We start from the raw sequence: 67,889 nt of genomic DNA, 5'->3' as shown, positions 1-67,889 counted from the left end.
ACACGACCATGTGAGCCATACGGACTGCCACACGACCATGTGGCAGGTCGTGTCGGTTTTGCGATTTGCACTCCAAACAGTGGAAAAACGTAATTTTTAGGGTTTTTCGGGCATTCTAAGACCTATATATGACAAAAATAAGAAGATAGGAGTGAGCCGCCATAGAATACTCAAGAAAACAACTCGAAAAACACCATTGAAGCGGATTCTAAAGCAGATTTCCATCAAGATTGAAGAATGCCTTTTGATTTCTTTGGAGATTATTATGAGTTTCTTTATTTTTTGTGATTATATTGTATTTTGGATGTTTCTAAATACCTAGGGAGATGAACCCTATGGATTCTACCGTTTGATTTTTATTTTATGCAATAAATACTTAGATCTTGTTCTCAATTATGTGTGCTTAATTATTGGTTTAATATTTCCAAACTATTAATCCATGTTTGATATGCTTAAATCAGAGGAGGAATAGACCTTGTTTAAGAGTAAATCTAGCGTAATTGAGTGGAGTTGCATGCAATACTAAAAAAAATGATATAAATCTATCGGATTAGAGTAAAATCTAATAGGGGAATTCATAGATCGAGTTAATGTGATAATAGGAGTTTTAAGTAGAAAGAAATTTCAATTAATCAACCTAGAGTCAGTTGCTCTTATTCTTGAAGAGAGATATTAGCATAATTTAGGTATTTTTACGAATTAAGATACTAAATGAAGAAATTGTGTAATTTAGATTGATAATGAAAGATGAAATCTAGGTAATATAACTTCTTTCCTGGGTATTTGTTTCACTTCTTGGCTGTTAATAGTTTATTTTCCTAAATTGTTCTTTGTCGTGTTCGTAGTTAATTAATTTAGTTAATTTTAGTTTTAATCAATCACCTAAATTTATCGGTCAAATAATATAAATGCAGTAGTTACTAATACTTTTAGTCTTCGTGGGAATGATATCTTTGCTAACCGTAGCTATACTATTAATTGATAGGTACACTTGCCTTAGTCAGATTTTTAGTTGGTTTATGACTACATTAATGATATTTGTTAATATAATTCGGATTCACCAATCCTATTTTGGTGTAGTGAAACCACCCACCATTCATGTTAGTGGACTAACATGAATCTCACTATTAAAATCTACAAAGTCATTCAATATAAAATCTTACCCACTGATTTATAATGAAATAAATTAACTAAAATTTATTTATGCTATAAGTATGAAAGAAAGAAAGAGAAAGAGAAAGAGAAAGAAATGCATGGAATCTTCCTCCTTTAGCCATGAGCTTTGGATCTTGGTAAGAGACTTTTTTCCTTTCAATTTTTGTCGAAATATTAACTTAAGTTAGTAGTTAAAATTAGCCCATTTGTTAGAATTAGCAATTGGTAAGTTTTACCCAACTTGCAATGGATATGCTCATAAAAGTATTGAAGCATGAAACCATGAAATTGATGAGAACTAGGGTTATTTTATGTTAAAACCATGCTAGAAATGAAGTAGACAAAGTTAAGGTTTATATTAAGTGGTTATTAAGGAATTTATTGTTGAGTTATTTGGGGATTAAAGTGAATAAAATGAACGTTGTTGAAACTTAATGCTATGACTTGATAGCTTAAGGCTCCTAGACAATGTATATAGAATTGAATGAAGCGGAAAGTGGTAAGTTGTAATTGAGAATTAGTATCTTGTTGAATTTATGTGTATATCTAAATTTGTGCTCTTATAATTTGCTTGTGGTATGGATTTTGAACATGAATTAAATCGAAAATGAAGAGTAGTTTGTGTATTTGTGTTAAATATGATATTTGAGCTATATAAATATATTGCATTACTTGATATGATTGAGATATGTTTAAAAAATGAGTATATGTGATTACATAGTTGTTGACACCATTTTTTGGATGGAAAACGGGGTCGACTTGGGTTTTGAAAAATGAAAACGAAAATGGGAGTCGCCACCGATCCTTTTTGATGAGGTGTGATCGGATCACCTCGAAAAGTGATTGTTTTTAATAAATGATTTGGATTTTATTAAAACAACAAGTTTGGTCCACGAAATTCAGAAAAACGGGTTCGGGAGTCTGTTACCCACGAGGAAGGATTAGCACCCTCGATACGCCCAAAATTGGTACCTAGTTGATTACTTAATGTCTTAGTGTCGGAGAACTGAAAACTTTAAAGAAATTTAAAATACGATCCTTAAAAAAAACTCGAATGACATGGATTAAAATTCAAGAGGATATTTGGCAATTTGGTTAAACGAGAAAAATCGACACCCAGCACCTTAGGGTATGTTTTCTCAAATTTCCAAATACAAAACATTGTCTTATTTTAAAATTTTTAAAAGGATATTAAGCCATTTGGTTAAACGAGAAAAATCGACACCCAGCACCTTATGGCATGTTTTCTCGAATTTCCAAACGCAAAACATTGCCTTATTTTAAAATTTTTAAAAGGATATTAAGCCATTTGGTTGAACGAGAAAAATCGACACACAGCACCTTAGGGCATGTTTTCTCGAATTTCCAAACGCAAAACATTGCCTTATTTTGAAATTTTTAGAAGGATATTTAGCTATTTGGTTGAACGAGAAAAATCGACACCCAGCACCTTAGGGCACGTTTTCTCGAATTTCCAAATGCTAAATATTGCCTTATTTAGAAAAGTTTTCTTTTTTGAAGTACGATGTTAATATGCATAATGAAATAATAAATATGATAATGTAAATAAACATAATACAAGCAATAGCAACAAAGATAAGTAAAAATGACAAAACAGTAGCATACATGAAATGATAAGTAATAAACAAACAGGATTACAATGCTTTTCAAATGATAATGAACACGTAATAAATAAACCTCAAATAAGACAATAACAACAAATAATGAAAATAAATAAAATTATCAAAATAAAAATAAAATAAAATTTATGTATATATAACAAAATTTGAAAATAGTAAATATATATATAAATAAATAAGTAAATAATGATAATGCATATATATGTGTGTGAATATATTTTAAAAAAATATATATATGGATACGTATATATGAATTATAAAATTTCAAAAAGTAAATATATATATCTATTCATAAAAAATAGAAAAAATATATATGGACATGTATGTAAATTACAAACTATAAGAAATATATATATATGCGTATGTATATTTAAGTTATAAAAATATATATATGTACATATATATTATGAGAATGTACTTACATATATATTAATAATAAAGATAATGAAAGCTAATTAGTTTAATAGCAAAAATATAACGAAAAAGGACTAATTTTGAAACTAGGATAAAGATTCGGGGCCAAAGTTCAAATAAAATGAAAGAGAAAGACCATTCCGAAAACGCACGAGACATGGAGGGACTAAAAAGGAAATTTGTCCTTCTCCTTTAAAACGACGTAGTTTTATAAGGAACTAAATTGAAAACGTAAAAAAATCACAAGGAAAAATTAAAAAACTAAAAGTACTTGATTGGAAAATACTAAAAAAGTGGAAGGGCTAAAATTGCAATTGGCCCTTCCATTGAAAACACGCGGATCCCCCTGGAGGGGGTCGGGTCGCACGCGGGTCGACCTTAAAACAGCGCCGTTTTGGTGCCTGAGAAGGCTGCCCAAAACGACGTCGTTTTGAAAGCCTATTTAAGTCAAGTTTTTTTTTTCAAAACATTTCATTTTCTTCTTTCTCTACAAAAAAACTCAAAAAAGCTCTCAAAAATCCTCTCCTCTCCCCAGAAACCGGCCGAGAGTCCGATCATCGGCCGTCGCACCGGCCACCGGTCGCCGGCGCCGCCGTGCACGGCGGCGGGGAGACCAAAAGTCTCCCCTTTTTCTCCAAATCGTCTCCTCGACCCTCCGAGCACTCCAGCGGTGACCAAAAGGTGAAAAGCTTCTTCCTTTTTTATTATTTTGTTTCGAAAATAAGAAAAGAAATAAAAAATGGAAAAAATATGCAACCTGTTTTTTATTTCTTTTCCTTCAGATCTTATAAAAAGGTTACAAAGAGAAAAGAGCCCCCCAAAATCTCGTAGAAAAATACAGAAAAATCGAGACCCCCTTTTACAATACAACACATTCGGCTTTATAGCCGAAAGAAAAGAAAAAAAGATCTAAGAAAATCTCTCATTGCTACTGTTTTCTTCTGCTTTGCGTGTTTCTTTTCTCTTTGCAGGGAGTTGTTGGCGCGGCAGGGAGGAGGCCGTACGGTGGCAGAGGGTAGGTGGTGCGGCGCCAGAGATTAGGAGGCTAGGGTTTCTCTTTGTTTGTTTAGGTTGTGGGCTGTTAGGGTTAGATTTAGGTGGGTTGGGATTTGGGTCTTTATTGGGCCATCTGATTTGGGTTTGTAATTGGGTTTGTTTGGGTTTGTTTAAGTGTACTGGGCTGATTTTGGGTTAGGTCTAGGTGGGTATAGGGTTGGTTTTATTTGGACCATATTGGGCCCCGGGTAAATTTGGGCTTGTACAATAGTGATATTGCGATGTTATCTATATTGGAAATGAATTAAAACATGTTCTATGTATACATACGTGCAGATATTGATATCACAACGTCATTTATGTTTTAATGTGATTGAATAGTGATTAAAAAGAACAATTCTCTATTAATAGCGTCGAATAGAGTTACAGGTATAGTTGACATGTCACAGGGTCCATTTCAATAGGTGGGAGATCTAGCACTAGTTGCATATCATATTATGATAGTTCTTTAATACCATGGGGATTGAGAACATATCGCCTGCTCAAATATCTTGGGGGTACGAGCGTATTGTGGTGTGATTGGTAGGATCGGTGCATTTATGTCCAATCAGCACTTCAGTGTGTATTTTAGTGTGTTGGTAGATTGATCTGGGTATCAGTTCTCAAATCCAAGTTGGTTAATAGGGGTTGTACTAATAAACGAATGTGAATTATAATTGTTAATTGATTATGTTAAAAAGTATTGAAATAAAGATCGATTCATGTTATATGAAACGAGATGCTAATACCCTGAGGGTGTGTCGATATTCTTGATATATGATTGTGTAAAACGAATACCCTGAGAATGATTTAATAGATGAATAATATGAGATGTTATGTGAATTGCGATATTAATATAGAACTTATTAATATGTGATATTATTATTAATAACATTTCACCTTGACTTATTAAGAGTTTTTTAACTCCACCGACAATGACCGATATTATTGATATTATTATTATTATTATTATTATTATTATTATTATTATTAGAAATTTGCTCCCCAAAGTTAAGATGACCAACAACCAGAAACATTATCATTAAATAAACTATTAAAGCTAATTAGTCGATAAACCCCAAAGTTAAGATGATCAATTTAACAGCTTTTAAGACTTTGTTACAGCAGGCAAGGCTAAAACTTGACATGATCAATTTAACTGAAGCATTTTAGAATAATTACATAGAGGTCCTTAAGCTTTAGTAAAAAGTTAAAAAAGTACCATATTAATGATCTGTTAGTAGATTAACATAATTTTTAACGACAATGATCAATTTGAATAATTATTTTAATTAGAATACTTAAATTGATAAAAAAAAATTAAAGTAATCAAAATAGAAACACTGTTAATTTAGAATGATCTTGGGTATCATTTACCCTAAAAATAATAAAAGATAAACAATGGAATTTTTAAAATTATATTTAGAGGACCTAATTTTTTAAGGTTAAATTTCAATATTTGTGTTTGGAAAAGGTGTAGACTAAGACAAAAGAAAGCATAATTAAAGTAGTTAATGAACCAACTGACAAGCTAAGCTAACCGCTTAATAAAGACAACCATGTTTATGTCAATTATAAAATAAAAATGGATATATTACTGAGTAGCCCTTAAACTTTCCACTTTTTTCTTGACAAACTCTTCTATTTTTATTACACTCAAATAAGCAATTAGATTTTAATTTTTTACTTAAATAAATCCTTAATATACCTAAATAAACTTTTGACAAATCAAATTTCGTTCAAAAGAAAGGTTAAATTAAGAGTAATAGCCAAAAAAGTTCCCGATGACATTGGAGTTTGGGTTAATTTCACTAGACGTCTCCTTATAGAAAAGAGATAGGAGCTTATTTGAATACAATAAAATTATAAAAAGCTTATTTAACAAAAGTAAACTAATTTAAGGATTATTTTGAAATTTAGCCAATATAAATTAACATCTTTTTAAGGAATTTCCCACGTTATTAATTGTTATTGCCGCTAACTTCTCTTCCTTTCTTAATCTTACTATTTTCTAATTCTTTAACACGTCATTTTCCAAATCTAAGAAATTTTATCAAATTAGGTAATTATTTTATTTTTATTGGGATTTTTTTCATTAAATTTGAAGTTAAAAAAATGATAAACTTCATCTTTAAATTTAAAATTTTACAAAATGGTCACTCAACTATTCGAGAATTTTCATTTAAGTCACTAGTCTTTAAAATCGTTGTTGTATGACATTCTTTATTTGCACCGCCTATACCAATTGAAACCTCTCCTTACCCTTCTCTTCCACAGTTTAGTTCCTTTTTCCTGAATCAAATTTGAACGTTGTGAATTTGCGAACTAAAATTCAAATAATTTTCTTCTCCAATCTCTGACACTAACAGCCAAATCAACTTAGATCTAATGTATGTTCTTCTACACATAAATGGGTATTAATTTACCATATCGATTGTTGAATAGTCACTTTGTACTCGATAATTAGACTTTTAAATAGAAAAAATTTAACAACTTAGTGACTTAAACAAACATTTTTGCATTCTTAGGTTCGTCCTCCAAAGACAACAAATAGCAAAATATTGAATATTTGATGTTTGTCGGTTCGTCATTTTTTTTCAAATATCCATTCGGATAATTTTAATTTGATATGGATTTTTGAATATTTATTATTGTATTTTATTTTTATGAAATTAAAAATATATTAATAATATTAATAAAATCAACTATTACAAACATTAAATTCAATTTAATTTAACTAATTAGAGTTAATTTGAAAAATAATTCACATATAAATTGTATATGATGAGATTCGGACCTAAATACTCAAGATACAATAGAGTTGATTCTATTTATATTTAAGATAATGTCCTAAATTCAATAAAATTTATTTATAGGGTTAATTAATCAAAATATTTCATGTATACTATGTACATATTTAATTCTTATTTCATTTTACATTTTTATATTTAAAAAATAATTTAATAAATTGGAAGGATTATATAATTGAAATTTAAATATTAAAAATCTTGATAATAGAGTTTTAGTTCAGTTGACATTATTACTATTGTAGCAATTAGAAATATGTGAATTTGATTGCACTTAAATGCGTATTATTCTTCATTTTATGGGTTTGAAGTACGGGTAATATTAGGAGTTGTATAAAAAATATTTAAAATTTTATAGATTTTTTAAACATGTTTAGATGACCAAAACATATCCAAACTTAGAACCATTTGGTGAAACTTAAATGAGAATAATTTTTTTAAAAAAAATCCATATATATTTTATATAAAGTGAGACTCGAATTTAAAATCTTAAAAAATTTAGATTTCAATTTTACGGTTAAATTCACTCTGCATTGACAAAATTTTATGATTGTTCAATAGGTCATTCTTAAGGGAGAGCATAAGTTGGTTAAGATTGACTTAACTGATAGATTTGATTAAGTTAATTTAGGGCTTAGGGGTTTAAATCAATTGTAGTATCGATATATTTAGTTATGTTGATCAATTATTAATTATTGAATTTTATAATTGAATTGAACTATTTAATCGCCTTAATATTTAATATATTTTTAATTATTTTAATGTATTAATATTTTATAATATATTTATTATCATTTTTTAAAATATAAAATCATTGCATTTAAGTTTATATATTAATTGATTGCATTAATATTGTTCATGACGATGAGTTAAATAAATTAAAATAAAAAATGATTAAAATATTATGTTAGTCCTTATATTTAAAAGTTAAAAAATTAATTTTATTTTTATTTTTTTCAATTTAAAATTCTAGTCGAATCATTATCATTATTGGTAAGTTTTCTAAAAAAGTTTCAATTTATAGCATCATATGCCATGTCACATGAGGATAGTTAAATCAAAATATCAAGTTGACAAATCTTGATTAAAAAAATACTTATAATTTTAATAACTTGATTGATATTTTTAAATAAAATAAAAAAGTAAAAAGACATAATTTTTAACTTTTTAATTAGAAGGGCTAAATCTCAAATTTTGTCAGATTAGAGGGACTAACAACATATTTTAACCTAAAAAATTTGATCAACCCTATCGAATTAAACCGTTAATACGGGGGCAAGAGTAAAGAAGACAATGGCAATTAAGTAAGTTTGGGAATTCCGACAGCAAAAGACAAAAAATGGTATTTTAGTATGAATAATAAACAGAGGATCAATCATAGTCTACGAAATTCTGAATGTAATAGTTTATTTATACTTTATAGTCTTTCGTCCTCATATTCCAAAAAGGAAAAAGAAAAAGAAAAGCAAGCATTTTTTTATTTCTATTTTATATTCAATTTCTCACCAGAATTTTGATTTCCAGATTTTCTTGGTATTGCATTCTAAGAAAAGTAATTTCTTTTTCCAGGTTTTCGATTTTTTTATTATTAAAGTTTACTCTTTAGGAACAATTTCTAGTGAGGTGAAGTTAATTATAATCGCGGTTCCAGATTCGTTTCCGATCTCGTTTCTGGATTTTGTTTCGTTGAAAAATGGCGAAGCGTGGATATAAGCTGCGTATCCTTTACCTTAAATTCTTGTGTGTGTGTTTTTAATTTTTCGTCATTATTATTGAAATGCTGTAAAGAAATTAGAGGAAAATGAAAAAAAAAAAATCACCAGCGTTACTTGAGCTCAAGTAATCTCAAGTTGAAGAAAAAAAATTCGTTCTTTTTTTTTTTTTAATTTAATGTAAATATGAAAACTTAAAGGCATTTGCATTTGGTTTATTACTTTAGTTGCTTCCTTGATGAAATGAATATAGAGGAAATTGTGGCTCATACGGCAAATGTGAATTGTTTAAGTATAGGAAAGAAGACATGTAAACTTCTTATTACAGGTGGAGATGATCATAAAGTATATGTTTGGGCAATTGGGAAAACCACTTCTTTAATGGTAAAGTTTTAATTTAATTTTTGGATAAATAGATGCTTATAAGAATAAGAGTTATATATATATATATATTGGAGCTTGACTAAGTGTGTTGATGCACAGAGTCTTTGTGGTCATTCTAGTCCGGTTGAATCGCTAGTTTTCGATTCCGAGGAAGTTTCGGTGCTTGCTGGAGCATCTACGGGTGCGATAAAGCTTTGGGATCTCGAAGAAACTAAGAGTAAGTCATTGATTTCTGCCTGGAAATCATGTCATGAGCTGCATTGAACCTGTATGCTATAGTGTTTCTTAGGTGTAGACAAAAAGAATAATGCTGGATAAGATATCCTCCTGTTTATATCTAATTGAAGTAACTTATAAAATGCTTGATGTTCTTGAAGTGTAGTGGTTCGTGGATTTACCGGACACAGATCTAATTGCACTGCCATGGATTTCCATCCATTTGGTGAGTTCTTTGCTTCTGGTTCCATGGACAGAAGTCTAAAGATATGGGATATTAGAAAAAAGGGGTGCATACATACATACAAGAGCCATACTCGAGGCATTAGTTCGATTAGATTCTCTCCTGATGGCCGCTGGGTAGTTTCGGGTGGATTCGATAATGTTGTAAAGGTAACTTGAGATCATAATCTGCATTGAATCAATCGTCAGTTTGTTTAGTATAATCATATCCATCTTTTCACTGCTGAATAGGTGTGGGATCTAACTGCTGGGAAACTCTTGAATGAGTTCAAGTTTCACGAAGGACATATTCGTTCCATCAACTTCCATCCTCTTGAGTTTCTCCTTGCCACAGGTGAGCCTGATTCAGTAGGACTCCTTAAGTGCCTCATGCATTGTACTTTGTTCCTTTTGGCATTTTGTATGTGGAGCACATGAATCCAATATTTGTGCTTTGTTTTAGTCCTCTTTATGCCTCTAGAGACCAGCATTTTCTTGGGAACAACCTAACTGATATGTGACCAAAATTTTCAGGTTCAGCAGATAGAACAGTGAAATTCTGGGATTTAGAGACCTTTGAACTGATTGGATCTTCCAAACCTGAGGTATACATAAGACCCCCCTAGTTGATATAATTAGCCTTTTCATCATTCTTCAATGAAATGTTTATGTTTCAGGCTAAAGGGGCTCGGTCAGTTACCTTTCACCCTGATGGGAAAACCCTTTTCTGTGGATCAGATGATGGTTTTAAGGTTATATCTTCCATTGTAAAACTGGTTAGATTCTATCTGAAATCAAAGAGCAAACATCTCAATTTTCTTTTTCATAATTGTAGGTTTACTCATGGGAGCCAATAGTTTGTCATAATTCTGCTGATATGGGATGGTCGACACTCGGTGACCTCTGCATAAATAAAGGCAAACTTTTGGGTTGTTCGTATTATCGAAATTCGGTCGGAGTTTGGATAGCAGATATAGCGGTATTTGTATTGGCTTCTTAACTCATATTCCTTTTATGTTGGTTCAATGTTGAACTGTTGATCAAGTATAACCCTTGTTTGTGCAAGTCTCAGCATATTGTGCCATATGGACAAAAAGATCATATGGAGAAAGCAGGGAATTTCATGAGGTCAACTTTGGGATCACGGCCCTTATCGCCTGATTACGAGACAAAGGAAATTAAGAACATCTATGTTGACAGTAAGTTCTCTTTTCTGTTGCTTTGGGTTTGTCCTTTTGAACTGGTTGGTCTAAATATTGCTCCACTGATGACAAATAAATGTGAAGAAGAGAATTTAGTTTCCAAATGTATAGTTTATGTGAAAGCCTTTAGCTATAGTTTTTCTGACATGATGTTGTCATTTCTGCTATAAGCTGCTGGTGGTTACCCCGTTGTTATGCAAAAAGATGTCTCTTTGAAATCTCCGAAACCGGTACTGCCATTGGATGCCAATGAAAAAAATCAGGCAGCAGAGAACCAGAGTCCTGGAGCAGGACTTAATATTAAATCCAATGGACAATCGGGTGACAAGTCTGTTACCAAGCCGAGTGTTGTTCTGCAGGATGTCGATAAAGACTATACGAATACCGGAGAAGAATCTATTACCTTTTCAGGGACAAAATCAGGCATGTTGCTCAAACCAGGTCATGTTAGAAGACTATCTTTCAACAATTTTGAGGTTGAAAAGCTGTCAGCTGCAGTTGAACCCGGAACTCATAGTGATATGAAAACTGGGTTAGATAGTGCAATTGATCTGGATTCTGAAACTAGGACATCCCCTAATCAAGATATTTGTAAGTTTTGGTTTATACCATGTTGTCATTTGCTTCTATGGTTACACATTTCCTTCTATAATTATATAGTGATATTGTTCTTTCATTCAAGACAAGTCTTATGAGATATAAAATAGATGATGTAGTGATACTAGAAATTTCTTCTTTGGCAGTGGCGGTTGTTCCAGGGACAACGCGCAGTTTGGTTGAGAGGTTTGAACGACAAGAGAAATTGAATAGCGGTCGCGATCTTGCAAGTGATAATGGGAATTGTGCCGGAAATCGAAGTTCTAGAATGGAATCAACTTGTAGCTCTAAGGGTAGCATTACTGGAGATCAAATTTCTAGCCATGCATCTAGTGGCATCGTTACTGCCATTTCTATAAAGGAATCAACATCTGCTTCGGATGGTATCATTTTGAGAAATCAATTTTCTCAAAGGGAAGCAACCTCTGCTACAATGACTGGAAATCACATTCCTTTGAGAGGATTGAATTCTTCTAATGATGAGAATGTCAGTATTATTGAAAGCCAAATTCCAAAGGGTGAACCAAGCTCTGCTACCGATGGAAGCATAACTGATAACCTGATGCAAACACACGACATATTCGTAAGCACTCTCCGGTCACGCTTGACAAAGTTACAGGTAAACTTTAGCTGTATATAGTGTTGCTTTTGTAAAAAGAAACTGGGAAATGAATTCTCCATCATTCATATTTTTGTCTTTCTTTCGTTGGATTTCTTGATTGATTTATGGTTAACATGTAGGTCGTGCGGCTTTTTTGGGTAAAGAATGATATCAAAGGTGCAATCGATGCCTTACGGAAGCTGCCAGACCATTCTGTGGGTATTTATTGGAAGATTTCATGTGTGTTGCTTTATTCTGTTATTGATGATGGTTTGCAAGTAGTACCCAGAGGCTTTTCTTGCATGTTGTCGCTAGATAAGTCTCAAATTACTTGTGGTGCAGGTGCAAGTAGATTCGATCAGTGTTTTCATGCAAAAAATGGAGATTCTCACCTTAGATCTGTTCTCTGGCCTACTTCCGGTGCTTACCGGCTTATTAGATAGCAAAATCGAAAGGTAATCTCAGAGCAAACCTGTAGCTCTTGTTGTAGGATATAGTTCTTGTAATGCTTGAGATATGAAAATGCAGGCACGTAATTGTCTCGTTGGAGATGCTCCTGAAGCTTGTAGCAGTTTTTGGTCCTGTGATACGCTTAACTGCTTTGGCTCCACGCAGTGTCAGTGTTGATCTTCACGGCGAGCAAAGGTGCTATTGATTAATACTGATTTACAAATACCTGCATTTATGGTTTCTCATCTATTGTGTTTGAAAAAGCCGCAATGAACCGATTATTTTTCTTCTGAGCACAGGCGAGAATGCTGCAACCAATGTTCCATGCAACTGGAGAAGATTCACAAACTTCTCCCACTGCTCCAAAGGTAAGATGCTAATACATTTTTTAATCGAATCCAACGTTGTAATGATTACTCGATATCCTCAATGGTAGTTTGCATACGATGATGTTTATATAATATCAACATATCCCCCATGAAAAATAGGTATTTCCTTTGTGTTACTACAGGAGAGGTGGTACCATAGCTCGATGTGCACACGAACTGAATCTAGTTCTTCAAGAATGACAATGGAAGTTCCCGACCAGGCACCATCTAAACCGTTTGCTGCCGAAGCATGAAAAATTGACTCGAGTGCAGTGTTTGCCGGTTGTGACTTTACTATATTTTGCTCTGCCTGCTTTTGGTGGTAGTCGACTGCTAGCTCGGTAAGCATCGGCACTCGAGCCGGTTACAACTTGAAGATGGAAATTGCCTTGTCATTCTTTGATGCTATATATTGTTGTTTGTAAGCTCTTCGTTAAAAAAATGTACGAATGCAACTCTGTAAGCATGTGCCAATGCAAATATTCTCCTGTTAATATTCTGTGACATACATACATACATACATACATATTGTTTTAATCTTCATTTGATGGTGCCAAATGTAGGCTTTATTTGGAAGTTGGTTTTTTTATTTCTTTGAAGCTGGTAAAAGTAGCATTCATTTGTCTTTGTTGGTCAACATCGTACTAGAGAATGATCATAAGGCTTCTGAATTTCTTACAAATGCATTGTATTAATGTTTCAATTTCATGAAAGACAAAAGATAGGGTGGTTTTTTTGGTGTCTTTAATAAAAATTGGATGTCCTTCTCACTCCATATTACAACAAGAGAATGATGCCCAAAATAATGGTCCATTCTCTTTGAGTTTGACTTGCTTTGCATATTAGTTTATTCCACTGTAGTTTGGAGTTGACCCACCGGCGGATTTTGGATTGACTCTTGGAGGGTTTAATTAAAATTTTTAGTAGAGTTTGATAAAAAAATTTCTAAAAAATTTGGGGTCTAACTAAAATTTACAAAAAAATTAAAAGAAAAAAATTTTAAATTTTTGACAGCTTAATTAAAATTTCAAAAAAAAAAAGGAAAGATTTAATGACAATTTTATAAATTTTTTGAGGTCAAATCCTCTCACATTCCTATAAGTATCTACCTCTTATTCAATTTTATCTAAATTGAATTAGATCAACCGATCAAATCGATTGGACTAGAAATTGATTGAGGTATCGATTGAATCGAGAATTCAATTGAGTTAAAAAATTCAATTGAATTGATAATTAAACCAAATTTCAATAATATTTTATTTTTATCAATTTTTTAATACAACTACCCATACACTTATTCATAGATAAATCTATATATTATTACTACCATCATCACCACAAACTAAAATAAATTAATGAGATTTAACTTCACATTATTTAAGCATAGTAGGACTTGTGATCACAAACTACTCACGATCTTAACTTTATGATTAAAAATAAAAATCAAGAATATTTACACATAGTAGTTACTTTTATCATTAAAATCAAAGCATGATGATAAATTAATCTTTAACCGTTTACATCTTTTGTCAGTTTAGCCTATTTTTTTGTTTAGCTAAATTTGGTCCTCAACATTTTAAAAAGAGTTGAGCTTGATCATTAACGTTTAAAAAAAATATCGAATTAATTTTTTAATGAAAATACCGGCTAAAATGTTAAACTTTTTAAACATAGCAACTCACATGGTGATCTATGTGAACTTCATGCTTTTTTTTTATGAATTTTTATGAACTTTTATATATATTTTTTAATTTTTAAAATATTTGTTTACCATGAGGATTGACACACCAACATTGTTAAAAAAAAAGTAATGTTTTAATCAGTATTCTATTAAAAAAAGACTTTTTTTTAAGATTAATACTTAAATTTAGCTAAAATAATAATAATCAAATGGATGAAAAAAAGGTAAATGTTAAAGAACTTAATTTGCAATTATTCCTAAAAATCAAAACCCAAATTTTAGTTAATAGACCTTATAGGTAAATCCTATTCGCTCTCCAACATATACAATGAAACAAGCTATAAAGCAACAAATCAATTTCTTCGATCAATCCGTTTGTTTCAACAAAATGCCAAGAAATAAATATAATATCATCTGCTATTTTCTTGCCGTCGACCTTCTCGTTTCTAAATTTCGTTTTTCTCTTTAACCTCAAAGCAAATACACCTTTTTTTTTAATGAAGATGAAGACAAGTGTTCCTTCATTTCTCTGTATATATATCTTTATATATATAACAGCATTTGCCATCCCATTTTGAGCAAACCCAAAGTTGCTTCTTATACAATAATATAACTTTTCATTTCCATTAGTCTTTATAGGAAATACTTTCAAACCCTGTTAATGGCTGCTCACCACAATAAGAACCCTTTTCACAACGAAGAAGATGATCAAGTCAATCCTTTTTCAGTGAGTTCCCTCTCTCTCTCTCTCAACCCTTTCCATATACATATAATATATATATGTACAGTAACTTGAAATCTTATTTTTATTTTCTATTTTGAGTTTTTACGAACAAAACAAAATAGGTCGAATTTTTATTTTAGTCCCTCTACAATGCTGAAAATTTGGATTGATCCTTTTACTTTTATAATATGGTGGTTAAAATATGATGTATTGATATGTTCAAATTTTATACAAGTACAGAGATTAACGGCCCTAACATGTAAAAAATTATGTCAAACTAAACTAGAGGTATTAAATCTCAATTTCAATATAATAGAGGGACTAAAATACAATTAGACAAATATTTACAGTAAAATGATTGCATAATTGTTAAAAAAAAAAAAATTCTTGCAGAACCCTTCACAGTATTCACACTCAAGGCTTTCGGCATTACCTCATGAACCAGCCAACTTTGATTATGGTCATCGGCATCCAGCCATTGACGTTGCTCTTGATAAAGAAATGGTAAAATAAGTCATAGGTCTTTATACTCTTCAAAAATTTGAAATTTAGTTCTTATCCTTTTATTTTTAAGAATCTAATCTCACTACCTTTTAGATTTTAAAATTTAGGTCCAATTGTCAATATTATTAATCTTTTTTTGCTAAATTGGTTTGTGCACGTCATATCAGGGTAGTCTAATCAACATGTCAAGGTAACAAATTCTGATAAAAAAATACTAATAATATTAGTGGTTGGATTGAGATTTTTAAATTAAAGAAATAAGAAAACTTGATTTTTTTAACTTTGTAAGTACATGGATTAAATTTCAAATTCTGGATAAATACAGGGACTAACAACATATTTTAACCTTACTTTAACTATTTCAAAGTGAAACATTGATTTTTGTGAGATTTGAAATGTAGAATTTACAGCATAAAGAGAGAGAACTTAAAACCAAGGAAGCTGAAATCAGAAAGAGAGAGGAGGTAAATACCTGAACAAATTCGAGTACCAACACTCGTGGATTCTATCTGATTTATGTTCGATCGTTTTACATTCTAATTATGGTTAATCTAGTGTGTTTGTGCTAATCTTTATAACTAACTAGATGCTTACTCATATTTGGGGGGAATGCAGGAAGTTAAAAAGAAAGAAGAAGCTCTTGCAAGAGGTAACATTTTTGTATTTTCTATTTGATTAATCTTTTCTCTTTTGAAAATTTTGGAGTTAAAATTATCTGTATTGGAACATACCTGTATACATCACTCACTCGAGTCCGGCTAACATGGTCTTGGCAATTAGCACTGATGTCACCCACACTAAACAGTTGTTTTGAAATGCAGCTGGAGTTTTTCTGGATATCAAAAATTGGCCACCATTTTTCCCAATCATACACCATGATATTGCAAATGAAATACCCGATTATCTACACCGTGTGCAATATGTAGCTTTCGCCACTTTATTAGGTATGTAATGTAAACCCTTCATGTCAGATGCAAAGCTTAGATTATAGCTTATTGCATATATTTCACTTGGTCCTAAAGAACTATTAATAGTAATGGAATGATGTGGTAAATTTCTGCAGGAATGATCCTTTGCCTTGTCTGGAATGCCATATCTGTTTCTGCTGCAAGCCTCAAAGGGAGAGGTAGGATTTACATATCTTCTTTAATATTTGCAATAATCTGTTGTTTAGATTCTGAGTGTTGAATCTTAAAAAACATCTGCTTTTTAGGAATTGTAATCTGGTTCCTTGCCGTCATCTACTTAATAGTTGGGGTACCAGGAGCCTATTTTTTGTGGTACCGTCCACTATATCGCGCTTGCAGGTACTCAAACTTGTATGATCATATAGCTTTCAAACTTTGAATAATGTTCTTATCAGTCTTTTAACTTATCATTTCATGATCATCTTGCAGGAAAGACAGTGCATTTAGATTTGGATGGTTTTTCATATTTTATATGGTAAAATTGCATTTTATTTATCCGGTGATCCCCCCCAAGCTTTGGCATGGCAGCTATTATAAACTGTTCCTTTGGTTTCAGGTACATATATGCTTCTGCATCTTTGCTGCTGTTGCTCCGCCTATATTCCGTCAAGGGTTTTCGTTACCGTAAGTTCCTTTTTAACTTTCCGGCTACGTTGCTTGGACTCTTAAGTTTTTCTTAGAGTATCCTACATTTAGACTCGAGTTTGAGTAATATAGCTTGCCGGACTGTATGACATGATGCAGGGGAATACTGAGTGCATTGGATGCTATGAGCCAAAGTGCTATTCTTGGGGTAAAGATAGCTATGCCTTCAAAATCTCATTTCTTCATTTTCGAAAGCTTATATAACTTAAGCCATGACCGATGTTTGCTTTGCACAGATCTTGTACTTTATCGGGTTCGGATTATTCAGTGCCGAGGCGCTGTTAAGCATCTGGGTCTTTCAGGTCTCTTTTAACTATTGGTCAACTACATTATTTGACATTTGCTATTCTAACAATCATTGTTTAACCATGTTTTCGGCTTCTGCAGAGAGTGTACAGGTTTTTCCGGGGAACCGGTAAGGCTGCAGAGGCAAAGAGCCAAGCTGCAAGAGGGAGAGCAATGGCTGCAGCAAGTTAATGAAGGAAAATGAAATAAAATAGCTGAGCAAGCTCTCATGTTGATCATCATCTCATGCAGCAAGTTAATGAAGGAAAAAGAACAATGACGCTGTATTTTTTTTGGGGAGGGGGGGGGGTCGTGTGACGATGTAAAATCATTCAATTTCAATGTTTTCTAAGTTTAGAAATTTACATTCAATACATTGTTTATGTTGGAACCAGTTAATTATGTATTTTTTTTTCCTGTTTTATATAGCTAATGCAATTCAATTTATACGGTTCATATAAGGGTAATAAGGATCTTATTTATAAGAAATGATAAAAAGTATTTATTCAATAAACCAAAATAAATTTAAAAAGGATTTTGAAATTGAAAGAAAACTAAAAGAGATTAAAAATAATATTTGAGATTAATATAATGAAAATCTTGATTTTAATTTTGATTCATGAAGTTTATCATTGATAATTTTAATTTGATGTCTTTAATAACAAATAAGTTTAGAATAAAACGCTAAGAATTTAGTTTAATAATAACATAAAATACTAAAGAGATTCAATTGTGACTAACAAACCCACGCAAGTGATATTAACAATAAATTGTATATTTCGACATACACAACCATACTATTTGTTACAAATACTAAAATAATTTAACAATTACGGATTAAAAATTCTAATTCACGAGACAAATATTTTAAGATATTGAATATGGGTCCTATATTCAACAAATAAAAATATTTCTTCCAACTTTACAAAAAAAATTATTTTAATTTTTCATCTCTTTTAATTATTAAATTTACAATATTTATCAAATCGTAAAATTATTAAGGTGGCATCTAGATGTATTGATTTTCACCCTTAAATTTCTCACAAATTTGTAACTATAATAAAACAAAGTATTGAAAATCTTAAGAATGTAAACATTTATACAGCAATGGTGCCAAATGTAGGGTTTCTTTGGATGTATTTATTTGTTTTTAAAGCTCGTTCATTTGTCTTCTCCATGTATATATATATCTTAGATATGATTTTCCTTTTTTATTCGGTTGTCCTTGTCCAAATAAAACTTAACCATTTTTTTAAAGGGTTTATTTAATACATATAAGCCAAAAATAATTAAAAAATCAATTAAGCTCTCTATATCAGTATTTTTCTTCACTTCCTCGCTAACATTTTACAATGTCAATTGTCACATCAGCCGTTACGTCATTTACTATATTATCACTTAACGATCTATTAGGGTTTCGTCAAAAAATTATATTTCAATGTTTCAACTAATTGTTAGCTTTCAGTTAAGTACACAATTGATAAGTTGTAATTTTCAATTAGGGACTTAACTGATATCTTAATTATTTGGGTAAACTATACTCAATGTCACTAAACTATTAGTAAGTTTATATTTTGGTCACTCAACTTCAAAAAGTTACAAAATGGTCACTAAATTATTTGAAAATTTTCATTTAAGTTATTGAACTGTTAAAATAGTTGTTGTATGGCCTTCTTTGTTCGCACCACCTACATAAATCGAAAACTCCCCTTCCCCTTCTCTTCTATAGTTCGGCTTTTTTTTCATGAAATAACTTTGAATGTCATAAATTTGCAAACCAAAATCTAAACAGCTTTCTTCTACAATTTCTGACACTCACCGTCAATTTGACTTAGAACTAAGGTATGTTTTTTTCTATTTGTTGATGGGTACTAATCCATTGTACCGCTCGTTGAATCGTCGCTTGGAGCTCATTAACCTAAATTTAAATTTAGGAGTTGGAATCACTTCAAATTACGACATTGTGTATATCAAAAACAAAACCTAGACTTCAATTTAATTAAGAAATGACATAATGATTTATTTAAGCCTTCAACTTTACAGAAAAAAATTATTTTAACATTTCATTTAATTTTTCATTTCTTTTAACCTTTAAACATGTATTGTTTATCAAACCACCCCAAAATTGATAGAAAAGTTAACATATGTTAACTTTGATGATGTGGCAGCCCACGTGTAGACTAAGTAGCAATTAATTAATTTTTTAAAAATTAAAAATATTAAAAAATATTTTTTTATAATTTTAATAATTTTTAAATTTTAAATAATTTTTTATAACTTTTTTGAATCTTAAAAATTAATTAATTGCTTATGTGACACCCACGTGGAAATCCACGTGTATGTCACGTTAGCAGAGTTAATGTTTGTTAACTTTTCAATCTATTTTGGGTAATTTGACAAACCGTGTAAGTTTAAGGACTAAAAAAAATAGAAAAATTAAATGAATAGCTAAAATAATTTCTTTTTGTAAAATTGGAGAGCCAAATAAGTCACTATGCCTTAAGAAATCAATTAGCAGTTGCAGAGTTAGAAAATTTTTTTGGGGACAGAATTAAGTTATATATTTTTACCATTTTAATAATCTATATCTTTATGATTTTTAAAGGATCAAATCAAATTTTTGTTATTTTTTAGAAGTCAAAGTACAATTTTATTATTAATAATTTTAAATTTTATAAATTATAAAAGATTTAAATAGAAAATATTTGATTTGAGGAGTTGGGAACACTGCGAGCAGCCGTGGCTCCGCCACTTTCAATCAGGATAAACACCCTATGTTGATGTTTCTCTGAGAATACCGAGACATATATAATCCATAAACAATGAAGCAAGCATATAACAACAAGTTTCAAAATTGGGTTTCCTCTTTAATTTCAAAGCAATGTTACATATTATTAATGAAGACAAAGTTCCTTCAATTCGCTGGTGTATATATAATGAACATTTTCCCCTCCCTTTTGAGCAACCGCAATTTGCTCATCATACATTAATATATAACTTTGCATTGCATTTCCATTGGTCTCTACAGAAATACTTCAAACCCTATTAATGGCTGCCCACCACGATAAGAACCCTTTTGACTGCGAAGAAGATGATCAAGTTAATCCTTTTTCAGTGAGTTTCCTCTCTCTCTCTCAACCCTTTTCATATAATGATATATAGGTTAAATTCTGTTATTAATCCATGTACTATGTGTAAGTGGTGGATTTAATTTCGGGACTTTAATTTGATCATTTTCGGTCTTTATACCTTTCAAATTTTAGTTCTGACTAAATTTCAAAATTTGATGCAGCAAAAATACTATAGTATGTGTAATGCTGTGTCAATTTACTTTTTTCACAGAACACTAAAAATAGCCAATTACTAGTTTTATGACTAAAGTGTGTATTAAAACTGAAAATTTGAAATTAAAAAAAAATATATAAATACTAAGAATGACCTAGTTGGAGAAGAAAACTAAAATTGATCAAATTAAAATATAAAGGGACTAAATTCACAATTTACACAAAGTAGAGGGTCTAATAGCATATTTGACTTATGTATATATGTTTGGAAATTTCAACAGTATAGTTTGGTGTAAACTTGCAGAACCCTTCACATTATTCACACGAACCTGTCAACTATGATCCAAATCCAGCCATTGGCATTACTCCTGATAAAGCAGCGATAATTAAAGTGTTGAAGTTGGTCAGCATGCAGCCAACACTTGACAGAAAGCAAGCCAAGAAGGTCGAGCAAGGCAGAGGCTACAGGAGCAAGCTCAATTGATCAAGCTTTGTTCATTTTGTAATATTTTAGTTAATGAAATGTAATTAGTTCATTTAGAACAAGGTTAGGTAGATGATTGATGTACTTTTGCTGATGTATGAGCTGATAATTCAGCTTTGCTTGTATGCACAAGTTAATTATTTCAAGTTTCAATGCTTAGTGGTGTTAGGTGACCATTAGGTGTAAGTTTACTGTTTTTTGACAAGCTTAGTGCTTGGTTATGTATAGGCATTATGCCAATGATCTTATGATGAATGAAAAATCAGTCTTTTGTTCATCAATTTCCTCTCCATTTTTCCTTAGTTTTTCTTTCTTCTTCTTGTTCGAATTCTCTTGTTTGTTCAGCAAGTATCGAGACTTGTTGTGCAAGTGATTTGCCAAGTCTGTTATTTTCAGTTACAGCACCAACAATTGGTATCTAGAGCTCATTTCTTAAGGGACCTGGTATTCAGAGAATGGCTTCATCAAACTTTTCACCAGCTGCACCACAAGTCTTCAATGGGGAAGGCTATCATATTTAGGTGGTCAAAATGAAGACCTACCTGCAGGCTTTCGATCTGTGGGAGGGGGTCAACTCTGATGTTGAACCAGAACCACTTAGAGCCAATCCAACAGTGGCTCAGATTAGGCAGTATGCTGATGAGAGGACTAAGAGGCACAAGGCCATGTCTTGCATCCAAAACTCAGTGTCAGATGTGATTTTCACAAGGATTATGGCTTGTGAAACACCAAAGCAGGCCTGGGATAAGTTGCAAGAGGAGTTTCAAGGGACAGAAAGGACAAGGCAGCAACAGTTGTTGAATTTGAGGAGAGATTTCGAGAATTTGAAGATGAAGGAAGAAGAAACTGTCAAGCAATATTCTGACAGGATTATGGCTGTGGTTAACAGTATTAGGCTCCTTGGAGAGCAGTTTAATGAAGCTAGGATAGTGGAGAAGGTTATTGCAACTTTGCCTGAGAGGTATGAGGCAAAAATATCATCCCTCGAAGACTCAAGGGACCTGTCCAATATCTCTTTGATAGAGCTGATCAATGCTCTATATGCTCAAGAGCAGAGGAGAGCTAGCAGACTGGAGGAGCACCAAGAAGGTGCCTTTCAGGCAAAAACAAACACTGCCTACAAAGGCAAGAAGGCCTGGAGAGACAAGCCAAGGTCTGATGCTGCAAGAAAAGAAGGTCAGACTTGCAAGCACTGTAGAAGGGCTGGTCATCCAGAAGAAAAATGCTCGTTCAATTCAGAAGCTGTGTGTCAACACTGCAAGAAGAAAGGACATGTTGAAAGGGTCTGCAACAGCAAGGGCAAACCAAGGCAAAACCAGACTCAACAGATGAAAGCTGAGGCTCGAGTAGCCAAAGAAGATAGTGACCAAGAGGAGCAAGTCTTTGTTGTGGCATGTTCAGCTGGACAGGGAAGGCTCTCAACTGGTTAGCTCCTAGACAGTGGATGTACCAACCATATGACACCTGATGCTACAATCTTCAAGTCATTGGACAGAAGCTGCAAAATCAAAGTTAAAATTGGTAATGGTCACTTCATAAAAGCAGAAGGCAAGGGTGATGTGCTGATATGCACTCCCACAGGTGCCAAGGTGATTTCAAATGTGCTCTTAGTGCCTGAAATTGACAGGAACCTGCTCAGCATAGCTCAGTTGCTGGAGAAAGGTTATTCTGTGGTGTTCAAGGATTTTTATCAGTGCCAAATCAGTGATCAGAGTGGATCCATGCTAATGGCAGTCCCTATGGCTGATAAGAGCTTTGTAGTGGACTGGACAAATGACTCAGACACTGCCTATGCAGCTACAACAGATGAATCCAAGCTTTGGCATCAAAGTCTTGGTCATGCCAATTACAAATTCATGGAACAGATGTGTAGGAGTGGTTTGGCTGAAAATTTTATAAGTGCAGTCCAAAACCAAGAGATGTGTGAAGTGTGTCAGCTAGGGAAGCAGGCCAGACTTCCATTTCCCTCGAATCAAGCCTGGAGAGCTTCTGAAAGACTGCAATTGGTACACACTGATGTGTGTGGCCCCATGAAGACTGAGTCATTAAGTGGAAATAGGTATTTTGTATTGTTTATTGATGATTTCTTGAGATATTGTTGGCTTTACTTCTTGAAACAAAAATCAGAGGTAGCCTCAGTGTTTTGGAAGTTCAAGACTGCTGCTGAGACTGAAACAGGCTGTAAGCTGAAGACCATAAGGTCTGATAATAGGACTGAGTACACCTCAGCTCAGTTCTAAGTCTTCTGTGATAAGGCAGGCATCAAACATCAGCTCACCAACACATATACACCTCAGCAAAATGGTGTGAGTGAAAGGAAGAATAGGAGCTTGATGGATATGGCTAGGTGCCTGATGATTCAGAAGAATCTGCCTAAAGCTCTATGGGCAGAAGCAGTTAACACTGCAACATACATTCAAAACAGGCTTCCTACCAAGGCTTTGGACCAGAAGACTCCATTCGAGGCCTGGTTTGGATTCAAACCATCACTGGCTCATCTGAAGGTCTTTGGATGCATCTGTTAGACACATGTACCTGCTGTTAAAAGGCACAAATTATCTGAAAGGGCTCAACCTGGTATTCTGGTTGGGCTACAGTACTGTCAAGAAGGGCTATAGGATCTTGCATCCTTCAACAAAAAAGGTGTCAGTCAGCAGGGATGTGGTGTTCGATGAAAAATCATGTTGGAACTGGGAAAGACATGAACCTGAGGCAATTTCTGAAGAACTTGCAACAGATCAAGCTGGAACAGACCAAAATGGTCCTGAAATGGACTTTGATGATGAACCAGTCAGGGGAACAAGACCATTGACTGAGATTTATGAAAGGGCTCATGTAGCCATAGCTGAACCAAGCAACTTTGAAGAGGCTGAAGCTCAGCAAGGGTGGAAGCAGGCAATGGCTGAGGAGATCAGCATGATTGAGAAGAACCAGACCTGGGAATTAGTTTAAAGGCCAGTCAAAAGGAAGGTGATTGGAGTTAAATGGGTGTACAAAGCCAAGCAAAATACAGATGGAAGCTTGAACAAGATGAAAGCAAGGCTGGTTGTCAAAGGATTCAGCCAGAAATATAGCCTGGACTACTTGGAGACCTTTGCACCAGTGGCTAGGCTTGACACCATCAGACTACTGATTGCCTTAGCAGCACAATTCAAATGGAAGATCCATCAACTCGATGTGAAATCAGCTTTTCTGAATGGCTTCTTGGATGAAAACATCTATGTCGAACAACCACAAGGGTTTGAAATAGATGGCAAGGAGCACATGGTATACAAGCTGAAAAAGGCCTTGTATGGCTTGAAACAGGCTCCAAGGGCCTGGTATAGCAAAATTGATGGCTACCTAGTTGATTTGGGATTTGATAAGAGCAAGAGTGAGCCAACACTCTATGTCAAGAAGGAAGGGACACAAACACAGCTCATTGTGTCCCTGTATGTTGATGATTTACTGGTGACAGGAGGAGATCAAGCAGTGCTAATTGATTTCAAGACCAAGATGCAAGAAGTGTTTGAAATGTCTGATTTAGGGGAGATGTCCTATTTCCTTGGAATGGAAGTATTACAAGTAGAGAATGGGATATTTCTAAGTCAGAAGAGCTTTGCCTCAAAGGTTTTAACCAAGTTTTCAATGCAAAATAGCAAAGCAACTAAGACTCCTATTGCTGTTGGTGAGAAGCTATCGAGCCAAGGGGACTTCAAGAAGGTTTGTGAAACAACCTACAGAAGTCTAGTTGGCAGTTTATTATACTTAACTGCTACTAGACCAGACATAATGTATGCTGTAGGATTGCTCTCAAGATTTTTGCATTGCTGCAATGAGAAGCATTTTCAAGCTGCAAAAAGAGTGCTCAGATATGTCAAAGGCACTTTAAGCCATGGTTTGAGGTATAGCAAAGAAGGAAATCTGAGGCTGGTTGGCTATACTGATAGTGACTGGGCTGGCTCGATAGATGATATGAAAAGCACCTCAGGGTATGTTTTTAATCTTGGTTCAGCCATGTTGTGCTGGAGCTCGAAGAAACAAAGCCTGGTGGCTCAATCAACTGCTGAAGCAGAATATGTGGCAGCTGCAAGTGCTGTCAATCAAGCCATTTGGCTAAGGAAAATCTTAATTGATTTGAATGTACAACAGAAGGAAGCAACAGAGATTTTTTGTGACAACCAATCTGTTGTTGCAATTGCTAAAAATCCAGTGTTCCATGGTAGAACAAAGCATTTTAATATTAAACTCCATGTTGTTCGAGAGATGGAGCAAGCATCAGAAGTAAAACTGATTTATTGTAATTCGAATGATCAACTTGCTGATATTCTGACTAAGGGTCTTAATACCACAAGATTCGAGTGCTTAAGGAATAAATTAGGTGTTTGCACCATGCTAACCAAAGAGGAGTGTTGAAGTTGGTCAGCATGCAGCCAACACTTGACAAAAAGCAAGCCAAGAAGGTCGAGCAAGGCAGAGGCTACAGAAGCAAGCTCAATTGATCAAGCTTTGTTCATTTTGTAATATTTTAGTTAATGAAATGTAATTAGTTCATTTAGAATAAGGTTAGGTAGATGATTGATGTACTTTTGCTGATGTATGAGCTGATAATTCAGCTTTGCTTGTATGCACAAGTTAATTATTTCAAGTTTCAATGCTTAGTGGTGTTAGGTGACCATTAGGTGTAAGTTTACTGTTTTTTGACAAGCTTAGTGCTTGGTTATGTATAGGCATTATGCCAATGATCTTATGATGAATGAAAAATCAGTCTTTTGTTCATCAATTTCCTCTCTATTTTTCCTTAGTTTTTCTTTCTTCTTCTTGTTCGAATTCTCTTGTTTGTTCAGCAAGTATCGAGACTTGTTGTGCAAGTGATTTGCCAAGTCTGTTATTTTCAGTTACAGCACCAACATAAAGCACCCAAATTCCTAAGTTTACAATGACCTGAAACTGAAATATCATCCATTTTTTTCATGAACATTACCCTGTTTGAAATGCAGTATTTAAAGCGTAAAGAGAGAGAACTTGAAGCCAAGGAAGCTGGAATCAGAAAAAGAGAGGAGGTAAATACCTTCACTTGTGTGTTAAAAACATTGAATCAATTACAGATTATGAAACTATCATTGATCTTTTTTAAGTAACAAAATATGGGTTCTAGACAATGGCATTAAAGCATTAGTTTGTTCAGAAATTCTCACTCATTTTTTGAGGGAATACAGGAAGTTAAAAGGAAAGAAGAAGCTCTTGCTAGAGGTAACACTTTTGTATTTGCTATTCAGTCATCACGCTTTAATTAATCTTTTCTTAAAAGTAAACACTGAGTTAAGTTATGACCCTCCAAATATACCTGTATGCGTCACTCACTCGAGTCCAGCTAACATAGTTTCCGCAATTAGCACTGATAATCAACAGTATTGAGCTTGTTTTGAAATGCAGCTGGAGTTTTTCTGGATATCAAAAATTGGCCACCATTTTTACCAATCATACACCTTGATATTGCAAATGAAATACCAGATTATCTACACCGTATGCAATATGTAGCTTTCGCCACTTTCTTAAGTATGTAATGTAAACCCTTCATGTCAGATGCAAAGCTTAGATTATAGCTTATTGCATATATTTCACTTGGTCTTAAAGAACTATTAATAGTAATGAAATGATGCCTATTTGATGAGTGGTAAATTTCTGCAGGAGTGATCCTTTGCCTTCTCTGGAATGTCATATCTATTTCTGCGGCAAGCCTCAAAGGGAGAGGTAGGATTTACAAATCTGCTTTAACATTGGCAGTAGTCTGTTGTTTAGATTCTGAGTGTTGAATCTTAAAAAAATCTGCTTTTTAGGAATTGAAATCTGGTTCCTTGCCATGATCTACTTAGTAGTGGGGGTACCAGGAGCCTATTTTTTATGGTACCGCCCACTATATCGTGCTTGCAGGTATTCAAACCTGTATGATCATATAGTTTTTATCTTTGAATAATTTTTCTTATCAGTCTTTTTTAACTTATCATTTCATGATCATCTTGCAGGAAAGACAGTGCATTTAGGTTTGGATGGTTTTTCATATTTTATATGGTAAAAATGCACTTACATGGCAGCTTCATCAGCATCTATTTTATTCAATTTCTTCATTTTCCTTTTCTTGTTTCAGTTACATAGATGCTTCTGCATCTTTGCTGCTGTTGCTCCTCCTATATTTTATCAAGGGTTATCGTTACCGTAAGTACCTGAAACTTGATGTTACTTGTTACGATGATATGACCCTTCAAATATATGAACAGTATCGGATATATACGGTATCCTTTATCGATTGTTATGACTTGTTGCATGGGAATACTGAGTGCGTTATATGTTTGGAGCCACAATACTTTGGTTAGGGTAAAGATAGCTAAGCTCTCAAATCTCATTTCTCCATTTTTGAAGTTTTTGTTGAAGGCTGGTTAGCATGCAGCAGTAAAAGCCACCATGCAGAAGCAGCAGTTTGCACGAGAAAGCAAGGATGTTTAGCTTCATTTTGATTTTCTAGTTTATGTAATGTAATCTAGTTTATTTTGAACCATGATATAATGATATTTGATGTAATCTTGATAGTGATTGAGCTGTTTACCAGCTTTCTTCATTTGTACAAGTTATTATTCCAATTTACTAGGATACTTAGTGGTAGTAGGTATTGTTTTGGTTAACCTACTGTTTTGACAAGCTAGAAGCTTGATTTATGTATTGGCTTCAAGCCATTTAAAAAAAAAATGAATGAATGAATTGAATCAAGTTTTCATTCAAACTCTCTCCATTTTTTCTTGCTTTAATTTTAAAATTCTATTTTGTTTCTGCTTGTTTCTGTTGCAAGTTACGACACTTGCTGGTCAAGTTTGTTGCTGAAACTTGCTGTTAGTTGCTCTCAGCTCCAACAATTGGTATCTAGAGCCATATTCTTAGAGGACCTGTTGTAGTTCAGTACCAGAAACCATGGCTTCATCAGGTTTTTCACCAGTTGCACCACCAGTCTTCAATGGAGAAGGATTCCATATCTGGGTAGTCAAAATGAAGACTTACCTGCAGGCATTCGACCTATGGGAGGTAGTCAATTCAGATGCTGAGCCAGCACCTCTCAGAGCAAATCCAACAGTTGCTCAAATAAGGCAACATGCTGATGAAAGAACAAAAAGGCACAAGACCATGTCATGCATACAAAATTGTGTTTTAGATGTGATTTTCACAAGAATCATGGCCTGTGAAACACCAAATGAGGCTTGGGACAAGCTGAAAGAAGAGTTTCAAGGGACTGAGAGAACAAGGCAACAACAGCCGCTCAACTTGAGAAGAGACTTTGAAAATCTCAAGATGAAAGAAGAAGAAACAGTCAAGCAATATTCAGATAGAATTATGGCTGCTGTAAACAGCATAAGGCTCCTAGGAGAGCAGTTCAGTGAAGCCAGAATAGTGGAGAAAGTCATATCCACATTACCTGAGAGGTATGAGGCAAAAATCTCATCTCTCAAAGACTCAAGGGACTTGACAACCATCTCCCTAACTGAGTTAATCAATGCCTTGTATGCACAAGAGCAAAGAAGGGCCAGCAGACTGGAAGAGCACCAAGAAGGAGCCTTCCAAGCGAAAATCAAGCCAACATCAAGTACCTTTGCTCACAAAGGTAAAAAGAATTAGAGGGACAAGCCTAGGTATGAAAACACAAGAAAAAGGGATCAACCCTGCAGATACTGTAAAAGAGCTGGTCATCCTGAAGCAGATTGCTGGTTCAGACCAGATGTTGTATGTCAGCATTGCAAAAAGAAAGGCCATGTAGAAAAGGTTTGCAAAAACAAAGGCAAACCGAGGCAGAACCAATTTCAGCAACTAAAGGCTGAAGCTCGAGTAGCTGAGGACAGCAGTGATCATGAAGAACAGGTTTTTGCTGTGTCATGCTCAGCAAACCAAAAGAAAGGCTCGAAAGGCTGGTTGCTGGACAGTGGATGCACAAATCACATGTCACCAGATGCAACCATTTTCAGAACTTTTGATAGCTCTTGTAAAACCAAAGTAAAAATTGGAAATGGTCAGTTTATAAAGGCTGAAGAAAAAAGGGGATGTGCAGATACACACTCCTGCAGGCAACAAAGTCATCTCAAATGTGCTATTAGTGCCTGAGATTGACAGAAACCTTCTCAGCATAGCTCAACTGCTCGAGAAAGGTTACTCAGTTGTGTTTAAGCAGAAAAAATGCCAAATTTCTAATCCAAGTGGATCAAACTTCATGACAGTCACTATGACTGATAAGTGCTTTGAAGTGGATTGGCCAAATGACTCACATTCAGCCTGCATTACCTCCATTGATGACTTCAAGCTATGGCACCAGAGGCTTGGACATGCTAACTTCAAATCGATGGCTCAAATAGTCAATGAAGGGCTAGCTGAAAACTTTACCAAAACAGTGAAAAGTGATGAAATCTGTGAAGTGTGTCAGCAAGGAAAGCAAGCAAGGTTGCCATTTCCTGTAAATACTGCATGGAGAGCATCAGAGAAGCTGCAGCTTGTACACACTGATGTGTGTAGACCAATGAAGACCGAATCTCTTAATGGGAACAGGTACTTTATTCTTTTCATAGATGATCATACAAGATATTGTTGGATTTACTTTATAAAACACAAATCGGAAGTGGCTCATGTGTTTTTAAAGTTTAAAGCTACTGTGGAAACTGAAACTGACTGAAAACTTAAGACACTAAGGTCAGATAATGGAATTGAGTATACCTCAGCTCAGTTTCAAGCCTACTGTGAAAATGCAGGGAATAAACACCAGCTGACCAATATGTATACACCTCAACAGAATGGGGTCAGTGAAAGAAAAAATAGAAGTTTGATGAACATGGCAAGATGTCTATTGTTTGAGAAGAATCTGCCTAAAATTTTGTGGGCTGAGGCAGTAAACACTGCAGTTTATCTCTAAAATAGACTTTCAACCAAGGCCCTAGCTCAGAAGACTCCATTTGAAGCTTGGTTTGGATTCAAGCCATTACTGGCTCATCTCAAAACCTTTGGTTGTATGTGTTATGCACAAATTCCAGCTGTGAAGAGAGGAAAGCTGGATAAAAGAGCTCAAGCAGGGATTCTAATAAGCTATAGCATAGTTAAAAAGGGCTACAGAATTCTGGAACCCTCTGCAAACAAGATCCTTGTGAGCAGAGATGTTGTGTTCAATGAGAAGGCATGCTGGAATTGGGATAAAAATTAACCAGAGGCTGTAATTGAAGATCTTGCACCAGACCAAGTTGGAACTGATCAGGACACATCTGAAATAGATGTTGATGATGAACCAGTCAGAGGGACTCGATCATTGGCTGATGTTTATGAAAGAGCACAAGTGGCCATTGCTGAACCAAGTAGCTTTGAAGAGGCAGAAAGTCGGGAGGGCTGGAAGGAGGCAATGATTGAAGAAATCAACATGATTGAAAAGAATCAAACCTGAAATCTAGTTGAAATACCAGCAAACAGGAAGATCATTGAAGTTAAATGGGTTTATTGAGTCAAACAGAATGTTAATGGTAGTTTAAACAAATTAAAGGCAAGGTTAGTTGTCAAAGGCTTTAATCAGAGGTATGGATTAGACTACCTGGAGACCTTTGCACCAGTGGCCAGACTTGACACCATCAGATTGGTAGTTGCATTAGCTGCACAAAGGCTGTGGAAGATACATCAGCTCGATGTAAAGTCAGCATTTCTCAATGGATTCCTTGAAGAAGAGATTTATATGGAACAACTTCAAGGTTTTGAAGTATCTGGCAAAGAAGAAATGGTATACAAGCTGAACAAAGCCTTGTATGGCTTGAAACAGGCTCCAAGAGCCTGGTACAGCAGGATTGACAACTATTTGATCAGTTTGGGATTCGAAAGGAGTATTAGCGAGCCAACTTTGTATGTCAAAAGGATCAAGGCAGAAACTCAGCTCATTGTGTCATTATATGTCGATGACCTATTGGTGACAGGAGGAGATCAAGAAATGCTGGTCAGTTTCAAAACCAAAATGCAACAGCATTTTGAAATGTCAGACTTGGGGTTGATGTCTTACTTCTTAGGCATGGAAGTAACACAATCAGAGAAAGGAATTTGGCTAAGTCAAAAGACTTTTGCCATGAAGATTCTCAGAAAATTCTCAATGGAGAATTGCAAAGCAACCAGCACTCCAATTGCTGTTGGAGAAAGGCTATCGAGTCAGGGCACTTTTGAACCAGTGTGTGAGACAACTTATAGGAGTTTGGTTGGTTGTTTGTTGTATCTAACTGCCACTAGACCAGACATAATGTATGCTGTGAGCTTACTCTCGAGGTTTATGCATTGCTACAATGAAAGCCATTTTAAAGTAGCCAAGAGAGTTCTTAGATACATCAAGGGAACCCTGAGCTATGGAATGATGTATACCAAAGAAACACTTGAAATTGGCTGGTTACAGTGGCAGTGATTGGGCTGGCTCGGTAGATGATATGAAAAGCACTTCAGGCTATTTTTTTAATCTTGGCTCAGCACTATTTTGTTAGAGTTCAAAGAAACAAGCACTGGTGGCTCAATCTACTGCAGAAGCAGAATATGTAACAGCTGCTGCAGTTGTTAATCAAGCCATATGGCTTAGAAAAATTCTAATCGACCTCAACCTTGAACAAGAGGAAGCAACAGAGATAATGTGTGACAACCAATCGGCTGTTGCAATTGCAAAGAACCCTTTTTTTCATGGGAGGACAAAACATTTCAACATCAAACTTCATGCAGTTCGAGAAATGCAACAAGCTCATGAAGTAAAACTGGTTCATTGTAGTTCTGATGAACAATTAGCTGATATTTTAACAAAACCTCTTAATGTTTCAAGGTTTCAAAGTTTAAGAATGAAGATGGGAGTCAGCAACATGCTAACTAAGGAGGAGTGTTGAAGGCTGGTTAGCATGCTGCAGTAAAGGACACCATGCAGAAGCAGCAGTTTGCACGAGAAAGCAAGGATGTTTAGCTTCATTTTGATTTTCTAGTTTATGTAATGTAATCTAGTTTATTTTGAACCATGATATAATGATATTTGATGTAATCTTGATAGTGATTGAGCTGTTTACCAGCTTTCTTCATTTGTACAAGTTATTATTCCAATTTACTAGGATACTTAGTGGTAGTAGGTATTGTTTTGGTTAACCTACTGTTTTGACAAGCTAGAAGCTTGATTTATGTATTGGCTTCAAGCCATTTTTTTTAAAAATGAATGAATGAATTGAATCAAGTTTTCATTCAAACTCTCTCCATTTTTTCTTGCTTTTACTTTAAAATTCTGTTTTGTTTCTGCTTGTTTCTGCTGCAAGTCACGACACTTGCTGCTCAAGTTTCTTGCTGAAACTTGCTGTTAGTTGCTCTCAGCTCCAACAGTTTTGGTTGAAAGCTTATATGACTTAAGCCATGATTGATGTTTGCTTTGTACAGATCTTTTTCTTTGTCGGGTTCTGATTTTTCTATGCCGAGGCGCTGTTAAGCATCTGGGTCATTCAGGTCTCTTTTCGATGTTTAAACCACTTGATTATTTGACTTTTCTTAGTCCATTCTAACAATTAGTGTTTAACCATGTTTTCATCTTTTGCAGAGAGTATATAGGTTTTTCCGAGGTACCGGTAAGGCCGCAGAGGCGAAGAGCCGAGCTGCAAGAGGAATAGCAATGGCTGCAGAAAGTTAATCAAAGCATGCCATTGCAATTGAAAAGGGACATTACTATTCTGCAAGTTTATCATTCAATTTCAATGTTGAATTTAAAAAATTTACATTGAATACATTGTTTTGTATGAGCAATGAACATATATTGCAATGGTGCTTACAGCATTTAAACATGCTTCTCTGATTTTTTTTTATCACAATGATTGTCCGATTTTCACTTCGAAATTAAGTAGTTGGTTGAGCACAGCGGCAAGGCGAATCCCGCCTTGAGCGAGCCTCTTCTCCAAGACAGGCAACCGAGAGAGGAAATAATCATCTATGGTACAAATTTATGAAGAATGTGTTAAAAGGTGGTGATCATGTAAGTATATCGCATTATCTCAGCCTTTGCCAACCATTACTGCTTACGTAAAATGCTGTATCGAGTTAGCTATTTGCAGATAAAAAAAAATACCTTCTAAGATGCTTCCTGGTGTAGCATTCTTATATGCAAAGTTACATGCTAACCTAACGCTTTCAGCAGCATACCTGTATATCGAAACGCATGTCAAACATGTAATCCAAATTTGAGTAACACAGATCCATAATACGTTGTGATATATATATATATGTACTTACAAGTTAGGACAAACTCTGTCGTGATGTCTACAAGATTTCCATGATGCTATATCACTGGACCAAGCATCCTATAGATGAATTATGACATTTAACATAGTTTCCATAGGTGTACTTAAAACATATATACAATTCTAAACCCAAAGAGGTAAAAAGAAAAACCAGAATATTGAGTGCTTTGTTCGTCTTACTGTAATATTCCTTTGGATAGCTCGAACCATCGTTGAAAGATCCGAGCCATAGAATGTCTTCACTGCAGTATCAATAATCAATGTATCCCAAACCTGCAATAATGAGAAAGTACAGCATAAAAATTGCATATGGATACAGTAAATATACCCCAAACACACATGTCGGATACAAGTATCCATAATCAATAAACTCGGGACTCGTATGAGTGTTGGATAGAAGTCCTCACATGGTGTAGATTTGTCTTCTTACGATACCAACGAACTTTAAGAATAGTCCCACCTAAATCTCCTGTGAAGCCAACATGTAATGGCTGTAATAAAAAAAGATAAGATGATTTAAGTAACAAATTTTCTCGCTAAATCCATTGTTACTCAGACTCGAATATAAGTATCAGATTTGAGTAACAAACCTGATGAACATCGGCCATATAATGAGCTAAGAAAATGAGTGCCTCTGTCAAATTGTCTGTCACAAACAGATGAGTATATGATAAACCAGTACATATATGTATATATATATGAACAATACTTACATTTCAAATTGGGATTATATCCTTGATAAGCTGAAAATAGTTGTTTTGTATAGTTGAAAATTGCTCCAGTTACACAATTATTTCTACGTCCAGCAGAATCATAGCAGTCTCCTATAAGGAAGGTTAATTATAGTCGGCAGAAAATGTGGAGCTCGTGCTATGACTTTTTCGTTTTTCTTGAAGTATTTATATCTAATACCCGTAACATGGGAACTTACGGCCGTATTTGTAGTTACACTTGAAACTTGGGGTGTCAACATAGTGTAAGGGGCTGGTCCAGTACCAGCGGTAATACCACTTGATATCATCAGGCCATGAACATACAGATGCAAGCTCACCATTAGCATAATCAGGGAGCAGTTCTTTCACTGTAGCCATGGCATCTTTTGTAAGATATCCCTTGAAGGATCAAGAAACATTTGAGAATATTACAAAAATTAAATCATATGATGTTATTTATGGAAAAATTACAGTCTATAAATACGTGAAAAATCATTAAAGAGAGGTTTGATTTAAGGAATGTAAGAGTATATTTGATAATAAGATTATGGCGATATACTACATTATATTATTTGGTTCATTTGATTAGAATGAAAGATTTAAATGTTTCGTTGACATAAAATAGACTTACATAGAGATGCATTTCACTAAATTATCCTTTTTATAAAATTTATTTTTTAACAAACTTAATTTCTTTAATATTTTTAGTTTCAATTTATAATAAATTATTTTTTTTTGCTTTTTATTACAATTTATGCATCAATATGTAAATATATAATTATAATAATTCATGAATATAATAACGAAATGGTCAAAATGTTGAAAATTCAAATAATATAAACGCATTAAGAGAGAGAGAGAGATGAAGACTGACCTCAGCTATCTTGCAAACAGCATAATGACCATGTTTTCCCCAACAAAATACCACATGAACTAATTGCATAAGAACAAATAGCCTTACAATCCAACCCATTTCCTGAATCCTGCAATGTTTCAAAAGGCTGCTTTTTTGTTCAAAGAAAGTTTTGTTTTTCTGGTTGGTTCTTTGGTTTGGTAGATAAGAAGGGAAAAGAATAGAAAAATCCCATTTTGAGTCCAAAAGTTGTACTTTCCTTGTGTCTAAAGAAAAGTGAGAACAAGAATAACTCTTTTGAAATAGTTTCCTAGAAAAAACGAAGTTGAAGAATAACTTAATTATTTTATTATTAATAATATCACCGAGGAAAAGTGAAAACCTTGATCAAGGTTTTGTGCTTACAACGGAATTAACCATTACCGGGAAAGCAAGCAAACATGACTTAGCTTCTATTTTATAAATGTCATCGAATCAAATAAAAAAATTTTGAGTTAATTGAGTTCATGAGTATTATTTTATCATCTTAATTCAATTTGAAATTTTTCGAATTGAGTCGAGTGAAATAAAATTTGAATCAAGTCGAATTGAGTGAAATTGTTCGAGTTAAATTAAAAAAAATTTAATATGTCAAATAAGAATATTGTTACAGTATAACTAATTTTATGTTAGAACATATAAATTTGAAACTATATATATTTAAAAAAATTTAAAGAAATATAATAAAAAAACAAGATAGTTGAGTATGATAATTTTGAATCATTATTTAGCTCCCAAAATTATTATTTTAGAAAATTTTTAAAATTTTAAATTTTTTATATATTTTTTAGAATTTTTGAAAATATAAAATTTTAAATTTTTATAAACATTTGAATTGTAAAATTTATTTTAATTTTTTTTGTAATTTTTGTTGAGAAAAAGACCAATTTGTTTATTTTTAAAGTTGATAGGGACAAAAAGGGTATTTACATTAATCTATTACTCAAATTATTTGAGTTATTCGATTTATTCGAATTGTGAAAATTGAATCAATTTATTCAATTTGACTTGAATAACTCAATTCGATTAACTCAAAATTTATTTTTTTCGATTTTTTTAATCGAATTGAGTTTTGCTCAAACTTTTCCGCGCCTTCCTCACTTCTAATTTCTTGGGTTAATTGCAAAAATAGTCACCCCATTTGTAACACCCTAAATTCGACTTAGACGTTATGACCAAATCTGAAAATGTTATGTAAAACGATTGAAAATCTAGTTTTCGTAAATTTCGAAAAATGTCATCATTTTTTATTACTTAAAACCCTGATTTAATAGGAAACACATCTAACATTTTTAGTTGAAAATGAAATTTACTTACATTATCTTAAAAAAATGAATATTTTGTAGCGAAAATTCTTATTTAAGTTGGTTTTTAAAAAAGATGTGCCTTAAAGTTTTAAAACCAACAGTTCGCAAAACATGTTATAAACCCTTCAAAACATTTAATTAGTTTAAATCAATAAGAAAAATCTAGAAATTTAAAGTGTTCCCAAAATAACCAAAAACAGTCCAAAAATAACGAAACACTTAAATTCAAATTAAAATAACAAATATGTATGGATTACTAATATATCTGAGCTCTCGTCGCACCGACCTGCCTAAATCTAAGAATTACCTGAAAGTGTCAGAAAAATAGAAAGTGAGTTTTCAAAACTCTGTGTGTAACAAATAACTTAAACAGTTAATTTACATCAGACAGATTTAACAGAAACAATATCATAACAGAATGGTACATATACAGACATATTTTTTTACCCTAATTCGCTATACACCATCTCCGACCATCCCAATACACCGTTTGGGATAAAAAACACTCATCCAACTCTACACACCATTTAGTGTCGATATGACACTTTTCAGAATATTTGTAACTGAGTAGCCAGTGTAACAGATGAGATATCGCCACTCACAAAAACACTTCCTCCACGTATCATAGCCCATGCTAGACACAAATATAGATCAGAACAGAAATTAGACATGCTACGATTATCCATGCATAAGATAACAGATACAAAGCATACGTAATATTTTCCGGGTTACTCATAGCCTATTACAAGGTTTACTTATCATATGACGTCTCAAATATATGAACATATATTAGAATTTATACTAACAGATGACCGGATTTCATATTTTATAGTCTATTTAATTCCACACCAACCCCACGGAAGGCCTATGATCGGTTAAAACAATGTGTACGGCCCTAGGGAAAAATTTAGAATTTTCGGCTTACAGGCCCATTTGGCCTACACGGCCTCACACATGCTCGTATGGTCTACACAGCCCAAATAGCCCAGACCATGTGTTACACACGGCTTGTCACACAGCCATGTGTCGCACACGGTCTACCATACGGCCTAGCACACGGTCATGTGGCTTCGACTGGGCAAATTTTTAGCTTTCGCCGTTCACTATTTTTCGTGTTTCTCGTTAGACACTTGGGTATTTTCTGACGTCGATTCAAGCATGAGTAATCCAAAACCTAAATACGATATTTAACATGATCAATTTCATTATCGAGGCACTAAATTAATCATGAATCAAACACATTAGACTCAACCAACACTTCCACAAACATATTCATACGCTCACCTTAAAACGAACAGCGGCCTCATGATTCATCAATTGATGGAGGGACGGCAAATGTATCACGATTTTCTTCTAAATGTAATGGATTAATCAACATCAATAATCACTACCATGACAACCAAAACAAAAACTCCAACTTACTCAACAAATTATTGGAATTAACATCTCTACCTACCCGAGTATGTACCGAAACAACACAATAAGAATGGATTATAAAGTAGCAAGCTACGAGCAGAATAGAATTGATGAAGGGAAGAAAAAACAATCAAGATGTAACTGTTAGACAAAACACGTTAGCGAACATAAATAATTAACTATAAATAAACACATATAAAATAAAATAAAATATGAACAGAATTATTTATAGTTAATTTATCAAATATGAAAATGAAATAAAGCCATAATAAACAATTGAAATAAAGGAGAATTGAGATTTTACGAAACGTTGAGGCCCGTGAAACACGGTTTCCTTAACACAGATTCGGCCGCTCCTACGGTACTTTGAGTAACGTTGGTCAAAAGTCTCCCTGGATACAACAACAGTAGTGATTGAAGTAGTAGCACCTCTACCACGATCAATTGAACAAACAATGATTTTTTTCAGATGAAAAAGGAGATTTTTTAGAACAATAGAATTTTGTATTTGAGAAATTCGTGCTGGGCTAAAATATCCACAAGCCCATGTGGACCCAACCGATTCTAACATTTCGGGTTTGGACCTACAACCCTCCGTGCGCAAGGTAAGGTTACAAGCTTAATCATTCAATTACCTTTTAAGAGAGTTCACATATATAAACACATCCCACACTTGATATTTAACCAATGTGGGATCTAAGCCTTTTATTTTTCCTCAACAATATTTCCAAGTAACTTTCTTTGAGTATCAATTTCTCATTCATCACTCATCCATTTTGAGCATATGATATACCGTTGTAAAGGTCTCATGGAGTAGAATATGAAACCATAAAATTAAGATTCAACTTTTCATCTTCACCTATTGAGAATATGCCTCAAAGTTACCAAAAAATGTAATTTTTCCAACAATAACTTGAATTAGCTTAGAAAGAAGATAAATAATATAGTAGAATGAAGCCGCAAAACTGAAACAAAAGAAAGAAAATAAAAAAAAGTGGAAAAACACAAAAAATGTGCAAAATGGGAGCAGATTTTTTTTTTTGCCTACTTCTTAACCTCTTTAATTTCAAATAAAATTTAATAAAAATAAAATAAAATAAAGCCAAAACCTCCATATCCCAACTAACCCACTAATCCGATTACTATACTTTATCAAATTCGAACCAAAAATATATCTCATTACCCACGCAAAGATTCGAACCAAAGACCCCTATCACAATATCAAGGCCCTTAACTAGAGGTGATCATGGGTTGGGCTACCCGGCCCGGCTCGACGACCCACCTGAAAAATGGGAGGGTTCGGGAAAAAATATAAGCCCGAAATATGGGCTTGGGCAAAAAAAAGAGGCCCGTTTAGAAAACAGTCCGGGCCTCGGGTAAAATTTTTTTGGCCCGAGCCTGGCCCGGCTCGGCCCGGCCCGAATTATATATTAAATGTATATTTTTTATTTTTAATCAAATATACTTTTTAACTTTCATGTTTCACTTTCATCAGCAGATCATGCCCTCTCTTTTTTCCCAATTCCAAAATCAAGCTTCAAAATCCCCGAGCCATTTTGGTGTTGTAAAATTTAATATGGCTCGGGCTCGGGCTTAGCAATTTTCTTTCGGGCCGGGCTTAGATAAATTTTTAGGCCTATATTTTGGGTTGGGTCGGGCCCAGGCATAGAAAACAGGCCTAAAATTTTGTTTGGCCCAGGCTTGGCCATGATCACCTCTACCCTTAACTATTGAAGCAGCACTTAGTGATTAAAAAAATTAATAAAACAGAATTTAATATTTTCAGGATGTTATACAACTATACAATCCATTCTATTTTGATCACCTAATTACTAATTTTTTCGAACTAGTTATTTAACTTTCGAAATTAAATATTTTAGCCACTCTTAGTTCTTATTAGCTTAGAGATAGAAAGCTAATGTGAGCTCTTTTTTTTATTAGCCTAATAATAAATTTAGCCTTTCAATGTTTACATATTTTATAAATTTGATATTAAATTTAAAAAATTCAATAAATTTTTATTGGACCTTCTCTCACTCTCAGCAATACACACCTCTAACCTTCTAGTCAACCATCATCTTAAACTCACTCTCGCCATCATCATTTCCTATTCTCTCCACAACCGACAAACATTGAAGCTTCCATCATCTAACCACCCTTCCTTCAACCTAAAACTAATAACCAAATCTAATTGAAACAATCACAAATTTCACAAACTCACCATCTCACCCCTTTGCCCGACACTATTATCATCACCATTTTTCTCTCAACTCCTACACACCATTTTGACCAACCATCTACCTCGAGACCCATAGTGCACCAAGCCTCACCTATCTCTCACCATTTACTTATTTTTAAAATATCACATTATGGATTTTAAAATAATTGTTTCTTTCACTATTTTTCATTTAAAACATCATATTATGGTTATTAAAATAACTATTTCTTTTATTATTTTTCATTTGAAAAGAGTAAGTAGAGAAAAGATCGCTGGTGGTGCTAGTGGACAGTGAATGTGAGTTAAATATGGTGATTAGTTGTGTATGGTGGTTGACGAGAGGGTCAGGGGTGCATATTGTTGAGAGTGAGAGAGGGTTTAGTTGTTTCTTGATAGAATTTATTGAATTTGTTAGATTTAGGGTCAAATTGATAGGTTATGTAAACATTAGAGGGCTAAATTTGTTATTAGACTAATAAAAAGCCCATATCAGCTTTCTGTCCCTTAGCTAACGACAACTAACAGGAGAGTGACTAAAATATTTAATTTCAAAAAGTTGAGTGACTAAACCAAACGAATTAATAGTTAGATGACCAAAATAGAATGAAGTGTATGGTTGGATGACTATTCTAGTACTTGACCCAAATCTCTTTCTTTATTAAGATTCTTTTAAGTTTCATGCATATTTTAATCCCTATAGTATATTATTTTTCTCACTATGATCTCTAATATTATTTGATATAGGTAGGTAAACTTTTTCAAATTTTTTTCATGTATTCAGAGGATGAGATTCCCATATCCATGTCTAAACATGTATTAAACATTAATGCTTCAAGGAAAATGAATATTTGGAATAACACAAGTTCAAGATGTCATCTAAATGCTAGTAGAACATGGTTGTCAATTTCAATTTCAATTTTTTTCTTTGCCTATGTCATAATTAAATTTGGTGTAAATCTCTTGTTTTTTTTCTTTATTATTGATGTTAAAAACATATAGGTTAACATCTTTGTTGATTGATTTAATTAGGAGTGGTTATGTGGCTGATAGCAACCTTTCAGAGCTACAATTGATATATGATTTATGTAAGCAAGATTAGCAACTCAGGTTTTGTCATGTCCCACGAGACAATAATAAACTAACAAATTGTATGACCAAAGTTGCTTCTAGTGATCTTAACAGGTTGTCGATGTTTGAAGATCTACCTGCTCATGCACGATCTGTGTTTGAAGATGATGCCCACCGAACATAAGAGGCCTTCATCAGGCTAACTGTAATTAGTTCTTTAAACTTATCTATCTTTATTTACCAAAAAAAACATCATGCTTGTCACTGGTCAAGAAACTTGTTGTAATGGAGTTGTCAAGTAAAATGATATATCCTTCACTCTCAATTAATAATTTAGCTAGTTAAAGTTATTTTACAATTTTTATTGATTGCAATAAGCATAAGAAAAAAAGTAAAAATTCCTATTTATCATATTGAAAGTTTGTTTGCTACTTTTAAACTTAAAAAAAAATATTATCTTCTTTCCAAACACATTTGATTTGAGAATTGATATCATCAGAAGAAAATAGTTGAATTTAAGAGATTAAAACATATCTTTTCATAGATGTTTGTTTTGAACTTTCTACAATTGAAATATGTACATTTTTCGGGGATCAAACTTTATTTTCATAACCAAAAAGAGATCTTTGACCTATAAGCTTTCCTAAACTGGTGAAATTATGATCAACAACTACAACAAATTAAAATATGTGTTTCCTATTAATGCTACTCGTTACCTTTTCGAAACACGAAGAGTTCAAAATAAAAAGGAGTATCGACACTACAAAAACATTAAATTTTCGAGACATAAAAATAGGACGATTATAGAAGTCATCCTTCTATCATTAATATATGAACATAGAGGACGTTTTTTTTATTTTTGTTCCTAAGTCCTCTGTTAAATAGTTTTGGGGACAATTATCTTACAGCTCATTGGTCTCAACCATACCCTCATCTTATTGGTTCATCTTGTCGAACTTGACCATTATCTTACACATACCACGACGAATAACACTAGCTCTGATACCATCTCTTATGTGATTGACATTTTAACTTTTCCAATGTGCAGTGTAACATCTCTTACTCGACCTAATCTTCGGGTCAAGGTGCTAGGATGTCACATTCATTGTCGAAGCATCTATAATAATATCATATCAACAAACATTTATAATGCATTAAGAACATGATTTTCTAGCTTAACTGAGCTTAAAACGAACTTTCGAAAGCTTCCTAAGTAGCCAGAGCTCAATTTTAGACAAAAGGATAATGGCTCAAGCCATTGGAAGCTCATCGCAATGTCACTAGGCTCCACATCTTGACGTGACAAATTGTCAAAGCTCGTCACGACGTCAACAACCCATCGCCATGATGTCAATTCTGCAACTTCAAAACCTACACATTTTGCTCCCTAACCACATTAAACCACTTTCATAGGCTATATCCCTTCTAAACAACCAATAACCATTGCAAATATACATTTACCAACCCTAAACATTACTCAAATCATCATGAAACTACTTCAAACATATCCAAAATACAAAGTTTACAATGAAGATCAATATCCAACAATTTCATCCTTTAGATAATAAATTTAACATTATTTATAAATTCCTATATACATGCCATATCTATGCCCAAAAGTTTAAAATCATACTTCCTTCAAGGCTTGAGATGTGATGAGATGAGTTGGAGACAATATTCATTTCTTACTTCACAAGATCTTCACCTATGCATTAAGCTCACGAGAGCTTAGTAAGTGTATCATATGTATAAACATAATTATATAAAATTCATTCCATACACATACAAAGTTACATACTTATGTATAAACATAATTATATAAAATTCATTCCATACACATGCAAAGTTACATACTTATGTATAAACATAATTATATAATACTATCATTAATCTTTATCATCATACCCAAATTTAATTCAATAAAATCTACAATAAAATACCAATTCAATAATATACAGACCATTTACCATTGCCACTTAATGTTTAATTACCTTTTTTATTAATTTTCCCAATTATAGACTTAATAGAACACAATAGGATATATGGAAATGTTGTTAAGATTCACTGAAGTGTCGCTATTCTTCGTACAAATGTGCAGATGTCACTTTACACTGAAGTGTCGCTAACACTTGCACACTTAGTCACTTTCCTAATAGCATGTCATTTATATCCTAGTAGCTCTTATTTTGTCTACAAAGGCATTTAAAATATGCCATTTGTTTACATTTTCTTAACAAATAGAACAAAGTCAAAATTTTTATTTGTACAATTTAGTCCTTATCTAAATTAAATCAATAATCACTAAAATTTCACTTGGCATCTATTTATTCAATAATGAACTTTTCATTTATAAACTTTATATCAATATCTATTTCACCTATCTAACTTTTACATTCTTTTTAATTTATTCATTTTCATCAAATTCACTACACATACACTTTCAAATTCATAATAAAAATGCAATTTCATATTCAAATAATTCCATAGAATCAAATCATCATTTTCCTATGTAAATAAATTTCAAATAAAATACTAAACTAATTTATCAAATTTCTACTTGGGGTTTGATTAAATAAGTAAAACTTTTGATATACTTACAACAAAATGCTTGATTGAACCCCTTCCTTCTTCCTTCACTCCTTTGTTATATCTTTTCCTTTATCACCCATTTGATGTTCACCTTTCTTCTCTTTCTCTTCATTATCACAAGACATATACAACATTTAATATCAAAACAAAAACCACATGTTATTTCCATGCATTATGATGAAATAAATATAAATTACTAAAAGAAACTTCATCATCCTTACATTATTTACTTAAAAGCCCTAACTTTTCTTCACATTTCTTTCTTCTCCAACAATGTTTATTAGTTAGCTTTGCAAGAAAATAAGCTTACTATATAGTTGTCCTCTTATTTTTACTAACAATTTATGGATAAATTTGAAGTTTGAAGCTTCATTCTTTATTAGCTATAGAGGAAAATGACCAAAATGAAGAAGAAAGCAAATTTTTCTTATTTGATATAATAGTGGCATGGAAGAAGAGAGTGATGGAGATGTTTCTCCGAGTTTCCATAAAAATCCATTAGTTTAATAATTTCTAAAAAAAAGTTTATCCATCATCCTTTCACATCACTCCCTTTTAGTATAATTATGTTTCCAATCTTCCATCTTTTTTCCCATCCTTATTATCTATTTATTTCATATTTCTAGTTTTTACACTTTAGCTTAACACTTCTCACAATTCTACAATTTAGTAAATTCCTTGAATTAATTTTCCTAAATTCAAAAGTCCTTTTAATTTCTTATAATGTCCAATCACATTTTCTACTAATATTATTAATTCTATTTTTGTCATTTCTGAGATTTTGGAATACGTTTCAACCTGAATTGACACTGTCCACTTCTTGAAAAATGTCAGAGATGTTGTTACTTGCGGCCTTAGACAAGAGTCTTATGCTAACATTGCCTAAATCAACCTTTAATCCTTCTTGAAGAGGCACTAGCTAGCTTCTAGGATCTAATAAGGACACTAAGAAAGCACTCTAAAGCACACTAAGGGCCAATTTGACATTTCTACTGCGATTGGTAAGTGCTTTTGAAAATCTTAGTTTAGAAAATGTGATTTTAGAAAGTGTGGCAGGAAAGTATTGTGAAAAAGTGTAGTTTGTTAATTTAAGGTGTTTGACATTGTTTTCAAAAACTATAATGGGAAGTTAAAATGTCTATTTTAGACATGATGTTAGAAATTAAAAAATAAAATAAATTAGATAATATTTAAATAATTTAATATAATTATACATAAAATGTATTTTTTAAAATATTGTTTGATAATTAATAAATTATTTGTAAATTTAATTATACATGAAAAATTTTAAACTTTTAAATATAATAATTAATAAGATTTAAATAAATTAATATAATTATATTTGTAAATAATATTCATATAATTTAATATAATGATACATAAAATATAAATTAATAAAAAATTTTAAATACATTTTAAATGATTAATACAAATAAGGGTATTTTGATAATTTGTACTTTAAAATGCAAAAGTCAAAAGCTAAAAACAGCTAAACCCCGACTTTTGCATTTGGGTGAAAAAACACTCTTTCACCGCACTTTCCACCCCAAAGCTAGGTGTTTGAGATTGTTTTTGGAGTGAAGCTTTTCCAACCCAACAACTAATAAGTGCTAAAAGTAACATGTTTAAACTCATTCTTAATACTTTTTTTTTGTGATTATCCGATGTTAATTATGAATTTTATACTCCTAATCCTTTAAATTCAATTCATGTTTTAATGCTTAATAGAGCACTTGGGAGCAAAAGAAGTGAAAAATGAGTAAAAATTGAAGCATCGGAGCAAGCTGCATGAGCCACATGGCCAAACCACATGGTTGTGTGACCTACACGAACGTGTGGTAGGTCATGTCGATTTCACGGAATTGCGCATCAAACTACAGAAAATCACGTTTTTTAGGTTTTTCAGGCATTCTAATACATATATATGACAAAAATAAGAAGATATGAGTGAGTCGTCATAGAATATTCAAGAAAACAACTCGAAAAACACCATTGAAGCAGACTTTGAAGTAGATTTCCGTCAAGATTGAAGATTCCCAATTTATTTCTTAGGAGATTATCATGAGTTTATTTATTTATTTTGGTTATATTGTATCTTGGATGTTTCTATTTTCAAGCATGAACTAATTTTCTAAATACTTAGGGAGATGAACCCTATGATGGATTCTATCGTTTGATTTTTATTTTACACAATAAATACTTAGTTTCTTGTTCTCAATTATGTGTTCTTAATTCTTAGCTTAATATTTCTAGAGTATTGATCCATATTTGATGTGCTTACTTTGGTGGTTGAATAGACACTGTTTAAGATTAGATATTGCATAATTGAGAGGAGTTGCATACAATCCTAAAAATAGGTTGACATAAATCTATCAGATTAGAGTCAAATCTAATAGGGGAATCCATAGTACGAGTTAATGCGATAATAGAGGTTTTTAATTGGACAGAAATTTCAATTAATCAACCTAGAGTTAGTTGCTTTTATACTCGAAAGAGATATTAGCATAATTTAGGGATTTCTATAGATCAATGTGCTAAGTAAAGAAATTTTGTAATTTAGATTGATGGTGATAGATGAAATCTAGGTGAATTCTTTCTTATGTATTGTTTTGCTTCTTAGTTGTTAATCGATTATTTTCGTGTTTTTTGTTCTTTTTCGTGTTCGTTAGTTAATAAAATTAGTTATTTTTAATTTTTAATTAATCACTCGAATTATTCAATTAAATAATATAAAGACAATAATTACTAGTACTTTTAGTCTTCGTGGAAATGATATCTTTGCTCACTAAGGTGAATTCTTTCTTATGTATTGTTTTGCTTCTTGGTTGTTAATCGATTATTTTCGTGTTTTTTGTTCTTTTTCGTGTTCGTTAGTTAATAAAATTAGTTATTTTTAATTTTTAATTAATCACTCGAATTATTCGATTAAATAATATAAAGACAATAATTACTAGTACTTTTAGTCTTCGTGGAAATGATATATTTGCTCACTATAGCTATACTATTAATAATTGATAGGTGTACTTGTCTCATTCAAATTTTTAATTAGTTTTACGACACATCAACAACAAATCCTGAACACACTTTAAGACTAAAGCGTTGGGAGAATGTTAAGAGTCTTATTCACTTAAATCTCAAGTTACATACAAATGAGGAAGGGGTGCCTCCTATATATAAGCTAAGCCCATTTGATACTACAATTATGATTAATTGGCTCCAATGATCCATAATGTATCTTTGAAATATTCTACCTTAGCTTAGGCTACATTGTTTTAGAGCTTTTAGAACCATTTACCTTATTTTAGGTTTTGGTCCTTTGGCAACCATTTGAACTCTTCTATGTTTCTAGAATATTTTTGTATGTCCTAGTGTCACGGGGTTATAATTTTAGTCTCGTAGTCCATGTGGTGAATTCTCGATAGAAATTATTCAAGGCATCGAAAAATAAAACAAAAGCAACTCAAAATGAAAGAGTAAGGAAAGAACAAAAAATGCCACAAGAAATCAACGCACACAAGATATTTGAGTAAATGCTCTCAAAGCATCTCTATTACTTTGAAGGATTATAACTAAATGATTACAAACAGAGGAAATGTCTCTATTTATAGTTGAACTCCTCAAAATCTAATGGTACATATTGGAGTTTATCTATAATTGAGATTCTTAAGGGATTGACTCAATTTTTTAATATTACAAAATCAAATCTTATCATATTAGTATATTTTAATATTAGTTTTCCTATTTACCATGGTAGTCCTAAATTTCTTTAAGTGCTTTACTTGGCCACAAAAAGCTTCAAGTAGATAAATTTTTCATATGTTCCACAAATCAGGTCAATTCAAAAGGATTAAACGAATCCCATTTTATCAATTGACCTCCATAAAATACTCTTTGTATATTTGTTACGGACTTTAACTCGCAATATTTGATACTAGAAGTTTTGACACATTTCAAAACTTTTTAGACTCCATCTTCTCTGGACCATTTCAAACTTACTGCACCTCAAGGGCCTCTTTAGACCCTTGGTGATCATCATTCACACCCTTGAAGGCTTCCCTCCACACCTGATGGTCTTTGAAAACACTTATCCTTAATGGCATCCTCTCTCACATAATATTCTCAAACAACACTTGAGATCTGCACCATGAGTTTGGAGGTGGCAAGGGGATGAAATTCTAATCCAACTTTTCTTCCAAAATTTATATTTTAATTAACAAAAGCATAATCTAAAAAATCAAATAATTAAATAAAATTTACAAATTACTCGAATTAAAGAACTATCTAAGTTCTTGAAGTCTTCCTAAGTTCAAATTTGAATCAACATCAATCAAATCAAATAAAAAAAATGGCACAAAGTAAAAGACTTTACACAATAATAGCAGGGAAGAGGGAAGTGTTTTACTTTTCAGGTCATTTCCCAACTGCTACACGTAGATGCCGTAAGCACCTAATAATAATATAATTCCATCCTCTATACCTACACGCAATCCCTTCCTTCTCTCTCTCTCTCTCTGCTGCAAAACAGCGCCACACCTCTGCACGACATTCAAAGCCGCGTTTCATTTCCTTTGTATTGTTGTATCGTAAGTCATCCCACCTTCCCTCAGGACCCCCAACCCCATTATTATTATTATTTATTTGTTTCTTTTTATCAATTTAATGAAAAGAAAGCAACCCTTTTTTTTTTCTTTTCTTTTTTTTCCTATAATTATTTGATCTGTGAAAACACAGAATTTTGTTAGGGCAATTATCTCGTTTTGGGATGAATTAAGGTAAGGAAAGTTTCTGGGGTTGTTTCACTTTTTGGTTCTTGATCATCTTTTTTCTATGCCCTTTTAGTGTTTTCATTGTTGTTTGCTTAGGGAAATCATATAGAAGTAAAAGTCTGATCTTTTTTTAGTTTTTGATGATGAAGATGTCATGAAGTTCATGTTTTCATTTCTGGGTATTTTTCTTGTTCTTAATGATTTTGATTTTGGTTGGATTTATGTGTTATGGGGAGAAAAAAATAGAATCTTTATTAATGAAGAATGGATAGCAATCTAATTTCAGTGTTTTTTTTAATCTGCAGTGAATAAAGTTTAGTTCTCTTTGCGCGTGTCCCGTTCTCTTCTCCAATCCTCCAAAACTTGAACTTAAAACCCCATTTTAGTTGATCCCAAAGTTGACCCCTTTTTTGTTTCAGTATAGTAATATACCAAGCCTTTGCTTAAATGGAGGTTAAGCTATGGAACGACAAGCGCGAGAGAGAAATGTATGAGAATTTTGCGGAGCTGTATGCCATTATCAAGGCAACAGAGAAACTTGAAAAAGCTTATGTGAGGGATATTATATCATCATCTGAATATGAGACTGAATGCCAAAAGCTTATTGCCCATTTCAAGACCTTGGCTTCAACACTCAAAGATACTGTCCCTAGTATTGAACGTTTTGCAGATACATATAAAATGGACTGTCCGGCTGCTATAAATCGTTTGGTGACCTCTGGGGTTCCAGCCACGGTGGAGCACCGGGCCGCGGCGGCTGCCTCAGCGACTACCTCGGCTGCCATTGTGGCTGAATGTGTGCAGAATTTTATTACTGCCATGGATTCATTGAAACTCAACATGGTGGCTGTTGATCAAGTGTACCCATTGTTGTCTGACCTCTCAGCATCACTCAATAAGCTTGGTATTTTGCCACCCGATTTCGAGGGAAAGATCAAAATGAGGGAATGGATTTCAAGGTTGGCTAAGATGGGGGCAGCGGATGAGTTAACAGAACAGCAAGCTAGGCAGCTCCATTTTGACTTGGAATCTTCATACAATTCATTTATGGCAGCTTTGCCTAATGCTGGTACTTGAAAGTAAAATCCAATATTTCCATATTTTTGTTTAGTGCTTCAATCTGGTGAGAACGGATGTTTTAAGTTGGTAAAACAGTGTATTCATTTTGAGAGTTCTTGGATTGTTTAAAGCTCAAGATGCTATTTGTGTGCTGCTGATTGTCGTTCTATGAGAATGAATATATGCTTTAATTTGGTTTTGTAATATTAATATATTCATTCCCCTTGATTGTTGTTTTGTATATAAATTGTTTATCCAATATATAGCAGACAGTTTTGAAATCCAGGGTAATTCCATTCAAGGGCTGGCATTCATTTTCATTTACGAATGTCAAACGGTGCCATTTTCAATGTGGTTGAGTTAGTGGTCTTGAGCCTCAACAAGTCCTTATATGTCCAAGCCAGTGGCCACTGAGGTTCTGGTTCAACCTGCAGATGATCCAGTACCATAACATAGAATGTTTCAACTAGCTGCATTGGATCTTTCTTAACCTTAATGATTTTGGCCCTTTAAGGAACATGCGTGGCATTGTTGTACATTCCAATACATAGTTGTTTCACGGTGTTCGCATTGTGGACAGTTTTGCTTTCTTCATTCTCAACATTTTCAAAGAATTTATTGAGATGAATAGTCCTATTTCCATCTTACACGTTGATCAGGTATGGCTGTTCCTTTGTGTTTTTCTTTTAACTTGTGATCAATTCAATCATGAATTGCTACTTTACCAAATACTTATGAAGTTGATGAAGCTGCATATGATGATATGAACTACTTTGATATAAAATGTCACTTTTTTACCTATTTGGAGTTGCTGGGAGACTTCTGGCTTTGTCTCTCTCTTCATGAGCTGCTATTGACATACTAGGAGGAACCTTAGGGATTATAACAAAAAAAGCCAATGTTAATGTCTTATTTGAGGTTTGAACTTGACAATGGTGGGCTTGAATTATTCACATATTCGGGCTTGAATATTTTTTATTCAAGTATAACTTTTTTATCGGTTCACGATGGGACTTGAATTTTATTTTTATTGGATATTGCCAATGAAACCCTTTCAATTAATTTCAGAACAAAATGAAGCCCTTTGGATACCAAGATAGCTTGATTGACCCTGGTCATCCTTTCTTTATCCATCAACATCCATCACAACACTCTGTTTCCATCTCCAAGCTGCCAGTTTGTAATCCAACTGAGATTTAGACCTTGAAAATGCTTAAAATGGTCCATGTAACATGGTACGTTGCCAATGGCTGATGTTTTTAATAGAGAAAACTGCTGGATGGTCCCCTCTCAGCATGTTGATAACTAGCTCCAAGGTTGTTGACACTGGTGCTGACTTTTTCTATAACCGTCTTCTCCGAAGCAAAGATGTCGAGGGGGTTGTTGACCAATTATCGCATATTATCAATATCAGCATTGATTTTTAAAACGTAATGTACTATATATGCCAATCTTTTCATATACTGCTAGGATCTGGTCCAGGTGACAGTTCTCACTGGGGCTGGATATTCGAGTAGATTTGGCATTTGAAAGGTGAAAGCTGAGGATTTTGTAATGTTATGATCATCATCTGACAAGGGTATAAATTGCAATCTGCATTATTGCAGAGAAGGTGATAATCAAACCAGTACTTTACCAGGCAAATCTATGCCACTTGAAAAGTTGAAACAATCTTCACATTGAGCCCACTGAATCTTTTCCCTGACACAAAGAGAAACAGACTTTAGTTTTGCTTACAACAAGACCCAGAAAGTGAATAATCTTTGGACTTTCGTTCTTCATTACGATTTTCATCATTATTTCATAAAATGCCTGAATAAAACCCACATTTGTGCCAGACTATATACTGTAAGATTTTTTCAATATCATGGATTACTGAAGAGAGATAAGGCCCATCAAAATGTTTGGGTTCCAAGAAAAAACACCAATGGCCTATTGAATAAGTTACATGGCTTAAAACCGTCAAAGCTACCTGTTTGCTGGCATAGCTTATAAATTCTCCTATTAGTTTAGTTTAATTTAACCAAATTTTATAGGACAAAAATATTATTCAATTTGTTATTTTTACATGTTACTTATTAAAAATTCAGTTAATGAATTAACGAGTAATATTATATTTTGAAAAGTACAATGATTAAAAATGATCCAACTGAATAATACAGACTAAATTTATAATTGTTACTGTTTAGGTTAGGACAAAGACTTCAAAATTTGAAAAGTACAAAAATTAAAATTAACTAATTAAAAAAATACATAAACTAAAATTAATCAATTTAAAGTACAAAAGTTTAATCCACACTTTTAACAAAGGATAAGCATAAACTCTGTTTTTTTTTTTTTTTTGCCTTTGAGCTTATATAAAACTCTAGCAGAGAACTTTAGATGAGTTGGGCAAAGAGACTTTATGGGTCAGGTCTTAAATGTTGTTTACTTTTTGTCCAAATTTTGGTCGAGTTGGGTTTTCATAGCTTCAAAGTTGGTAAACGTATTATAGAAGTTTTTATATTAAGAATTATTTTTTATTTTATTTTTTTATGTAAATTAGTCTATGTACATTATATCAAAGAGAAAATTAGTTTTTTCTGTTAAAAATTTCATTTATTGATATGCTTAACGGAACAACCACACAGTGACACATGGTGTGTCACATGTACGTCATGTTGATGTACAGAAACTAGTTTTTAACGGTAGAATTGGATGAAATTTTTAACAGAATAATCGATTTGTTCTAATATACAAGAACTAATTGGTTTATTTTTTAAGTAGAGGGGGCAAAATCCAGTCTGACTCCTACTATAGAGGCCTTCATGGTGTTTTTTACCCTTGAAATTTTGACTTACAATTGAGAATTAAATATTTCAAGTTTCAATTTGTATGAATTAAAAATGTTCAGTATTGTGAGAACCAGATTAAATCAATTGGTTTAATAGAAAATTAATAATTTGATCAGTTTAACTGATGAAATATAATAAAGGTAAAAAATCGAAAATCATGATTAAAAAAATCAGCAATTCAATTGATTATAAATAATTTTATAATTTTATGAATTTTTTATTTAATTATTATTAAATTAAATCGAACTGATAATTTGAATCCACTTTTTACCACATTGAAATTTACACGTTACCATCCCCAATTTAAATGAGTAAACATATTTAACTAAGTAAAAAAAATTAAAAGGAATTAACATAAATAATATAATTTGAAATAAAAATTGTGTGACTCACAAAAAATAATATTAAATTCAATGGTGCAAAATGTAAATTACCTAAGGTGACCTGTTAACATTATTCGACCATCGCAATTCGCAATGCACACATTTACCATTATTCATCATATGAGAAAATCTAAACATTCCTACCATTTTTCCTTTCTTTTATTATTTTATGCATCACATTTATAAATTCTTAGATTTATTTATTAAATTTTATATATTTTCTACTGAAATTCAATAAATTTAAAGTCTCGTTTAAATATCAGTTTAAAAGTTTTTAAAGAAATGTTTGATTAAGGAGAATTCATATTTAAAAAATGTTTGTTGATTGAGTCTTAATTTGATTGGCATAGGTATTGCTACTAATGCAATAGAGCATGAGTTCAAGTACACTGAAATACATTATCTTTTCTATTTATGAGTAGTTCTAGGCATTATGTTATAAAGAACAGATATGATCAAATCTTATAATGAGATTATTCAAAAAAAATGTCTAAATAGTTTAGGGAGAATTTTTCTCAATATATATTTTAAAATTTTGTTATATAAAAGAAAGAAATTAATTTTTAATTTTGATGTCTCATGCTTTTAATATAATAACATTTATGACAAATTTTTTATTAACCAAGCTATTTAAGCATCAAACATTTTCAAAATATTTCAAAAGCATGTTTTAAATGTGTCAACTTATCCAAAAGTTCTTGACTTAGGGTCCGTTTGTTTGCCAGTAAAATATTTTCCGTAAAATGATTTCTGGAAAATGTTTTACTTTTCTGTAAAATAATTTACTATAAAATATTTTCTTGTATTTGGATAAATCTGTGTAAAATATTTTCTGCTGTTTGGCAAATTTCCTGAAAATATTTTTCGGAAAAGTTGTTTTTACCTATATTAATATATATTAATAAATTTTTATATTTGAAATTGTTTTTACATATATTACAATGATTTATTTATAATAATATTCAATTTCCATTATCCACATATAGAAATCTCTATGCTTGTACTGTGGAAACCTTTCAAACCAGTTAACCAGAAATACATATGCATCTTCAGCTGTAAATTGAGCAAGGGAACATATGAACCAAGTCCCTCAAAAACTTAGGCAAAACTAACTACATCTATGTGACTCGGTCTGAATATGCATTAACAAACAGACCAAAGATCTGAATCTGCCAAAATATCCGAATTTAGCAAGTCAAAAAATTGTAAAAAGTAAAGTAGCTAATCAATTCGTATATCAGAATCTGTCATCCCCAAAAACAAAATGGATTCAAAAAAAGGATTCCATAACCTATCAACAAAAGTAAAGCGGATTCAAATATTACTCAGAGTCCAAAATTTAATACCAACAACTTGAATAACACAAGCCATTTTACAACTTCATTACAACTTCAAAATTTCGCAGAAATGTATAAATGGCATGACTGCATCAAGAAAATCAAAATTTATCACTAAAAAGAAGAGATGGGGGAATCTTTGACTCTTGATGCTCCTTGCAAATTGCTTTCTGCAAAATAAACACACATTCCAAAAGGATTTTTAAATTATAGTAATCAAGATAAAAAGATCATAACATAAACATCTAGAATATACAAACAGAAGATTTGAAAGCTAAAATGTTCAACATAGAACTAAAAACAATAAACTAGAGCTAGATGGTTAGCATTAAAAGTTCATTAGAGACCAAAATGATGAAACCAGTTCCACAATATTTGCAGTCTAAAAAAGAAAACTGTTAGGCACCTTATCATTAAAAAGAAAACAAAGTAGTACAAGAACTACTGAGAAGATCATAGCAATACTAATTAGATTACATAAATAACTTGATATAATAATAAGTAGCTTACTTTACAGCACCATAACCAACTGCATCAGCAGTACTCTCAATCTCTTCCTCGGTCCATTCTTCACCCTTACCTGATTCGCACACAAAGTAACAATTTCAGATACAAGAGGTTGAAAAGTTCAAAGGCTACACAATTTAACAACTGTAAGGACTTGCAGTAACAAATACGTCACTAATAGACTGACAAACATAAGGTAGTTGAAAAGAGTTGAAAAACATTTGCAACAACAGAGATAAGGTTCAATATCATACCATGCTCGATAAGTGCTGCTTTACTTCGGTTCTTGGCTTCATCAAGTAGATCAACTAAACGAACTACTTCAGTGTTACGGGTTCGAAAACGCTTGCCATCTTCTCCAAGAACAAGTCCAAAACCAACATGGCTAGCATTGGGATAATTATCACCTTGAGGAAGCCACCCTGCACGTTTGGCAGCCTGAAAAATAACCAAAATAGTTTCAGAATATACAGCAAAAGACTAGATGTCAAAAGTCAGAATAACTCTTTAATATATGTATGTTTTAATATATGTAAACTGACCATAACATCGTTCGACTAAATAATTAATATATGGAGCTAGCCTTATTGATACTAACCTCTTAGCAATGAAGCAAAGCAACATCTTGTAACACGATTCAAGTAAGCAACAACAAATTGGGGTTTGAACTAATAAAAAACAGAGCAGCTTTAAATTAAAGACAACCACAATATGGAAAGCATCAAATTTTTTAAAGGAGATGGAAACAAAAATTGAAGGCACCACAATGGCTTTCAAGGAGCATGGCAGCGGCTTATGGAGACGCTGAAAAACGTCAATGGGGTAGACATGCTGAAAAACGTAACAGAACCTGGGCTAAAACTAGTAATGAGACGTATCAAATTCACCAACGAACTAGCAAGAAAAATGTAATACAGGATGGAGATTAGTTCAAGACATTTTAAAGTAATCGTAAAGAGAACGTTCCCAATATATCATCAAATTTGTATAATTAAAACTGGATGAGATAAATTATGGATCTAAGAAAGATCGAAGGGCAGAATTGATATTTTAGGGTTTCAGATTGAGAGAAAAATGACTTACAAGTTAGGTGCAGATCGATAAGATAATGAATCTGTGAAGACGAGATTGTTCACAAAGAGAACACCAACAACAACACCGTCACGCCAAGAGAAATCCACGAAAGAAATTTAGAGATAGAGCGAGCGAAAGAGAACCCAAGCAAGTCTGTGAAGAAAGTCTGCCCAAAATAAGCCAAACACCACAGCCAAACTAGCAGAAAACCCAAGCAAGGTCTAAGACAAAAACAAGCAGAAAATCCCCAAATCAATTTATAAAAAGAAGAAGAAATCAAGGGGGGAAAAGGAGCCCGAAACCAAATCAAGGGAGAACGAAAGGGAGAAGGGAGGACGAACGTGAGAACGAAACCAGATCGGTGTAGAGAGGAGAAGGGAGAACGAGAGTGTAGAGAAGGGAGAACGCTGGAAAAATCGGAAAATGTTTTACTGATTCCAAATCGGTAAGACGTTTTACATAAATTGGGGCCTTTTTTACCCGTGTTTGTAAAACATTTTCCCTTAGGATTTCATTTTACAGCAACCAAACACTGGAAAAGCCGGAAAATATTTTCCACCAAACAAACGGACCCTTAATATCAAAATGTTCTCAGGTATTGATAACCGCTTGGTAAGTATCTATATCTAAATTGCAAGGACACTTTTCAGCCCAAAATTAATTCTTGTAACGGCTCTAATTCACTTCCAATGGCTCCAAACATCTATAAACTTATTCTTTGGTATAATACAAGTCAAAGACATTACAAGACACAAGAATTGAACATCCAAGCATCTAAAGTATGAGAAAAGCCTTTAATTATTCATTCTTTCATTTTTTTTCTTATAAATATTCTTTAGGAGTATATTGTCGAATCGTTTATAAGTGATAAAGAATGAGGCCATGAAATCTCAACCCAGAAATGCCAGGATCCCATCCAAAAAGTCGCAAGTTTATTGATTTCCCAAACTTGAAAATTGGCAGATTTGGTGAATGGAATTTAATAAATTTCACCCCATCCGTGCATGTATCATCCTCCATTTCCTCGAACCTTGTATTTGATCGAACCCTAATTTGATTTGCTTAGCCTTTGACATCGTTGTTGGGCCTTGAGGTAGTGTGAGCCCATCACATTCATAGATCTAAAATTGGGCCTTAAGACTCCATCAATAAGTCTCATTTTATTTTATTTTTTTTATGAGCCAAAAAGCTTGTAAACACCCATCTTGTAAAGGTTCATTTGTTTACTTTATCAAATCACCAATTTGTAAATGGAAGGTTACTAGTTAAGCGACAAAAACAAGAGGATTTTAATTTATCCATAGAAGAAAAAAATTATCTAAACCTTTGAAAAGATAAAGTTGTAAAGTTTATATCTTGTCCAAAAAAGGTATCAATTTTAAGCAGTGAATTGAGAAATCCTTGGTTTAGGAATACCAAGGTAGTAGAGTTAGGCAATTGGAGAAAGGATCCAATCTTTTCTCCCTTTTCCTTCCATTTAAAAAAATTGTAAAAAAATAATAATAAAATCGCAATTCATCCTTCTTAGTATTTTCGGGCGTAACATTATTTTTATATAAATTTGTATTTTATAAAATAATTAATTTTCAAAGTTACTTATCCTAGTTGATATCTTGAGTAGAGATGGGTTGCCTACTCCTTAGAATTAATGGTTGAACCTCCAAATGCTTTTGAAATTCAATTTTAATGATATCATGTAAAACACTTATGCTACGTTTCGTATGAGTATTATTTTTGTCACATATTTTAATTACAGATTAGCTATGAACTAATCACATTTGGTAATTTTTAGCTATTCACATAAGACTTGTTTGTGACAAAAAGAAAGAAATTCTTTTACTTATTTTGAAGAGGTCTTATTTTTTCAAACATATCATTAAGAGTCTTGGCATGTGATGAATACTTATGAGATTTACGTATATAAATTTTGAGAGTTATAATAAGTATTTGTATGAAACGAATATCATACATTTTTTCTCCAAAATAAAACCTATAAATAAATAAAATTTGTATTATTAATAGATCAGATCACTTACACCAATTATGTTACATAATTGAATTATAATATTAGAGGAAAAGAAAAATGACAAAATATAGATCTATATATGAGCTAAAAACATTAATAATGGCTAACATGCAAATGTGACAAACAAAATCCCAAAAACCGACCACCGCAATTCGCAACGCACACGTTTACTATAATTCATAATATGAGAAAATCTAAACATTCCTACCATTTTTCCTTTCATATATTGTTTTATGCATCACATTTATGAATTCTTAGATTTATTTGTTAAATTTTACATATTTTCTATTCAAATTCAATAAATTTAAAGTCTCGTTTAAGTATCTGTTTAAAAGTTTTTAAAGAAATGTTTGATTAAGGGGAATTCATATTTTAAAAAGTCTGTTGATTGAGTATTAGTTCGATTGGCATGAATATTGTTGCCAATACAGGAGGATGTGGGTTCAAGTGCTCTGAACCACATTATCTTCCTATCTATGAGTTGGGAGGGGTTATGGTTAGTTCTAGACATTATGTCACAAATAACAAATATGAATTATTAAAAAAATGTCTAAATAGCTCAGGGAGAAAATTTTTTCAATATATATTTTTAAAATTTTTGTTATATAAATGAAAGAAATTAATTTTTAACTTTGATGTCTCAAGCTTTTAATATAATAATTTATGATAGTTTTTTTTTATTAAATGAGTCATTTAAGCATCAAACATTTTCAAAATATTTCAAAAGCATGTTTTAAATGAGTCAACTTATCCAAAAAATTTTGAGTCAATATCAAAATGTTCTAAGGTATTTAAAATATTTTCAAGACATTTTGATAAATAAAGTATCAATACTAGAGGTCTAGATCTCAATATATTGCAAGCCAATAGGCGCATATCGATCTAGTAGGGCAATGTGTCGATACCTACCATGTAAGTATTGAGACTTGTAATTATAATGGATATAAACATCTACTTTTAGCTAAGGTATTGACAATCCCTTGGTAAGTATCTATACCTAGATTTTAATGACACTTTTTCAGCCCAAAATTAATTATTGTAACGGCTCTAATTTATTTCCGATGGCTCCAAATATCCATAAATTTATTTTTTGATATAAATACAAGTCAAAGACATTATAAGACATAAGAATTGAACATCCAAACATCTAAAGTAAGAGAAAAGTCTTTAACTATTCATTCTTTCATTTTCTCTTATAAATATTCTCTAGAAGTATATTGTTGAATCATTTATAGGTCTCGTTTTAGCTTTTTATGAGCCAAAAAGCTTGTAAAGACCCATCTTGTAAAGGTTCGTTTGTTTACTTCATCAAATCATTAATTTGTAATTAGAGGGTTACTAGTTAATCAACAAAAATTAGAGGGAAAAAATTTATCTAAACTTTTGAAAAGATAGAGTTGTAAAGTTTATATCTTGTCTACAAAAGGTATCAATTCTAAGTAGTGAATTGAGAAATCCTTAGTTAAGGAATACCAAGTAGTGGAGTTAGGCAATTGGAGTAAGGATCCCATCTTTTCTCCCTTTTCCTTCCATTTAAAAAAAATAGATAAAAAAATTAAAATCACAATCCACTCCTCTTGATATTTTCGAGCGTAACATTATATAAATTTGTATTTTACAAAATAATCAATTTTGAAAATTAGTTATCCTAGTTGATATCTTGAGTAGAGATGGGTTGCCTCCTCCTAAGAATTAATGGTTGAAGCTCTAGATGCTTTTGAAATTCAGTTTAATGATATCATATAAACCACTTATGTTACGTATCATAGGAGTATTAATTTTGCCACATGTTTTAGTTATAGATTAGCTATGAACTAATCACATTTGGTAATTTTTAGCTATTCACATACGACTTATTTATGACAAAAAGAAAGAAAACTTTTTACTTATTTTAAAGAGATCTTATTTTTTCAAACGTATCATTAAGAGTCTTGGCATGTAATAATTACTTATGAGATTTACGTATATAAATTTCGAGAGTTGTAATAAGTATTTGTATGAAACTAGTATCGTAAATTTTTTCTCCAAAATAAAATATATAAATAAATAAAAATTTGTATTATTAATAGATTAGATCACTTACACCAATTATGTTGCATGATTGAATTATAATATTAGAGGAAAAGAAAAATGACAAAATATAGATCTATATCATGTAAGTATGAGCTAAAAACACTAATAATGGTTAACATGCAAATGTGACAAACAAAAACCCAAAAATCGATTTAGGTATGCAAATGTGACAAACAAAAACCCAAAAATCGATTTGGGTTGTACATAAAATCACATGAAAATAATATTAAAATGAAGGATGCAAATTAAGTTGAGCTGTTCACATTATCCAATCATTCATAATGGAACAAAAATCAAAACATTCCTCCCCTTTTCCCCTTTTTTCCTTTTTTTTTCCTCTAATGAAGCATTCAATGTATGGGAACTTTCCACTTTCTACCTCGTTGTTTATTTTATTGCAAAACTATTTCTTTTTGGAGAAACATAAAAATAGAGTATTGACGACCCCATCCTGCAAACATATGCTTTTAATTCGTTTTTAAATTTAGGGTCAAATCCAAAGGAGGTAAGCCTGGGTCTTAACCCTTGTCAAATTAGTCTCTATACTTTATGAAAATAATGAATTTAAGTCTGCATTTTATTTTTATCAGTTTTAATCATTTTACTTTTCAAATCTTAAAGTTTCAATCTTCACCGGACAATATTTTCAAATTTTGATGCGATAAATATATTGTCACATCTGTATTTCTATGTAATTTGTTATTTCCGCATATTACTCATTAAAACTCTAATTAATGGATTAACGATTGTCATTTACATCAATACCGAATTTTCAAAATTTGAAAAGTATAGAGACCAGGGGCAAAGCTAGAAATATTTGGGGGGTGGAATTAGGTTATAATTTTACTATTTTAATAGTCTATATCTTCATAATTTTTGAAGGATTAAATCAAAATTTTTATCATTTTTGAGAAGCGAAAGTGTAATTTTACTATTACTAACTTAAAATTTTATAAATCATAAATGGATTAAAAGGAAATTTGAATAAGTTTAGAGGGGAGCAAAGCACTTATCAACCCCTAGCTCCGTCCCTAATAGAGATTCAAAAGGATCCAATTGAAGAATATTAAGTACGAAATTTCAAACTTTTTTCTTTCCGATTAGGACAGAATCTCTAATATTTTAAGTTCAGCCGTCAAACTAAAACTTAACCAATGGAAATGCAATTATATGGTTTGAATCCCCATTAACTAATCCACCATGTTCTATAAAGTAGCACACCGACAAAGTCCAATATGGACCGACATATGTCCACGTCATCACCAGCACCATCCAACCTTCTTCCTACCTCACCTAATTTCTCTTCATATCGCCCTCAACGGCTAATTTCCAATTTAATCCCATGTAAAATTTATCCCTTCTTTTCTCAATTAAAAGGAAAAAAACCAAAGGCGAAAAACGCGTTCATTTTTTTAATTCTTTTTTACTGCAGAAGTTTCCATTTTTAAAGCCACTCTGTTTCTTTTTCTCACCGCTGCTACAAACTACACTTTCTCTTCCATCTAAATTTATGTCATTTCCATATTTAAAACAATGAAAACCTGAAATTTAGTTTCAGTTTTAGTCTGGGTTTTTCTCCTTCTTTAAAAAACATTCCATTTTCTAAGTGAAAAATCTGAAATTTTGTAGGCACTTTTGGCTCTAATTGTTTCCATTTTTAATCAAAGAAAACCCGAAATTTAGTTTCAGTTTTGGTCTGGGTTTTGCTCCTTCTTTAAAAAAGATTCCTTTTTCAAAGTGAAAAATCTCAACTTTTGTGGGGGAGTTTTGGGTCAAATTATGGAAATGGCTTTGGGTAAAATACGCCGTAGCTCTTCATTGAAGTTCAACCATGGGGTTGTGAATGATGGGGAAGAATCCGGGTTAAGAAGGTTTGTGAGATGCAATAGTGGATTAGGGAGGAAAAGGATTGAAATATCAAACGAGATTGAGGAATTTTCGCCAATTGATTCACCAACAAAAGTTCCGTTATTGAAAAGGCATTGCAGCGAGAGAATAAAGAAGATGATGATGATTGATGATTGTGATGAAAAATCTGTTCTTGAATCACTTCCTCAAGATGTTCTTGTGAGTACTACCCATAATCCCAAATTTGTATGTTTCATTAATATGGGGTTTGTTTATTTATTTATTTATTTTGATTGTTGCAGGTTAAGATAATTTGTGGTGGGGATCATGAAGATTTGAAGCAACTCTTTAAGGTTTCTAAATCAATTAGAGAAATTGTGAGTATAATTTTTTTTAAGTTATAAATTGTTCATTGATGGTTGATTATTGAATCTGATTATGATTGTTTTTTTTTTCCAGACTATAATTGCAAAGAAGATGCATTTTGCTTATAGTACACCAAGGAAGGTCAAGGCCTTTAGAACCTCCATTGATTTGGAGGAACGGAGTGAGTTAATAGACGGCATTGAAGAAGCTCCAAATGCACCGAGGCAATGGCGGTCCTACAGGTCAATAAACAGGAAGAAGCTGGCTGGTATTTCAGTGGCATTGTTTGCTTCACACGAAAATTGATTCATTTATGTATAAAATACCTTAATTCTTGTTGTTGTTGTAGATTTAAAGGGGTATATTAGTGAGATTACAAGCCATTTCTTCAAAATGTTTAGATTGAAGATTGGGTTCTTTTGGCTTGTTTTAGGGGAGATTATGCATTCCTTCCGAGGGTTTTCTTGACCCTTTCTGATGTAATGAAATCAGAATTGTTCATTTTTTATTCGAAATTATTCTCAATTTTAACTGAATTATTCTTAAGAGGAAATTTGCACGAAATTATTGAGATAGAAAACTATGTTATTCACTCCACGTTAACCTAACATGAAAAATATTAAAAAATAATAACTTTTTGTTTCTAATTTTGGTGTGTATTGACATTGTTAAAGAATTTATTTTGGGATCCATAGTTTTATATAATGATTACATGCATGACTTAATGACAAAACATACATGCATGACTAGAAAGAAGAATCCAATGTGTGTATATATAGAAGAATCCAATGTCTCGAGTTGAAACACCATTAAATCAATCAAGAACCTAAGCCCAAACTCTCAAGGTCATGTACAAATATACAAAATAATTTTTGGATTAATTTCACTAGACGTTCCTAAGTTTTAAATTCCTCGAACTTTTTTTTATAGAAAATAACAACATACTGCGATTACATCAAACAACATGCCCTTCAAGGATTGTTACAATCAACTAACAAGAACCCTTAAACAGATAATGGTGATTCATCAAACACATATAAATTCATAAATTTAGAATTCGCAAACTTAACCATATAATCTACAATTTCATTATATGCCCTTGGAACATGATGAATATGTACTTTTCAATTTTTGCCTAATAGACAATGTAATAAATGTAGTTCAGCCATCGAACTATTAATAACTCCACCTGTCAACAGAGATTCTACTAGAAGAGTATTGTCGCATTTCAACTCAATCTGTCTTATTACTTTTTTCCATGCTAAGCGAAGTTCCTTTAAAACAGCTTTAGCTTCAATTTTAAAAGGCATCTTCTTACCCAACGCCATCGAAAAACCACATACACAAATTTGTCGTACTTTAATTAATCCTCAACAAGATATTAATATCATATTATCTTTATATTAGTTTAACCGTCAATTTCAAAGTTAAAAACTTAGATTTGATGTGAAGACCAATTTGAACACATTTTAAAAACATGTCTACCTTATCTCGAGGTCAACTTCCTAAATATATTAAAAAAATATGCATGCATTTTCATTTCAAATCATGATTCATGACCCTTATGTTTCTGGAAAGTGGAACTTGAGAAGCATGAAAAACGTTAGATATATGTTGTTTTTAGTAAACCTCCTATTCGATTTTAGGCAGATACCACGTTATTTAATTGAAATTGTCGTCTTTCATGTTATCTTCATGTTCTTGTCATACATATTTGCATTCGAAACTACGAAATCTAGACAACGCAAGTAAATAGAAAAATGTTGTAATCGCCAGCTTCTTCATAATTTTTGAAATGTATTATGATAACTTTAATCTTTAATCTTTGATTTTTTTTTGTTAATTTCGTTATTATTCTCTTTTTTTTAAAGTTAAATTTGGGGTAAAAGTGTTATGGAGGTTTTTGTAATAAGAGTTAGATTGCATTTTGCCGTATTTACTAAAAGAATGAGCAAACTAGTCCATGTATGTAAGATCAAAGAGTAAACGAGTCTTTCTATTAAAAATTTCATTAATTTCTATTGCTAAAATATAATCTTTGTACGTCAACATGAGGTAAATGTAGCACACCATATATAATCAGTGACAGATCCAAAAATACGACTTAGGGGCAGGGGAGAAGTCAATTTTTTTTTTGAGGATCAAAATTAAATTATATATTTTTTATGATAGTAAAAATACAATTTTGTCATTTTAATAACCTATATCTTTATAATTTTTAGAGGATTAAATCATTTTTAATCATTTTTAGAGGGGCCAAAGTGTAATTTTATCATTACTAATTTAAAAGTTCATAAATTATAAAAGGCCTAAATGGAAAAAAATTCATTTTAGGAGGGCGAGGCCCCTACTAGTCCCCCTAGATCCGCCCTTGTGTATAACTGTCTGGTTATTCCACCAAACATACCAGTTTTTAACAGTAGAAATGGTTGAAATTTTTAACAGAAACAATCAATTTACTCTTTAATCTAATGTACATGGCCTAATTTTCTCATCTTTTGAGTAAAGGTTGAAAAAATCTGGTTTAGAAAAATGATTTTCAGTCATAGCAGAAAATTAATATTTTGAAAATCGAGTCGATTGTGATATTTATACCAATAAACTTTTCCTGAAAAGTACTTGTACTTTGAGCAATACGGATTCTAGACGTTTTTGGCTTTCAACCGAATGACCTTCTTCGCTATTCTTGTACAACGAATTGCTTCGAGTGTGGGCTAGAACAATCACAAACCAAACACAGAACTAGAAACGATTTATTACCAAAAAAAATAAAATTTATTCTTAGAAAATAAATTTTCACTACTTTATGACAAAATAAAAATCAAACTTATATAAAATTTGTGTGTCAATAACTCTACCAGTGCCATCTAATTATAGGGACAAAAAAGAGAATCCTGACTGAATTAGTAAAACACAAATAATATGTATTTAATAGAAAAAAAAAAGTTCTCTCTAAGTAGAATGGGGTTGGCGGCACACCTTAGTAAATAATAATAGGGATGCTGCCTCTCTCTCTTATGATGAGGGGATTTGGATCTCTCCTACCTTAAGTCAAATTATATGTGTTTCTTGAACTTTTAATCCAATATTTTATAATTTAATCCAACCTAATACATATTTTCTATTTCCCAAAATAAATATTAATTAATTAATTTAATTAGATAAATTAAAATTTAATTAAATAATTTTCTCAACCCAATTCTAATTCTATTAAAGTCATGGTAACTTTACTGTAAAAGAATCTATGAGGAAATATATTTAATTTTTATATTCAACGGATTCACAATGACTAATTAATTTAATTTCATTTGCGAACTTCAATTAATTAATTAATTAATTAATTAATAATTCGAAAAACTTAAATTAATTCTCAAATCATTTCTATACTTAGTGAGAAAACACATTCATTTATGAATGTGACCCATTTCTCTAACTTCATCTTTTCCATCCATTTCTGTTCATTTGGTTTTACATGCAATTCATTTATGGTTTCAACGAGTTAATGGAGGGATCGATTTGCCATATGTAAATATGGCGCAAATAATTTATGATTAAGTTCTAACTTTTCGCTTATTAATTATAAACTTATTTAGTCACGAATCATTCCATTATAGTATCGTGACTAAGCTCTCCCTAATTACATATCATTAGGAAAACTACTTAATCAATGTTTGTCTAATGATCTTGTCTCCAGTGTGTTACCCTCATAAAATATTGTTAATCTTTTTTGGACAAATTCGTTCTCCCGGTATGATCCTATTTTATCTCATGACAACCATTCTATCTTCCTTCATGAAAAGTCAACTACTATCAAATAGTAATTAAATCATTTATCACAAAGACAAACGACTCGTGACCACATTTACTTTTCATCTATCATGTAATGTCGATGAGAGGATATCATTTACTCATTAATTGGGCTATGAATTCCACTATTGTGAATGATGCCACATACTACAGAAGTCGTTTACCTAGGGCATCAACTTTCAGTTTCTTATCTATTTGAACTCATGCTTCTATTTACATCAAAGTATACAAGTCACGCATACATGGTCCATCACCCACTCAAGATTAAGGTATGCTACACTGTGAATGTCACAAGTGAATAAATCCATAAACGGATTTAGAATCTATTCTACTTGGGTCTTATCCGATGTACTGTTAGTCCAGTCAGTCACATCTATATCTCTATCTTCTGGGAGTCGTTCACTCTAATGCCTAAGACAAAACATCTCCTATATTGGACTTTATAAATGACATATTAGTCTTTCAATCGGTTTGCTCATTTTCGGTTAGATTAATGACATATTTAGGCTCATCTACTAATACAAGTTGTCTTTTCGTATTACGAGTTATCCACGTAATATCGTCTAGTATTAGTTAAACATTAAATGGCCAGTGAGCTAATACTTATTTCCATTTTGCATTGCATGCAAAAACAGTGAGGACAATATACAAAAGGCATTAATGTAATTAATGGATATTATTAAACCAATTTATTCGAAAAATACAAGTCTACAAACACTTAGGGCACTAGATCCAACAAAGGGGGCAAATTGGAATCTGACTCTTAATTAAAGGTCTCCATGGTACTTTTACCCTAATTTTGGATATTAACCTTTTATCTAATGGAAATGTTGACTAAAATATTACTTTTTAATGATGTCGGTGTAACGCCCTAAAATTTTTAATTTCGTTATTGTGAAAATATGACACAAATATCTGTCAGCTTTAGTGGTTATGTGTTCTGGGAGTGTTTGGGAGGTCTCCAGTTCAAGCCTTCGCTTGGGTAAATTTTGGTATTTTGAATGAATTAGGCATTACTCTTGTTTAGTAGACTTTTATTTGATTGTTGGGTAAATTATATTAGAATGGGCGTGCTAGTCTGGTGGTTAAATGGTGTGTTATTATGGTGGAGGTCTTGTGTTCGAATCCTTATGCAGGTAAGAGTATTTTTTTTACTCAGATTTTGGGATATAGCTGTGTAATAGAGGGATTCTGAGTAGTGGATGTGTAGTGGGAAATAGGGAAGAAGATTAAGGGATTTTGAGGGTTATCAAGATTTTATTTTATTTTTCCCATAACCGAATTTTGACTCTCTTTTCCAAAAAAATTCTGCCGTCTATTCTTCTCCCTCTCCTCTTGCCAAAATTCTCTGAGTTTTTCCATCTTTCTCTTCTTTTTCTTCTTCTTGATTTTTCCCTAATCCATTTATTTTCCTTTGTTTTCGCACGCGGTTAGTGTTCGCTTAGTTTCAGTAAGTGTTTCTCTTCGTTTCTGTCATGAATCTCTTAACGACTGAAGTGGTAATGTTTTTTCTCTGCGATTTGGGCGTAGGGGGAGGCTCGGACTGGTGAATTCAGTGTTCTTGTCTTAACAATAGTTAAACGGAGGGTTATCTTTGGTGGTAAGTTTGGTTTCAGTTCGTTCTTGGTTGTCAACTCGCTTATAAATCCATTAAATTGATGTTGAGTGTCTTGATTGTAGGCTTTGAAGTGCTCGGGGACTATTTTAGCATCAAATAAAACCAGGTGTGTACTCGAAACGCAAAAAATAAGGGATTCGGCGAAATGTCAAAATTACTTGCTATTTGAACAACAGCAGTAGGATAACTTTGAAAAATCGTCATAAATTGTGAAAATCGAATTAGAGGATGAACAAAATATGGAATTAAAGCTTATTGAGTCTAGGTTCTCATAGAAGAAATGATGTAAGTAATGAAATTTTAAATCGTGAGGTATAATAAACTTTATGAGACAA

General features: G+C 32.5%; 5 protein-coding genes, 1 long non-coding RNA gene and 1 pseudogene across 18 annotated transcripts; 5 read left to right on the top strand and 2 right to left on the bottom strand.

Annotated features, from left to right (window-relative positions):
- Positions 1 to 8,387: 8,387 nt before the first annotated feature.
- On the top strand, positions 8,388 to 13,346 carry LOC107891791 (katanin p80 WD40 repeat-containing subunit B1 homolog KTN80.1). Of its 6 annotated transcripts, XM_041100392.1 has the most exons (17): positions 8,388 to 8,449; positions 8,621 to 8,769; positions 9,017 to 9,147; positions 9,247 to 9,364; positions 9,530 to 9,756; positions 9,838 to 9,940; positions 10,120 to 10,190; positions 10,263 to 10,337; positions 10,421 to 10,564; positions 10,652 to 10,784; positions 10,959 to 11,378; positions 11,531 to 12,003; positions 12,126 to 12,200; positions 12,328 to 12,440; positions 12,514 to 12,630; positions 12,735 to 12,803; positions 12,947 to 13,346. In XM_041100392.1, the coding sequence occupies exons 2-17, from the start codon at positions 8,745 to 8,747 to the stop codon at positions 13,002 to 13,004; spliced, it is 2,352 nt and encodes a 783-aa protein (XP_040956326.1). In that variant the 5' UTR covers positions 8,388 to 8,449; positions 8,621 to 8,744; the 3' UTR covers positions 13,005 to 13,346. The 6 variants fall into 6 exon arrangements, 4 of the variants coding, with proteins under 4 accessions (XP_040956326.1, XP_040956325.1, XP_040956327.1 ...); XM_041100391.1 differs by having other exon boundaries at positions 8,438 to 8,769; XM_041100393.1 differs by lacking the exon at positions 8,388 to 8,449 and having other exon boundaries at positions 8,476 to 8,769; positions 10,658 to 10,784.
- Positions 13,347 to 15,629: 2,283 nt separating this feature from the next.
- Positions 15,630 to 18,057, top strand: LOC107892613 (secretory carrier-associated membrane protein). The gene is made up of 11 exons (XM_041100390.1): positions 15,630 to 15,712; positions 16,114 to 16,176; positions 16,328 to 16,361; positions 16,534 to 16,656; positions 16,776 to 16,838; positions 16,926 to 17,019; positions 17,110 to 17,155; positions 17,237 to 17,304; positions 17,425 to 17,473; positions 17,562 to 17,610; positions 17,717 to 18,057. The coding sequence occupies exons 1-11, from the start codon at positions 15,710 to 15,712 to the stop codon at positions 17,800 to 17,802; spliced, it is 678 nt and encodes a 225-aa protein (XP_040956324.1). The 5' UTR covers positions 15,630 to 15,709; the 3' UTR covers positions 17,803 to 18,057.
- An 8,273-nt stretch (positions 18,058 to 26,330) lies between these two features.
- On the top strand, positions 26,331 to 33,049 carry LOC107892614 (secretory carrier-associated membrane protein 3-like; annotated as a pseudogene).
- Positions 33,050 to 33,081: 32 nt separating this feature from the next.
- On the bottom strand, positions 33,082 to 35,443 carry LOC107892946 (endonuclease 4). The gene is made up of 9 exons (XM_016817961.2): positions 35,241 to 35,443; positions 34,585 to 34,765; positions 34,367 to 34,477; positions 34,244 to 34,299; positions 34,061 to 34,144; positions 33,834 to 33,926; positions 33,646 to 33,713; positions 33,482 to 33,555; positions 33,082 to 33,343 (listed from the first exon to the last, which is right to left on the bottom strand). Exons 1-9 carry the CDS (start codon positions 35,337 to 35,339, stop codon positions 33,222 to 33,224), a joined length of 888 nt encoding a protein of 295 aa, XP_016673450.1. The 5' UTR covers positions 35,340 to 35,443; the 3' UTR covers positions 33,082 to 33,221.
- Positions 35,444 to 48,221: 12,778 nt separating this feature from the next.
- Positions 48,222 to 49,885, top strand: LOC107891792 (vacuolar protein sorting-associated protein 28 homolog 1). 5 transcript variants are annotated; one of them, XM_016816701.2, is made up of 2 exons: positions 48,222 to 48,439; positions 48,928 to 49,885. In XM_016816701.2, the coding sequence occupies exon 2, from the start codon at positions 49,070 to 49,072 to the stop codon at positions 49,697 to 49,699; it is 630 nt and encodes a 209-aa protein (XP_016672190.1). In that variant the 5' UTR covers positions 48,222 to 48,439; positions 48,928 to 49,069; the 3' UTR covers positions 49,700 to 49,885. The 5 variants fall into 5 exon arrangements, with proteins under 5 accessions (XP_016672190.1, XP_016672194.1, XP_016672195.1 ...); XM_016816705.2 differs by having other exon boundaries at positions 48,248 to 48,439; positions 49,042 to 49,885; XM_016816706.2 differs by having other exon boundaries at positions 48,269 to 48,628; positions 49,042 to 49,885.
- A 4,280-nt stretch (positions 49,886 to 54,165) lies between these two features.
- On the bottom strand, positions 54,166 to 56,363 carry LOC107891793 (uncharacterized). 4 transcript variants are annotated; one of them, XR_005918025.1, is made up of 6 exons: positions 56,158 to 56,356; positions 55,826 to 56,037; positions 55,341 to 55,636; positions 54,997 to 55,180; positions 54,746 to 54,815; positions 54,166 to 54,405 (listed from the first exon to the last, which is right to left on the bottom strand). It is a non-coding gene; the product is annotated as an uncharacterized lncRNA (long non-coding RNA). The 4 variants fall into 4 exon arrangements; XR_005918024.1 differs by having other exon boundaries at positions 55,341 to 56,037; positions 56,158 to 56,363; XR_005918023.1 differs by having other exon boundaries at positions 55,826 to 56,348.
- A 4,888-nt stretch (positions 56,364 to 61,251) lies between these two features.
- LOC107891794 (F-box protein SKIP27) lies at positions 61,252 to 62,644 on the top strand. The gene is made up of 3 exons (XM_016816707.2): positions 61,252 to 61,982; positions 62,066 to 62,140; positions 62,223 to 62,644. The coding sequence occupies exons 1-3, from the start codon at positions 61,695 to 61,697 to the stop codon at positions 62,433 to 62,435; spliced, it is 576 nt and encodes a 191-aa protein (XP_016672196.1). The 5' UTR covers positions 61,252 to 61,694; the 3' UTR covers positions 62,436 to 62,644.
- The last annotated feature ends 5,245 nt before the right edge of the window (positions 62,645 to 67,889 follow it).

The sequence above is a fragment of the Gossypium hirsutum genome, chromosome D09 (genome assembly GCF_007990345.1).
Source record: "Gossypium hirsutum isolate 1008001.06 chromosome D09, Gossypium_hirsutum_v2.1, whole genome shotgun sequence".
Lineage (NCBI taxonomy): Eukaryota > Viridiplantae > Streptophyta > Magnoliopsida > Malvales > Malvaceae > Gossypium > Gossypium hirsutum.
This window is presented reverse-complemented; position numbering and strand designations above follow the sequence as displayed.

What these genes read in the sequence shown, in the direction of transcription:
- LOC107892946 (XM_016817961.2), bottom strand. Translation starts at nt 35,339, where the DNA reads ATGGGTTGGATTGTAAGGCTATTTGTTCTTATGCAATTAGTTCATGTG. An exon ending in GTGTAACTACAAATACGGCC is followed by an intron (nt 34,478 to 34,584) that starts GTAAGTTCCCAT and finishes CCTTCCTTATAG; the next exon opens with GAGACTGCTATGATTCTGCT. An exon ending in ACCAGGAAGCATCTTAGAAG is followed by an intron (nt 33,344 to 33,481) that starts GTATTTTTTTTT and finishes TTTGTACCATAG; the next exon opens with ATGATTATTTCCTCTCTCGG.
- LOC107891792 (XM_016816701.2), top strand. Translation starts at nt 49,070, where the DNA reads ATGGAGGTTAAGCTATGGAACGACAAGCGCGAGAGAGAAATGTATGAG.
- LOC107892613 (XM_041100390.1), top strand. An exon ending in AAATCAGAAAGAGAGAGGAG is followed by an intron (nt 16,177 to 16,327) that starts GTAAATACCTGA and finishes GGGGGAATGCAG; the next exon opens with GAAGTTAAAAAGAAAGAAGA. An exon ending in AGAAGAAGCTCTTGCAAGAG is followed by an intron (nt 16,362 to 16,533) that starts GTAACATTTTTG and finishes TTTGAAATGCAG; the next exon opens with CTGGAGTTTTTCTGGATATC.
- LOC107891791 (XM_041100392.1), top strand. Translation starts at nt 8,745, where the DNA reads ATGGCGAAGCGTGGATATAAGCTGC. An exon ending in GATTCGATAATGTTGTAAAG is followed by an intron (nt 9,757 to 9,837) that starts GTAACTTGAGAT and finishes ACTGCTGAATAG; the next exon opens with GTGTGGGATCTAACTGCTGG. An exon ending in GATCTTCACGGCGAGCAAAG is followed by an intron (nt 12,631 to 12,734) that starts GTGCTATTGATT and finishes TTCTGAGCACAG; the next exon opens with GCGAGAATGCTGCAACCAAT.
- LOC107891794 (XM_016816707.2), top strand. Translation starts at nt 61,695, where the DNA reads ATGGAAATGGCTTTGGGTAAAATACGCCGTAGCTCTTCATTGAAGTTC. An exon ending in CACTTCCTCAAGATGTTCTT is followed by an intron (nt 61,983 to 62,065) that starts GTGAGTACTACC and finishes TGATTGTTGCAG; the next exon opens with GTTAAGATAATTTGTGGTGG. An exon ending in CTAAATCAATTAGAGAAATT is followed by an intron (nt 62,141 to 62,222) that starts GTGAGTATAATT and finishes TTTTTTTTCCAG; the next exon opens with ACTATAATTGCAAAGAAGAT.